Consider the following 60,948-nt stretch of genomic DNA (forward strand, 5'->3'; position numbering starts at 1 on the left):
CTGAAAGCACGGTGCACAGCGCCCCCTGCTGTATTGAATCACACCTAAAAATGTATTTTTATTCATGAAAAAGAGACGAATAAAGGTTCAAACAGCCGAAGATGTACAACCTGTGTCAAATTGGGTCAAATTCTGACGATATTTTCCATTGTGACATGAACATTTGGACAGACAACAAGCTTGAGTTTTACGCGACACCTCTGAAACAACACACATTTCCACTGTAGACTCTCATGTTTAATAAACTACCGCCCTCTTTCGGCTATCCGAAGTACTGTCATGAAGTTTTAAAGAAGCAGTTCACTTCTTTTTAACTGTGTGCATCCAGTGTGTGTGTGTGTGGGTGTGTGTCGGGGGCACCAACCCACAAAATTGAATTGTGGAATTGTGGACAGATAGAAATTTAAAATCTGCTGTGGTTTTCAAAATATGTTAAAATAGTTTTTGTCTTCATTGTCATCACCAGTCGAATACACAGGAAAGGATCTCTGATTCTTTCTCTAGATGCGTTTTTTTTTTTTTTTGCAGCTCTTGAGGCTCACAAATACTGTAAAAAAAAAGTAGAGGTTTATAATGCATATGACACAAGCTAAAATGCAAAAATCAAGACATATTTAGTCAATAAGCAAGGTACAAAAAGGCCATTTCTTCATGCAAAACATGCATGTAATACAGAAATGACTGATCCTCAACCCTTGCTGTCTGTGAGTCAAAGTGTCCTTGGGAAAAACATTTAATATAACAAAGCACTTCACTTATTTAAAACTCCTTCTTGAAAGCCAAGAAGCTCTCACCAAAGCATTCATCAGAAGTGTCTTCAGTCCTGAGTTGTAAGTGTATATGGACCAGATACATGAGCTGCTGTGAGATTGGTCATGATTGTGAGAGAGTCATGGGATTGAAGTATCCTGTAACAACCGGTAAATACCAGTAGATGGCGCAGATGTCTCACATGTCAAGGTGAGAAAAATGTCATTGCAGACATACAGCAAAGAACACTTTGACAATGTATGAAATGGGAAAAGATAAAGAGACCAACTTAAGCAGTTGCATTGTCGGTTTATTATTGGCTTTGTGTGTGTGGTTATTGAGTGATCTTTTGTCCATGCATCATAAAGTAAACATGCTGGCACCACAAACACCAGCTCCTCTCGGGGTTTGACTGTAGTCGAGATCAAATATTGGACTTTTTAGACACATCAAAATTTGAGCTTTCTTTCATTTTCCTTTTTGACAGTGTATGTGATACCAACGTGACTGAATGCTGGTGATCCATGATGTCCCCATTAATACAAAAATGATTCCACTTTTGTGTCAGTTCGGCTACATTTAGGAAATTACTATGAATTACAACTACTGTTTCATTGTTTTTTCCAGTTTCTGTTTTGGTGAAGTGGTTTGCTGCCAAATGAAAAGCCTCCATTTATTGCAGAGACCAGACCCTCTAATCTGCAAACTTGGTATTTGTCTTTAATCCACAAATGTCATTCCAGACACCAGACAGTGAAGAGACTTCTCAGTTGCAACCTGCATCCATAACTTGTAGACATTGTAGTTTATAGTCTTGTACTAGCTGTGCTGTAGGGTATAAATGTCTACAGCGCTCCAATTGTTTTTTTTTCTGTCAGAGAAAGTGTAGGCTAATCATTCTTTAGGTGAAAATCTATCCTACACACAGTCAAATGAACTCTCCACACCCAACCAATCAAACGCTCACAACACAGTAATGCGAGACAGCCTTCAGGGACATGTTTTGTACTTTTCTAATGCAGTGTGTAAAAGTGGAACAGCTGGCATGGATCCAACTCAGGACAAAAGCTCAGACCTTGCACAGAGAAACCCCTGTAATTACTGAGTAACTGGGGTTTGGTCTGATTGCTGATAAAAAAAACCAAAAAACTTACCTTTTGTACTTTAGATTATAAATGGAAGCATTTTCCCAGAGAAAAAGTATTTTTCTTACCATTTTCAACTACTCAAATCTTCCTGAGAGTCATCAGTGTGATTACGGGGGTCAGAAAGGGCAACACTAATGGTACTGATGCTCAGACATGACGCATGAGAGAGAATCAGAGACATGCTGGTCTCGCAATTTCTTCAGATCAGAATGACAATGGCAGTGGTTATCAGAAAGTTTCACTTCAAGTACAAGATGTACTGCTCTCTGTATCTCGCCCTTGCAGCTGTTCTCTGGTTTTTCAATTTCAAAATGCCAGCTTTGGCATTCCAGCCTGAATTGATTCGCTCTCAGACTGTGCACAGACCTTGTTATGAAGCCCTCAAGACAAATATTGTACGCTATGTTTCCCTGTGCTCAAGTGAACAAACATGCAAGCTGTATTGAAATACGTGGAAATACAGAAGATATAGAAGGTTGATTGTTCTTGGTTTTAACAAGTATGTAGAAATTAGATGAGTCAGGAAGACCAACAAAGGAAAACCACAGTATGTACTATACCTACTACTGCTACTTATACACTATCAGGGCTTTCATGGCAAGACTGAGTGCTATATTTAACCCCCTACACACATAAACAAGGCAAGGGGATCCCCATCTGAACAGTAATGTGCACATAATCCTACATGTGTGCACCTCCACTGCAGAGGATGTTTAGACTTTAATTATGAGGGGGATGTTGACATCACAAAAACAAACTCCCCTCATTGCTTCCTACACCCCCACAACCATCAACGCAATTTCATCCCCCTTTGAAAACTTCAAGGCACCAGACTGCAGCTCCTCGAGATAATGAAGCACCACTGGCTAGTTTGTGCTGATCTGATTGAATAGCCAACTCGCTCAGGGAGTCAGGGCACTCTCACGAGTGGGAGACCTGGAAGTTTATTAACTAACTCTTTCTTTCTCTATCCCCGCTCTCTCTCTCACACACACACACACATATACTCTCCCTCCTTTTTCAGTCCTTACTAGAGATAAAAAGAGTAAATGGCAACGACTTAAGGATGTTGAGCCATCTGTGCAATGTTGATCTGTCTGTCCAGACAGAGAAAATCACCTGATGCTCATTACTTCTCCCCTTTCATGGGTAAACTCTTGTTGGTCTTTCCTCCAAATGTTTCCAGATATCTATTAAGTATTCATCATCCAAACACTGATTTATCATGTACAAAATAAAAGTACAGAAGAATAGTCAGTAAACAACAGTAATTGGCTTGCTCTGAATCTGGCCAGCAACTCCGCGCTCCCATCTCCGCGAACTAAAAATACTTGACTTGATCTGGGATTTCTCTGGAATAAATGATCGTTCCAGCTTCCCAGTGGGGCTGTAAGTTGGCTCAGCTACATGGAATCGAAGCCTTGCTGTTCTCATGCTGCTTCACACCAGCACAGCACACTGTGCAGAGATGTTTTGTGTGTGAGTGTGTTCTTCACTTACGGGGACCAGAGGAAAGAGACCAGGTAAGGCCTGGGTAATGTGTTATCAGGGGACCACAGCTGTCATATTAGTCAAAAAGTTAATGGAAGACACATGTTCCCAGATGTTAGAGGGCATGTCCTTTTCTCTAACACACACATATATGTATGTACATAAACCTATTCAAAACACCTTCCCAAGCTAAATGCCCCCCTGCAGGTCTGCTTCCACCCACATTAGCTCTCCTTTGAGCTGAAAAACAGCTTGTTCCACTGCTATTGGCTGTCACTTTTAATGAAGCACTAATGGCACACATCTCTCTGTAGTCAGTAGTCGGTCTTCACTTGCAGTATAGGTGATCTTTATTTTTTCAAGTGAATCTGTGTGTATATATGCTTGTTTTTGGTTTCGATTTGGTTGTACATCTTTTCTTTCTCTAATCTTGTCATCAACTCTTAATGTTCTTTTAGCTAAACAAGTTCAATCTCACACTGAAATCTGAAATGAGATATGCGTTCATTTACATCGCACATCCTGTCATCTAAAATGGAAGAGAAGTTAGTTTAGTGAAGTTCATATTACCTTGTCCTGTTACTTCTCATTGTAACTGTCACATGATATTGTGTTTTGCATTGTTCTGATGCAAATTCTGATGATTGATTCCAAGCTAAAAATAAATGAACAAAATCAGTAGGCTAGTTTTATGATGCAATGCAAAACAGGGGGCATGAAAACCAGTTAGTGTGAGAAAACCTTTCTTATTAATTCTGTGGTATTCATTTCAGCCATATCACTCAGTGGTACATTATTGTAATTGGGCTCCCTGCTGTGAGCACATACTAACAAGTATTCAGTCTGTATTATGTCTGAATGCAGGGATGTAAACAAACAACCTCCTGGATGGAGACAACAGGCATCTGACCCCAACAGCATTCTATGTCAATCAGCATTTGCAACAGTGCACTAATTGAGTGGTTCGGTCCAAAACGACTGTGAGCGAAGCCACACACACTGAGCTGGACAATGGCAGTGCAACAAGCCACTTGCTTGTGTGCCTGTACTTTTATATACACAGAAAGACAAGATGTCCCAGTGAAGATCTGTTAAAACTTTTCTTCCGGTTTCTTTACAATCATTTGCTCCATTGTGGGGGCTTTCTCAGGTTGTATGACATTCTCTCCCACCGCTGATGTCTCTCCTCTGCAGTCCATGGCTTCTCACACCATCCATCACCTCCTGCTAGTCCTCTCCGTCTTTTCCACCCAGCTGACACAAACACCAGACGCTGCACAGAGGCATCCCGACAAGTGTCCCGTCCTGGCAACCCCAGCCTCATTGACAAGAATGCATCTATTTTCAATGGCTCCACTTTGCCAAGAGTGGATGAGTAAGAGCAGCCTGGAGAAACAGCTGTTGAGGGAGTGATCAAAAGAGAGAGAGAGAGAGAGAGACTTCTTTGATTGCTACCTCTTTGTTCGCCCTCAACTCAAACTTTCGTATTCGCTAAGGCCACTCTCTGAGTAGGCTGCAAGCCAAGGGAAAGCACAAGGCAATAGTATGCTTTTTAGACTAATAATACACTTGTATCTATTTCTATTCACACATTTAAATTATAGTATTTGATGAGTCTCCGTCTCCCATGACACCCCACTTTCCTCCATGAGTCCCCACTATCCCACAGTTCATCTCGACCCTTCACCCCTTTGTTATAAACTCCTTTGGTGCTTATCGCTGAAGAGTGAATATGTAGCCTTGGTTACAGCTAGATTCTCATTGAGTCTGCTGGGTTGAGATGCCCTCTCCAAGGATTCCAGCAGGAAGCTCCACCCTGATCCAAGCATGTTTGTTTTGGCTCATACTAAACCACTTGGAGGACTAGATGAAACTGCTCCCTTCTATCGGCTGATTATCTCTACTAAATCTGGAGGCAGGATGACACCAGTTTTCATCTCAACACTATCAACTGTCTTTTCCCATATTTCCAGCAATAAGCAATAAGAGGCTTCGACACCAATTGTATGATATTATACAAGTATACAAAGTTTAACATTAAACAAGTATACAGTATAGAAAGTCATGTGTAAAAAGTTCTTTAGATCAAGATGTTTCTTGTGTTTTTAACGGCATGCATATTAAATACATAAATATATGCATTTCCATTCATCTTAGTCTAAAAATTCAATTGCACAAGCCATTGTTTAAACTTAAAAGTAAAAGATTAGATTTAAACTAAAAGTAAAAGATTAGATGATGGATAAAATTCTTATTAATAAAACATTTGATTCAAATTGTTTCAACTGCCACAGCATCCGGAAAGGCACATATAAAGGTCCTGTCATGAAGCTCCTTTGTTTAGCTGTTTGTCATAAACCAAATTCAAATGCCCAGAACAAATGTACTCAAATGCCTTTGACTGGAAATCTTTAGTCGACAGGAAAATCACAGAAAAGTCTTGTGTAAGACATCCACCTAGTTATTTGGTGGGCTTGTTAACAAAGCGCAGAAAGCTGTCATTTTTCTAGGCATGCCTGGGCACGGTAGACTTTGGGAGTTCCCGTTCTTCCCCCCGTTCCCTCCTTAGCTTACACAAAAACTCCACCATGGTCTCTCATCTCCATCATATAAACGTCCAGTCATACCTCTTAAATCACATGCGACAGAGTGAGTCAATCAGATTGTTAAATAAAGTGCATCAGTCTATGAGCACTGCAATCAATCTGATCATGAGTGTGTTTCTGCATAAATATTTGTCCCTGGGAGGTGAATGTTTTCCCCCTACCCTCCACTACCTTGTCTCTTATAAAGGCTTTTGACCCCAGGGAAGAGGTAAGGACATGCAGTTTAGCACAGGAAACAAGGGATGCACACCAGCAACTGCTCCACCAAGAGCAGCAACTGCCAACCAGGGAGTACATGGACAGATTGTGGAGTAGTCTGACTAATTTGAAAGAGTTTATCTGACAGGGCTGTGGGAGGTATGTCTGACGAAAGAGGTTGGGAACTACTGGCCTTTAGAGCATCTTTTAATACATATCCTTCACTGATTTATGTTAAACAGTCAGTGAAATGAAAGCTTGGATTGTGCAGATCCACATGAAAAACACAGCTATTTTTGAGCCCTTGTTCATCACGACAATGGCTAGCTCAGGTGCTATACTTGGAGGCTGCTACCACCCACAGTGTTGCAGGCCGCAGTGTGAGGGACAGTGCCCCCAGACGGGGCCCCTCTGTGCTTGCCTTAATGCTGAGTCCCTGCCAGTGTCCCTTGCTAATGAATGGACATTTAATGATCTGAGAGGGCCATTCAATTGAGTGGAAAATGTGCAGGTCTGTAGAGCACAGCTCCACTTGTCATAGGAAACAAAGGGCTCAGCTCTGTATTCACACACACAGTGGAGAGGGATGCAGTGGATTCACACACTGGCCTGAGAGCAGGCTGAACACACAAACGGCATGCATGGCCTCTTTAGCACAAATCCATTACAATGAGAGCCTGCCTGGTGCCACACAGGATAATGTGTTGTTTTTCTACCAACTAAAAAGTCTTTCTAATGTGACTTACTGTGCGGTTTAACAGTTTCCCTAATTAATATCTTCTGCTTCACTTTCACAAAACTCACCTGAATACACAGACGCATCTATTTACCGTCTCATGAGTTTATTAACGTTACAGCAGTTTCACCACCAACCAAATCTGGACCATCTGCCAATCTCAGCACACTCACAACAAACAAAGGACATGGCTCACAGGTCTGGCTGACAAAAACCAACACATATGTGTTCAATATAAACCCATCCTTTTATGTTCCAGCATTTATTTGCAGGTCATGCAAGCCTAGTCGTAAACAAAATGGCACCATGTGGTTACAGAAGATCCACTGAAAAGAGGACAGGAAAAGAAATCCTCAGAGTGTTTATTGGAGGTCTAAGGCGTGACCGGTGAATTTTGCAGGGGTCGGGCAACCAGACAGCCTATATGCTGCACAGACAGGAAGGAGGCTTTATAAGGAATATTGTAAATCATATCAACTCACTTTACCACAGGAGGGAGGACGAGCGATGTGGGAGCAAGCTAGCATTGTGTTTGCTGGTCTGATTTACTGCAGTTATCCTCCAGATTGTGTCATTATTCAATGGTCTGTCCACCAGATTACATTAGGCTCGGTCACACCACTATGCTTCAGATTTACTGCCCAATATATTCACCTATTATCCAGAGTGAAGAATAGCGAGGCTCTCAATAATTGGATTAAGTGAATGTAGATAGGAATATAATTATCCAGTTTGTCAACATGGCAATGTGACTCTCAGAGACAGTTCTAAGCCAGTATTCCCAGTCCTTTCGTGATATTTCATCTCAAGAGACAAGCCTGTTGTGCGGATAAACTGTGAGTACGTGTGTGTTCTTTGTTTTTTCTTTCATTCTTTTTTTGCTGGGTATTATGGCAATGCGCTCTCTGAAAAAGGGAAGTGTTTGGGTCCGAGAGATAGATAACCGCTTCTTCAGTAAACATTAAACATGATGAGCAGCGGTGTGGGTCTCACTTGGTTGTTAAGTTCTGAGTTAATGTGTCTTTACTAAGGTGAAATGTGCTTCTGACCTTTTCAGCACACGTGACAACCAGTCTCAATAACTAGTGTGGTCTGAAGGAAAAAAACACAGGGAGTCTTGTTGTGATTGAACTCTGGCTAAAGGTCAAGGGGGTGCCACTCTCAGGAGACATATATTTCTTTCACCCACCCTCTCCCTTTGAGATCTGTATTTTCTAGCTGACATGTAGGCTACCTAAGCTGCACACGGGTGAATAATAAGTGTATCTTTTTGGCAGTTTTTGGGTGATTGTTGCATATCTTTCAGACTGTTAACTCATGCCCAAGGTTATCAGTGTTCTGGGCACAAAGCCAGATCAAACCCAGGCTTCTCTCAAACATTTCTTTCTTTACCTATGACTCCTCTGCACAGAAGTTTCGAACAGAAGTGTCTCCACGGCCAGGGAAAGGAATGCTGAATGGAGTGACTCCCTTCTTAATGATTAAACATTACTTAAAGTGCAGCATGGTACGGCAAGTGTTTTGATTTAATTTTCACCCTCAATAAATCGTTAACTCTATCACACATTCCTATCACTGTTAATGCAACGTTTCCAGAAAGCAGCAGAGAGATTTGGAAAGGCCATTAGTTAAAACTGTTTGTGATTTTCTTTGCTACCAGCGATTTGTCATTAGAGTACTTCAGAAAACTAGAAAGGGGCTGCAGGAAGAGAGAACAACTCAGCTCTGAGTGCATTTAAGCACATTATAAATTCCATTAAGAAATGCATCTTAACCAACATTCTTAAAATGTTATGATACTATGGGTTATTGTACATTATTTTCTGACATGAAACTTGTTGGCTCCAGCCAAACAATTTGTGGACCTATTTTTTGTTGAACTGCGGGGAAGCTTACACTCATTTGCTCTCTTGCTGAACGTTAGTTAGAAGATTGGTGCTAGTTTCCAAGACTGGGAACAGTCTTTGTGCTAAGCTAAGCTAACCAGCTGCTGACTTTGTGGCATCAAGCCTCTCATCTAAGTCTTTATGAGAAAACTATAAGCTTTTATCTGAATAGTGGAACTATTCCTTTCACAAAAAGAAAGACAAGCTGAGGAGGGTTCATTGGGAGAGCTGCCTTTATAACACAAGTTTGTATAACAGCCGTTTTGTTTTCACAACAAAGTGACTATGTCTCGCTGTCTCCCATCGCTCTATCTGTCTGCCTGAAAGCTAAGCTGAAAAACAGGTGCCGCTGGACAGTGGGAGAGGGCTCAGAGCCACGCCTTCCTCCTCCTCAGGCTATACATTCCTACACTTAGCACGAACTGGAGACCTGAAGAACAGCAGGACCTTGTGCGGGTCCCAAAACCCCTACCGCATTTCCTTCCTGCCACACATACACACACACATACAGACACACACACACACACACCCACACACACATCTGCATACATCAAACACTCAAAGAACACGCACATGAGGCTGCTGACATACAGATCCCACACTCATATGAACAAATGTTAACATAACAGATATTTACACACACACAGTGTATGTATGTACTGTACACATGTATGCTTCAGAGATATCGTATAACATCAGGCCAGTTGTTCCATATTAGATATATAGTTTGAACACGTGGTTCAGTGGGGTAAAGGCAATTATTCTATCATGTATTATGTCAAGCTGAACCCACAGATTTGCTTATAAAGTGAGCTTGTAAGTCATGAACAACTGATAGAAGCACTTGCACAAAATGTGGTGCATTGGATAATTAATGAATGATGATGAATTAGATTTTATAATAATCACCCCTCCATTCACACCAAAACTGATAATCCAGTGTCAGTTGTTTCCCTATTGTCATGGACATTTGTTGGAAAAGATATATCTAATATGATTGTCTCTTCACTGTGGACTGTCCTATGACTGCAATCTCTTTATGTGGAAACAGGCTGGAAATTATCTGGATTATTCAGGCAAAAGCTTGGTATATGGAACACAATGACACGCTATTAGATTTTACTCATGCATTATTCATATTTTGCTCTAAAATCAGATTTCATTGGTGCCAGACAGCAGGAGAATATGTAGTTCATTGTCTTTCGTCTCCCCAGGGTGTGCAAAAGTTCACTTGATATTCGACAATTTAGCCAAACGACAAGGACCAACCAAAGTTTTTCACATGTGGCACAAAGGTGTGGCATTGTTATGAAGGTGCAGACCGTTTGTGTTGCTGTGCACAAGTGCAGCATATGTCTGAATAAATGTGCGTATGTCTTTTGTGGTAAATTCCTGGTTTTCGCGGACAGGAATGAGAAGCTCATGTTTTATTCCCATGAAAGGTCATCACAGCCCAGCAAGAGTCCTGGCTGGAGTTTGAACAGACCACACTGTCTTCCTAGCACTGCTCAGAACATACAGGCTTCAGTGCAACTCCGAGCTCCATGGCAACGAGAGGCTCTGTCATCAGCTTGCAGCGAGGACGTGGTTTGAGAGCGTGCTGTGTTTCATATTCAACCAGTTTCCTGCTCTGTATGTTATGGTCGCCAGTCCAGCTAATGTGGATTAATATTCATGGATTCTCAACGTGAGGCTGACATCTAGTTATTTTGAAGCTGCTGCATTTTTTTTATTATTATTTTGGTTCATTTTCATGCTCACAAAGCCTTACTGTGCTGTTCTCTCTGTTTGGAGATTTTACACAAAGCCTGTTGAGTGAGTGCAGTAACAAGTCAGGGAGATAAGCGTAATGGGACTATTATGGAGCATACTGATGCACTCAGTCTTTACATTTGCCCTATTCTACAATAGCTGGTCCATTTCTATTATCACACATTCACATCAGGAACTCCATATAGCATCCCACTCATCCGCCCCGTCCCATCAGTACTGTTTCAAAGGATGCCCTGACAGGATGCCATTCAGGATATACATTACATTATAAGTATGTAGGCTTAACCTCCTCCATTAAATTAATATTATGAGGCACAAAGAAAAACATAAATACTGAGAAGAGGAGGAAATGTTTTTCTTTTTGTCTTTTTCTGGGACGTTATGGTAACAGAAGAGGAAGGCGGTGGGTTTGGTGAGGGGAGAAAAAAAAAAAACAGGAAACTGCGAGATAAACTGCAAATTACTCTCCATGTGTGTTGTGTGGGTTAGGACTGGAGGGTTCTACAACAGAGGACTCAGGGGAACGCAACAAATGCATTCAGGTTTTTGTCCCCATGTTTCACAGAGACCGGTGTTGGCTTACAGTTGGGTCAGGGGAATAAACATTTAAAGGCCGGAGCTCATTTTTTTCTCTACTGTAAGGCTGGGCTGAAAGTGAACTCGTTGCTCCTGTGCCAAAAGTTATCAGATACTTCTGTTTCTGTACTTTTTTAAATATTACTTACTTACGTATTATTTTAAATTATTACCAGGCAACCTTAGTATGAATTTGGGGACAGCAAACACAGTTACTAACAGCAGGCTGTCAATCCAATTACACACTTTAAATAAGAGAGTATCCTTTTCTGCCACTAATGAAGAACACAGTTTGTCAGTATCAGCTGTCACTTGGCCCAGAGTGACACTTTTCAGATGTGAAAAGGTGGATGTTAGACCCAGAGGGGTTTAGGATCAGGTGCTCTCCAACCAAAAAGTGTGGGAATTGATCACACAGAGCAAAATAAAGGGTGGAGGTCAAATGGCATGTCTATTGTGATTTGGCTGCTTTACATTACTGTCTGCTAATATCTCTCAAGACGTTTGTCTTGAGTCTAGTCAGGGCAGTCTAGTCTTGGATCTGTACAGCGTCAGTGCTGTACCAGATGCACATCTTGATAAGGCAACAACAGGATGTTGACACTGTATACACTGGCATGTTGTGCATTCACCTTTGGGCTGAAAAGCATTTGCATATTACTAACTCAACTTCTTCCCTGGAGTCCCTGTGCTTTCTTGTCCCGCAGATTCCTAGCGATCATGACTGGACCTCCTGCTGCGGTCCTGCTGTCGTCCTGCTCAAAACCTACTGCAATTACTACTGTTTAGTCATAATCTGATTTAAATCTGTTAAGACTCAGTACAGCTACTACCATTATTGTCACTACCATTGTTATCAAAATCACCATAATACCTTCTGTATACTTCATTGTCATTATCATTATCTACATTTCGATACTTCTGGTATTATTACTGCTGCTATGCATCTCTGCTTGTGTGCTCCTTCTCTCACGCCCCACCCCCTCTGCCTCTCTCCCTTGCTCTCTCTGTCGCTCTCCTGCTCTCTCTCTCTCTCTCTCTCTCTCTCTCTCTCTCTCTCTCACAACCCAACCGGTCAAGGCAGATGGCCGCCCATCTTGAGCCGGGGTCTGCTCCGAGGTTTCTGCCTTCTAAAAGGCAGTTTTTCCTCGCCACTGTCGCCAAGTGCTTGCTCAAGGGGGAATGTTGGGCTCTCTCTATTTTACAATTTAATTAAAGAGTTTGGTCTAGACCTGCTCTAATTGGAAAGTGTCATGAGATAACTTTTGTTGTGAATTGGCGCTATATAAATAAACTGAATTGAAATTGAATTGACTCAAGCTACATAATATAAAAATGAACAAACACAAGGGTTAACCTGAATTAACTCTGCAACCATATTTGATTCCAAATATACAGGACAGGCTTTTTGGTTCACTTAAAAGGCAGAAGGTAACAGGCAGAGATTTGACCTCCAACAAAGATCATGGATTGCATTAGAGTATGCAGAATACACCTTAACCTGTGTATTGCAATGCTTTATGAACACACTTCATGTTTCCTGGAATCAAAACAAATGTGAGGCCTATTGAATCACTATTTGACGCAGAACTTACATACAAATACGGGCCTGTGAACACCTGAACTTACTGTAGAAAAGAACATCAATCCCTCTAAACAGAGGCAGTGTTTCTTGGCACACACACAACTACATTCCCCATATGGCATTATTTCACTGGGAATGGGGAAGAGATTACTTCTGGGTGTGAGAAACTCCTGGAGTGTGGGGAGATCCAGAGTGGGAGCTCAATGCATCAATTAGAGGAGGTCAGTGATGCCATATTTTAGCCAGGAGGCAGCCAATATGAAGCAGACATGATGAAAGATTGCACATTGCTGGAGAGATACAAGCAAACAGGGAGGAGATGGAGCTACAGTTGGTCTCTCAACACCAGATAAAAGGGGGAGAGAAGGTGGGGGGTTCATGGAAAGGAAGGGATACTTTTAAAAACTCTGGCCTGTTCCATGAACTCTTGGAGGGGATTAAGGGTTTAATGAACTGCCTGTTGGATGCCAGAAGTTTGAGCGATAGGCAGTGGAGCAAGGCAGAGTGGCTGTCACAAGAGTGCTCATGTGTGGGCGGGCCAGAGGTCTATTAGTTGGCTTGGAGGAGTTTTGGCACAAGGCCTGACTCTCATAATATAGTTCCTCCTACATCAAATAACCTACACAATTACAAAGCCTATAACCCATACATTTAACCAGCTCTACTGGCTGAAAAAGCTTTGGTTCAACATTTGGGTACTAATGGATGTTTTTCCGGCTTATATACCTTCAGGAATTGACCCAATTTAATTGTTTATTAATTTAATTTAATTGTTTATTGGGGAAAATCAAGGTGTTCTAATACTACACATCTTCAAACGGTTGTGCTATTTCCCCAAAAACACTATATGAAGATTGTAAAAAAAAAGGTTTAAATGAGGTACGAATTCAATGAAAATCTCAGTCATACAGTGATCAGGTGCAAAATCAAAAATGCACCCATGTGATAAAAAGAAACTGAGAGACGGGGGAAGTTGCGCACAGCTAACCACAGTGCAGTGTGAGAGTGCAGTGCACTTGTTTCAAATGGGTGTGGAGAAGGCAGAGAGGAAGGAAGAGCGAGAGAGCAGGGGAGGGCGGCAGAGAGAGACGGGCGACGGCTCACATCGACACCTACAGTAGGCAGTCAGGCTGAGTGAGAAGGGGAAAGGAAGCTCTCAATGGGGAGGTCCCTGTGAAGTATAGTCTACCTGTCGGAGCTCATTCAGCCCGCGCTGATCGTGGAACTGCGGGAAGCCTATTGCACTTGCGAGGGATGAACAGTCCAAACATGTTTCCAACACAATTCGTCTGCGCTGTTTTGATTGTGTACCACGGGACGCAAATCTGCAGTGGATTTAATATAGACGAACGGTTTCCTGTGATCAAAGAGGGAAAAACCAAAGGGAGCTTCTTTGGGTTCTCGGTCGCTCTGCATCATCAGACGGAGGGCTCCAGAAAGTACCTGTAAGTTGTCATGCTGTGCTTGTCTGAGAAAAATGCTCTTTTTTTTCTTTGAGACTAAAGGGTCAAAGTAATGCCCGCTTTCAAACTGGCTACGCACCTGCCTTGGAGCAGGACGCGAAAAACAACGTTTTTGTCCGCCTCAGAGAGGCTTATTGCGCCCACTTATTGCGCAAAACCCGCGATGAGACCATGAAGTCTACACTTCATTGCTATTAACACCTGTCGACCGTTTGTAAACTGCGCTTACCTCTTAAATACATTCAATGGTTTCCTCCGGATTACATACTTCCCTTTTTCTACACGTCAGACAGTTCGTCCCAAGGCAACCACCTGTTAAAAGACACCGGAGTGGTTCAGATTTCTCTGGCCTAGCCGTGCAGGTGCTCCGTACCATGTCGGTGCCTCTGTTGCAAATAAAAAGGGATTTGATGAAAGGCTTGAGTTGTTAACCAAGATCATTATTTTAAAAAAACAGCGTATCTTGCCTTTCATTGAGCATGTGGAAAGCAGTCACATCCAATAGGAATCTGAGCGGTTAAACCATAGCGGGTGCAGAACTGCCTCTTGCTGTTTTGCTTGAATATTATTATTATATTATATTGGATTTGACTCAGTATGGTGGAAAATGCATCATGTACAAATGAAAGAGCCACAGTTCTTGTTCTTTTGAGGTAATTGCAGACTACTGTAGCTGGCGCAGAACACTGGCCCAAATTTTGGTCTCTAAATCTGTGCGTACAAAGCACACTGCGCACACAGACAGCTGTGACATAGCCTGCTCTACTTTCTTTCCACATGTCCTGTTATCTTCAGCTAAGACACAAGTGGGTTTGTGTTTTGCAGTAAAGGTGTTCATTGGCCTGTAACGCGAGACACGAAAGCTCATGTGGAGTCAATAGTGTTTGGGAAGATTTACGTAAAAGTAAATGATTTTTTTGTTTTAGCAATAGTTAATATTCAAGGACAAGAATGTGTGTGACATATTTCCCATCTTCCTATAGGCTTATAGCTTTTTAATAGAAGAGCCTCAAACTGTATCATTGTTTAGTGTAGGATTTCCCTGGAACAATTATAGTGGCCCCATCATCCTTCCGCGTCCATGATCACACGGCGTGCTGATAACTTGCTGTTATCTGCAGCTTTGAAGTGTAACCCAGGAAGAAAATCTGCAAATCAAGGCCCACTTCCTCTGGGTTGTCACAAGTGAGTCTGAATGTTAAGTTTATCAGGCTAATCAAGGTGATGGAGATTGTTGTAATATTACAGAGATTTTAGAATTAATAGCAATGTCCAGCTAGTACTTGATCAATGTGCCATCTTGGCCCTGTCCCCAAAGGGATGGAGTCACTGTCCACAGAATGCAACATAAGTAGGGGACCACATGGTCAGGAGGCCTTTTAGGTACAAGGAGGCCATTAAATGTCTCATCAGTCTGCTGTTAGTAAATAAGTACTCAGTTTTCCATTGTATCATATATTTTATTTGTCAGGACACACTAGTATGTACTGGCCATGGTGCCTAAAAAATGCGAAGGCAAAGAAAGTCAGCAGGCCTTGGAAAGTACATCTATTGACTTTTTTGCAAAGTTAGTTGAGAAGGTCAGTCACTTAGCTCAAATAGGGAAAACAGTTAGCTGGCCCTGTCCAGCAATAACAAAATCTGCTAACCAGCACCAATAACAACACAGTATACCTTTAGGTAGAGCGAGGCTAACTGTTTACCCCTGTTTCAAACTTTTGTGCTAAGCTAACTTAAAAAGCTGGTGGAAGTAGCTTAAAAGTCGTGAGAGTGAATTCAGTCATTTCAACTTCCCAAAATGTTTAGCTATTCCTGTAAACTTGATTACACATTTTCTCAACGACTGATATTTTTCTATCTTTGAATCTGAGGAAGCAAGAGTCTGACACTGTGATCTGTGTATGCGACTGTGAACCTGCAGTTCTAACTGAGAGTTAACCACAACCAAAATCTCACTTTCACTCTGAATTTCCAAAGAAAAATAATCCACGCTTGTTATTAGCTCATGTGTTTCCCAAGATGTAATTTGATGACATCTCTTCTTACTACCACTAATACTATCTACCATAGTGTCTTCTTTAGCAGCCCATCTGTAATCTATGGAGCCACCACTGTTGACTAAAGACAGTCCTGTAGTGCTCAGACCTAACTCAGACCTAACTGTGCACATACTCTGTGATTCTGCAACGACACAGCCCAATGTACTGATGGTGTGTCTCATGTTTGACTAGAGCAGGTTTTACAGTCCTGTCTGTTTCCTCTGTGCTGTCTGGCTTCTTTTGTTTCCCCAGATCTATGCCACCACACAACACAGCTGTTTGTTACATGTTACCTCATTACTGGAGCGAGCTAGAGTGCGAATATTTGAAAAATGCGAGAACAAATCATATAAACCAGTCATGACATGTACAGTGGTGACTGGTCTTTGTGCGTGCGTGAGTCACACAGAGTCCAGGATAAAACTCAAGACAGAAGGTATCCACTCCCAGTTCTGCAATAAAGTTTTCCCTTAATCTCTTAAGTTACAGCTATTATCTAATTAGCCTGAAACTAGCAGTGTATGTTGGCTCAGCTGAAGCAATTTAAAAAATGTATTTTGAATTTAGATGGGGGTGCATGAACAATTAGGCTACCATAATTGCTTGGTCTTGGGGATGGGCTGCACCTAAATAATCTAAAAGCTACCTGAGGCCAATTTGTACAGGGTATCCACCACTCCCCCCTTTCTCTTTAAATCACCCATTTAGAGATTTTTTTTCTGAGAGGGCTTTTTTTGTTCTCTGGTGTAGCAAGGAGGGGGGACTGGGCAGTCAGCTGGCCAACTATTGGCTCTTCCAGTTCCCTGACCTCTTGGTATGCTTGGAATGTGTTACCCCTCTTTGCACAGTCACAACCTGCCAGGTTTCAGGTTGAGACAAGATGGGAGTGAAAACGATGTTTCTGGGGACTGTTGGAGAACACACACACATACACATATAAATTTAAAATCATTCTGTTCATCCCTCAGCAGACATAGCTTTCTTAATTTTATTGTTGGGAACTTCTGTGACCTGAGGAGAAGAATTTAATTTGTCTTGCTGATGAATATTTAATCAGAATTGAAGTGCTTTTGCTTTTCCAGCTCATCTCTGTCTGACTGCAGTGGCCCGAAGCCATGAAAGTCAGCCATTTAATTTGACGGGGCCTTCCCCTTTGTGCTGTGAGGTAGAGATTAAATGGGTCGACCTGCTGTAAGGTTTACAGACACAAACAGCGCTGTGCTCAGTTTGAACATGCACAGGATCATGCTCAGCTTTTAATCAGTCCTCCTACAGTTTGAGACAATTAAAAATATAATTCCAAAATCAAATCTTTCTTTTGTGATGTTGATGCAGTGCAGTTGATGAGGACATGGTGTCAAACAGACACTTTGAATACTTGTCTTATTGTTTAAACATTTAATATTCTTTAAAAAATATCTCTCCTTTGGAAATAGCTGTGCCAGTGATCAGTTTTAATTCCCGACAGTTGCGATGTATCCCAATGGGAACAGATTTTCACAGCAGAAAATAACTATGAAAGTATCCATAGACTGGTGTTTAAGTTATTTTCACGAACAGTACAATACCTATATTCTGTAACGGTAAAGAATCACTATGACCAAGTGGCTTCATTGAACTCAAATGTTAGATTTTTGGTATCATGTAACTTCGACTGAATGACCTGATGTATTACAGGTGCTGAAGTTTACATAAATGATGCAGATGGGTATGTCTAACCTGGCTGTGAGCCAACCCCCCCCCCACATAGAAATGCTCCTGATCTTTGAAGTAGCTCTTTCAGAGCGCTCATGTTATGCCACGGTGAAACACTTTCAGATAACAATGCTGTGTTCTCTATTAGACCCTCGTACAGGAATTACATGAGAGCCAGCTGGAAGTCATTCCTGATGTGTCCCTGTAAAAACTGAGCTTTGCAAATGTCATTCGACATTTGATTGACATATCTGCTGTCATACCATCTGAAAGAATTGCTCTAATGTGCTTTTATATACAGGTGTGTTAACCAGAGTTTGTTAAAAACACAATATTGTTTTCACTATAATAGTGAGCTAAATGAAGTGACCGCACTTTTAATGTCTCTATCAACGTGGATTTTTTTTATTTATTTCACTAGTGAAACTAAAATATACTACATTCATTTGCTTTTGTTTAAATAGTCTCATTATCAAAAGCTGGAAAGCTTTTAAACAGGTGTTTTATGTGTGTAATGTCTGGCCCATCTGTGTTTCCTGGTTTTAAAATTTAGCCCAAAAAGCCCTGGTTTAGACCATTGGATCACTTACCTTTGAAGACAATGTGGATCAAAATCCATTTATTAACAGCTTATTAATACGTAAGACTACAGACTTTGATTATTAGAAACCCCTTTGTTACATACATATTAATATTTTTAACATCAGACATGATGGCTTACTGTATAAGACAGAGGAAAATTTTATCTGTCAGTAAAACTGATCTATGATGCATTAATACATGATTTATTATCCTTGCATAAATGCATTAGTTACAGCTTATAAACTCTTTATTAAGGGTGCCTTATTTAAGAAATTAAAAGAACAGTGTGCGTGAGCCTGTGTGTTTGTGGATTGGAGATTATACAAGGGTTTGAGTCCTTCCTGGTCTAGTGGAGTTTGATCATAGTGACTGGCCTTAGTCTTCATGGCATTTATTGCCTGTATCTAATCAGTTGGCAATGGCATGAGTTGCATTTTGTGTAGCAGCAGAATGAATGACAGCTTCTAATAACATGTTGAAATGGATCCCAGCGGGACCTTGTGCCTCCTGCTAATCTCCACAGAGGAGATTCTCTATGGTGGGGCTTTCATTGGAAATACCTGCAGTGAAGACGTTTTCTCTCTTTACAAAAGTGTAAGAGATCCCCCCTTTTCCCCCCTGGTTGTACAAATGTCCTTAAACACCATGGAACAGAAGGTGGTGTAGCTGACCTCCAGGCTAATGAGGGCTACCTGGAGCTAGAAAAACTATATGCTTCAATACCTTTCTCTCTTCATGTCATTTTTCATCTTTAGACGGGAAATGATCCTGCTGTATTGGTTTACACCTGGTATGTGAAAGTGAGTGTATGCAGTATGCAACTTGTTGTGTGTCCTTAATAATAAAAAATGTGCTGAAAATATGCTATGCTTCCTATTCTGAAGAAAAATCAGATAATAAATAATAATAAAATCAAATATAGGATAGCAAGTCAAGACAAATACCACCTCAAGTGCTTTTTACTGAAAGTGAGTCGAGCCTTAGCAGGTAAAAACAAGAACACACGTGTGCTGCTTCTATATAAGATGAGTAATACTTGGCACTAAGCGGGCATGCGTGTTGCAGTCTGCTCCATTACAGCTGTGAGGCAGTCCACCTGTAAGCCCCCTCCTTTATATACAGCGGGGGGTCAAAATGTTAATGGAAATGCTGTTACTGATACTGTGAGTCTCATGTGAATGGTTGTGAGCATGCAGGACAGATGTGTGCCCGTACGGTGTGGGGTCAGTCAGAAACATGTGTCCAGGCTCAGTCCAGCTGTGCTGTGTCTCTATTTCTGTCTGTATGCATGCATTTTGTGTGTATTTCTCCCTGTCAGTTTGGTAGATAGCATGTTTGTGTGTGTGTGTTAATCATGTGTAGCAGGGGGAGATGCAGTTGGACATCACTCATGTAGCGACACCAGGCACTGGCTGGGTGGGCGTATTGTTCGACAGACATAAGCCAAAATAACATTGTCCTTTTCAGACAAAGTTTTACTTGCTGCTGATGAGAAGTGAGTTTGTTTATCATGAGGGGATGACTTGAGACGTTTAATTTGTCACAGTGGGTCCAAATAAGTTTGCTCTCTTGTTACTGTTTCACCAACAGCAGATGGTGGTCATCAAAGAGGATGTTTGTTTAGCTAAGATACCATGTTAGACTGGTGTGTGTGTGTGTGTGTGTGTGTGTGTCAGTATGCATATTCCTGTAGTTGTGGGGACAAAAATCTCTTTACAGTCACGTTGTGAGGACCTGCCTTACTTATGGGGACAAAATGCATGTCCCCACAACGTAAGTCATTAAAAATTAGGGTGAGGATTGCTTTAAGGTCAGGTTAAGGTAAGGGTTAGGATTAGGCAAGTAATGTGTATTGTTATGGTTAGGTGGGGGTTATGCCTACAGGAAATGAATGTAAGTCTATGTGATGTCCCCCAAAGTGGTGGAAATAAATCTGTGTGTCTTTGTAGATGTGTGTGTGTGTTTCACAGGCATTTCATCTCTTCTGCTGCCCTTTTTTATGCATGCTCAGTGTCCTTCTCTAATATCCCCACCAGCACGTACACTGTGAGAGTCTTAAAAGGCTAAAAGCAAAACAAGTAAACATTTTATTGTAGATTAACAACTATTGTAGATTGTCAGCTCCATATAGTTTATTTATACCCATCATGTAGTCATTCATTAAAAATGCAAAGTCCTGATGCACGCAGGTACTTTGAGGGCAAGTCTGTGTCACCAACACTTGCAGCAGGTCTCACTGTTTGTTCAGAGAGGACTCATTTATACGATATGTTCTGTGTGTGCAGACTCATTGTGTGTGTGCAGACAGTGTGTTAACAACTAGGCGTGCTCACTATGAATAGTCTGATAGCAATGTGCGAGGTCGCCTCCACCTTCTGCTTTGTTAGAGTTTGTCCACACAAATACCTGGATTCTGAGAGTGCTGTTGTAACAGGAGTGAAACACGCGGGGCGCAGAGCGGATACAGGAAGAGAAGAGTGTGGCCAGTGAACCACCATGTAGCACAACATGTCTGTCATATGAACCAGCCTCTTGTACTGTCGTCAGTCTCTACATCATAAAAGATCCGAGCCCTGCTCTGCTCTTGTCCTCATGCTTAATTCAATCTGCAAATTGAGTCACCCCATTCAATATTATCTCCATTTATCCACTTAGTGGGTCTAAGTAGTCATTTTTCCCTGGAATCAATACAAGTTGCCTGGAGTGCAAAATAAAAAATCCGGAGGATGCAGTATAGGTGAGGGTGTGTGTTTGTGTATCTGTTTAATGGATTTAGGATTAAAGATGAATAGTAAAAACTTTCTGTGGGGCCTATCCTTGCCTGTACTTGTTTGGCAATTTGATGACCCGCAAAAGTGAAACTCTGTAGAACAAGTAGTGTCAACGTAAATCAGCGGTTTGCTGCAGCCTTTTCCAACTGGATCCACTGCATGTCATTTCATCATTTAAACACCTACATGGATCTCTCCAAAATCATACAAACCCTTTTCATATCTATCATTCTTGTTTCTCTTTTACACATAAAAAACACACTTGTTCCCCTAAGCTGAAGTTAGTTTAGCTAAGCCAAATAAAGGCTGACGTTTCTCACCCACATTCGCCACTCACAACCGTTTGCACATATGACAGTCTTCCCATTCAACTGATTAACTCTATGTGCCTTTTAAAGGAAGCAGCTATGTGTTTCATCTTAAGACACGCATTGTGCGAACATACACTCCAGTTCCAGTTTTTACCTGAACTAAATCTCACACACACAACTTAAACTAGCCAAAAATTAACTTCAGTTCTTTTGTGTTCTCTGTTGATACACAAACAGAAAGGGACTTCATGGTGCATTCAGGTACACCTCATAAACTCAGCTTGATACTAAGGACGATGTCTGCATGTACCTGCTTGTTTTCAGTGGTTCAGTAGCCTGACACATCACATTTTTAACTGCAGAAGAGAAGCTACATCTACATGATGTAGCACAACACAGAAATTTGGCCGGCTCACATAATTGTGTTAGATGCTATTTTAAGCATCCATACCCTTTGGGTAAACTTTGCCTGAGTTTGCTAGATTATCATCTATACAATATATATTATATACTGTGTCATACAATGTTGTGGAAGGACTGAAATTGGTGGAAAGACACAAATCATGAATTCTATGTGTTGTATATATTTATCATTGACTCTTAATAGAATTGCATGGCTGATGGTGAAATCAAAGCCTTCCTTTTTCTTTGCCCTGAGGGCCACAGCCACACCTCATGTAAGACAGCTTGCCCTAAGACATATCTGCAGAGGTGATTTATCACTTGTGCATGGCTGACTCACTTGCAGCAGCTATAATACTTGAGCATGCACTCTTAAAAAATACACACATAAAGTAGATACTGTCCACAGAGAGCTAGAAGCAGAAAAGTCCCTCTTGGCCTCTTTGTCACCCACTTTCTCTCTCTCTCTCAGACATTTTTAAATATTTATACCTCTTGACATTTAATACAAGGGCCAGCAGGCTGAAGAGCTGTTTGCCAGTGTTAGATGTATATCATGTGTCTCATCACGTTCTGTTCAGACAAGGCCCAAATGAAGATGAATGTACCCTAAATGATGATGCTTTGTTCTGACTGGCCCTGCATGTTGTCTCTTCTTGTTAGTCTTGCTGCAGTCTATCAGATGGAAAGAAAATGTCATCCGCTGGAGTTCAGTCATATTTTATTAAGCAGGGTTTCTTGGTTTCAGAGCTGTTGAGCTGAGTCTGTGTGGTGGGAGGTGAGAGCCACAGAGATCACAGCTTAGTTTTAATTAACTCTCAGAGAACTTCATGTGTTGTGTTGAGTGCCTTACAGACAAATTTCTGTTTACTAAACTGGCAAAACCTTGTGTTTTCTTTTGTTCTTCTTCTTCTATGAGAAATCACTGTCTCCCCCTTTCACTCACTTCATTGCTTTTTCAGCATCTCTTCCCCATCCTCTGTTTTTTGTTGCTGTCAGGAGCTTTAGTGGGCAGCCTTGATAAAGATTAGATAAGGAAATACCTGTTTGTTTAACTTAACACCACTGATATAAATATGTACTGCTTTTACCAAGTCCCTTCTTCAGAGAGTTTCTCACTGCTAAAAGGCAAAACTGCAGCCACACACTCACCTTGGCAGGGTGTGTTCCCTGTAGTAAATGTTTGGTTTAGCCAGCCTTTGGATCACTTAGGCAGAGGGGGCAAATTTCAACATGTCCTTGATGTAGGAATGCGGCTTCCAGTTCCCCCCTCTTCACTTCCCTTACCTTCCCTGGGCTTTGACAGCCTGTTTATGAGGAGGTGATGAGCAGGGAGTTAGGAGGAGGGCACACATTGTTGCAGCTGGAGCAGGACATGATATGAGTTGTGTTATCTTGGTTGGCCTGGTCAATGCTTTGTAGCTTTGGTGAATTTTATTTATGAGCTGAGGAGACTTAAGATGTTCCCTCACATAAAGTGACAATCCTGAGGTCAACAATTTGAATACAGCCTTTTTGTTGCCATGTGGAGAGAGGTTTTTATCTAATAACAGTGATACGATGGACTGACTAGTAATAATGTTTGGTCTAGATGATTTGCTGTTGCATATCTGAGGAGTCTATTATTCCATTCTCTATTATAGAGATGTTAGGGGCTCTGTTATAGCTCAACATTTTGGGAAATGTACTCATTTTCTCTCTGAGAGTCAGATGGGATGCCATGTCTGTGCACAATATATGAAGCTGCAACCTGCATCTAACTAGAACGAGCAACAAGAAAAACTCGAATGTAAAAACAACACTTTATGGTTTTATTGTTGATTATCTGCCAGATTATGCCATGGCTGAGCATAGTAAGACTTCCTGGAGTCTTGTGACTGTAAGGTTTTCATGTAAAGAATGGAGACATCTTGTTTTAACACTTGCTGATTAAACTAATGATATGTAACATGTTGATGAGTGACCTTTAGAGGCCCTTTGAACAGACTCAAGCTAGTTGTTTCCCCTTGTTTCTAGTCTTTGTGGCTAAGCTAATTGGCAGCTGGCTGGAGCTTTATATTTACTGCACAGACAAGTACAGACAGGGAAGTGGTATCAATCGTTACAAATGCATTTTCCAAAATGTCAGTCTGTTTATTTAATTAAACTGTTAGCTCCATGAATGATAACATTATGACACCTTTAATCTGGTTGAAAACACCTCTTCCTGGTTTTAAAGATGTGCCTTCACTCCATGTCAAACCTGATGGCACCAATCAGCACTGGTAAATTTCCACAACAAACACAGGTTGCCCACGTGGCTCTGATGAGACGATGAGATGACAGTGAGATTGGTAATGAGGTCGAGTTGTTCTAGATCTTTTCCTTCTGTTCGCTGCAGCAAGCACTCTGCCGGACAAGGTTACCTAAGCCTCCCTTAAGCAGACATGATTAGCACTGGACTTTGTGCCTCAGTTTGTCATAACTGTGTGAGCCAAGTTCACACTAACTGGCCTCTGTGTGTTTTATAACAGTCTTACTTATTCCCTGGGTTGTTCTCTTTCTGTCTTGCTTGTTTTAAACGCTTTGGATATGTGGCTTGTTTTTTCCCTCAAGAATGGCTAACACTGTATATGAATGTTTTGAGACACTCTGTCCTTTTACTGCTGAAAAACACTTTGGGTGGCCTTAACTTATGCATATGGAAGTAGAAAAACAAGTCATGTGTGCAGAAACATACATTTTCTGTACTGCAGGAGCACGCACTAGATTACAGAATGGGCCTCACTACTCACTGAGGGGCTGTGTAGCCCCGATTCTCCACATATCTGTCAGCCCCACTAACTACTGCAAACCTCTGTGGAATCTCAGATGCTGTCTACATTACTGAATGATTACCTGCACCAAGGTCCCTTCCTCTCAGTCCACTGGAAACTGCTGGCCCTCTGAGGCCATCTTGGCTCTCTCTGGTCATCATCACTTTGGCAAGATAATTGATTCATTACTGATAATGCCCATCTGGTTGCAGAAAGATGGGATAATTGCACCTTTATGTTTCAGATGATGCAGACACGACTGGAGGATGTCTGTTTTTCAAGCGTTAGTGGAAAATATTCAGTGTAACGCTTAGGGATGCAACAGAAGAGGCAACGTGGTCACATTCATTTAGTTCTTTAGGTCCAAATTACTTTTCAATCTGGTGATAATGAAATAATACATACAAGGGTGAAATTTGTGTTATAACTCCTGACCTACAAGTAGACATTCTGTGATCTCCAGGATGGTCAAGTTTCCAATTGGTAATGGAGTAATTTGATTCTAAGACCATCAGACTTACTCACATGAATGTTTGCAAAAGTCTGTTCATGTTCATGTGACACATCAAAGATAAAATATTTTGGTCTGGGCTTTTGAGATGTTCTTATGATTAGATTGCAAGTATGTATGCGGGCATTTTGTCTACCTAAGAGCATGTATAAATACAGAGGTCTGTGGTGGAGTGTAGCATTGTATAGCATGACAACTCATGGCATATCCTGTGAGCAATATGCAAACAGGCAACAACTTTTACAAGATCTATGAGTTCGTGTTTTACGTTAATACTCAAACATTGAGTAACTTAGTATGCCTCATCTGTCATGAATTACCATAAAAAAGTAAATGAAAAAAACATTGGAACAATGAAAGGCTGACTCATAGGAGATATTTTGATTTGAAGGCACAATGGCCTTACTGTAAATGTGTATTTCAAGTCAACACCTGCAATCTCTATTTATTCCTACTTATCAGTCAGTGTAAAGGGAACTGCTGCCCTTGCAACTAATATGCCCACAAGCTTGACTGAACAGTTTGACTCACCTTTTTCCACCATTCACCACTACACTGTTAAATGCTTTTGTTTTCCAGCACAGCAGGCCATGTGCCATGTACATTGTAAGCAAGACTGTCGACACCTTCTGCCTACAAAGTGGAGCTAACAATCTTTTGCTGACAGTAAACATATCATCCCAGCACAGAGCCTTGTAGAGGGAGTAATCCCTCTACTTCAAAGTTATGTGGTGTGTTAAAAGGTGCTGATGTAGAGGTGTGTCTGGGAGTGGACAAAAAGATCAGGTCCATCACCAAGAAGCTAGTTGTGCTCAGCGTGTGTGGTGCTCAGACTTGTCATGGGTCATGCTCTGACTGCCCCACTCTTTTCACTTTTTATTCACAGGTCATGTGAATTGACTCACTCTTTGTGTTTGTGTGTGCATGTGTGTGTGTGTGTCTGTGTAGAGCAGAGTATATAGTGTTCTGGATGGAAGATGGAGACAAGGCTTTCATATTCAAATGTGCTACAACTTAAAGCTGTCTGTGTTTTGACTAGAGGGATCTTTTTTTATGTTGCTGCTACTGTGCCTGTGCTGTATTTTCTAACACCACCACAAAGCTCTGATTTAATCTAATGATCGTTATCTGTCTTCCTTTCTGTCTGTCTTTGTGTATTCAGGCTTCTTGCAGGAGCACCCAAAGAGAAAGCCGCTTCTCTACAGAATGTCAATGAAACAGGTGCCGTCTACTCCTGTCCTGTCTCAACAGACACCACTGACTGCTCCAGAATGGACCTTGTCAGCACAAGTAAGCTGAACTCTCAGGAAGTGATTAGTCATTTTTGGTTTTTGGTAAGGGGATGCAGAGTTGTAGGATTATGATGAGTTTCTGTGCAGATCCAGTTAGTCAGACTACAAGATGAGGGAGAGCCTGATGGGACATACCACTGATGTGAAGGCAAGACAAGAGTCTACAGCCAGACTAACCGGTCTGTGTGGCATGCTTAGTAGATAAAAGGTTTAGCTTGTTCACTATTTCAGTTTAGCTTGTTGGCATGCTAACACTTACTAATAAGAAATAAACAAAAAGTGTAGTTGAGGCTGATGAGAATGTCATTAGCTTGAAGGAACTTGGTATTATTGAGTGGGTCAAAGTGAATGTGAGCACCAAATTTCATGGCATTCCGTTCATAATGCTCAACAAGTCACTCAAAACCACAAACATCAACATCGTGGTGGTGCTAGGAATCACCAAAGTCAATAGGATTCATCCAGGGAACCACAAATGTCTATACAAAGCTTTCATGGCAAACTGCCCAATAGTTGTTGAGATATAGTTTAGTGTGGGGAGTCTTGGACAGATTGACTAGCCCTAGAACCACTAGTGTGGTTAAAAAGCACTCCAGAAATAATTAAAGGGATTGATTCAATGTTTTGCTTCCATAAATTTCATTAATAAATAAAGGTCAAAACTGAAAAAATTAAAGTTCTGGTCCCCAAGCCCAAGTCGAAGATAACTTGGGATGTAATCAGGCATTTCTGTCTCAGTCTTGAAAAACCTCCACAGAAGGCATCATACGGTGGATTACACAGGCTGAGTTGTAATCTCGGATACGAGTAAAATGACCTTTAGGTATAAAATTGGAGTTTCCCTCAAACACATAAAGGTCCCTCTAGAGCATATGTGTCAAACTCAAGGGCCGCGGGCCACATCCGGCCCGGCGTATAATTATATCCGGCCCGCGAGCTCATTTCATATAGATCTATTATTATTGTGACCAATGGCCCGCCAATATGAAGCACTGATAACACACGAACTACAGGTCCCATAATGCAGCGCAACTGCCGTCTTACCTTACTATTGGCTACCTGGGAACATTCCCGCGTCAATCAAGTCGAGCTCTGTTGCCTTATACAACCGAGACTGTTGATTTTGTTGGCCTAGCTTGCTCTTTTACGATTACTTTCAGCACAACAACAACGTCTGTACTTGCGCAATTAGCGCACTGCTCCCTCCTGTCGGAAAACGGTCACGACACGCTCATCTGTGCCGCCCCGGGCTCGAAAGAGTGATGTATCGGAGTGGGAAAACCGCAGTGCATTGTGGGCTTTTCAGGCAACTGAAAAGTGTGTTTACGCCTGCTGCTTGCATGATACTGCTCTTGTGCTCTGTTGTTTTGTTTCAACAAGTTAAAACATGGTGCCGACGTTAACTGCCACAGTCGTTCACATGATCGCTTCGGTAAAATAAACGATCGGGTGAGTTTTTTTCTCATTTCCTACGTGCACGCAAACCCAAGGACGTCGGATCTGTGAGCTAACGAGGAGACACCGAATGGCCTGGAGAGCAGCCGTGAGACGACCAAACATCACTTTCAGTACAATCACCCGACACATGTTGGTGTGTTCACGGCATTTTCAGACTGATGTTGGTGGTGTTTTTCTGAAAATAAAATGAATGGCTGGCTTTCTTCCTCTGCTTATTTCTGTTTATCCGTAACATGTCATTGATATGTCAGGCACAAAATCTCCTGATCTGCTTCTTGCTCATATGGTGACAAACACCAGGCCTGCGCTTTACAAAGAAAGTTAATGAAACTATGCCTGATGGTGATAATAAATATTGTAGTTCACTAGCAATATATAAAACTATATTCCAACTACTTTAATTGAGCCATAATAAGTCCTCTGTGAGATTATGCCATTTACTCAAGCAATAATGTCTTGCAAGTCTTTTCAGCTTATTACAAACATTCTTGTGAGAAAGTTTTTTTTTGTAGCATGTTTTGACAGGAGATTTTAAGTTATTTTATTTATTTTGGAATGATATTCCTGTCTGTTTTTATTCTGTATGTTTAAAAATGTGTTCAAAGTGTTAACTTTAGATCGGCCCGCGATCTAAGGTGTGCTTTGAGTTTTGGCCCCCTGTGCAACTGAGTTTGACACCCCTGCTCTAGAGGATCTCCCTGATTGCTAAGTAAACAACTGTGAATAACCTCTTTATTGACCAAGGACAGACTGTGTCAAAAAATCTCAGGTTTTAATCCCCAGCGTGTTCTGTAATATTCACAATCATTTGCTGGATCTACACAATGAGCCCCAGGATATGAAACTGTGAAAGTTCTTAATTGAAGGATATTAATTGCCAGACTTACCGCCCTCATACCTTGAGGTGAATATGCCCTGCGGACGCTAAAAGCAAGGACCGTAATAAAAGGATTCCTCATCACTTTTGATGTTGACGTTGCAGTGACTGTTGCTGCATTTTTGTGGTTAATATTTGTCAGGGCAAGATTCAGACTGAATGAAGCTTTACTGTTTGGGTTGGTTTTCCTGTGACTGTTATCACTGCAATCAAGTTGTCCGTTTAATGGATGAGTGGACTTGGTATACAATAATAGAGTGTACTGGTTTGTATTGGTTTGATTAAAATGTGATAGGCCTAGTGGATAACAGTAAACTTGAAATAAGGTTTAGATAGAGTATGCAAAATTTCAATTATCAAGATGTTAGACTGTTTTTTACACTTTAATTTCCACAATGTCAGCATCTTAAAAACTTAAATTTAATTCTCACACCTGACTCAACCCATCTGACCCATCCACAGCAAGCCCATCTGAGATGGTGGAAGGCATGTGGCTGGGGGTGACAGTGGCCAGTCAGAGAGACCAGCTGGCAGGACGTGTGCTGGTGAGATGACATCCTGTCTTACTCTATTAGTCAGTGTCATAGGGGGCATATTTACATTATTTACATCAGCTCTGAGGGGATACTGGGTGAGATAAAACCATTCAAATTTCAACACTTAGTGTCACAGATGAGTCAGTGCGCTTGTTGTAGCACCTACTGTAGAGAAAGTGACACGTGCAGTTAGGAAATGGCATTTAGAGTAATACTGATTATATTTTTCCACAGGGATTTTTCCTTTTTAATGTGATTCATAGAGGAAAATGTTTTTGACCCTAAATGTTCTTACATGAATATATTGGTAAATTAACCATTATACCCTTTCCATTTAGCTAATTTTAAATGTTAATTGACTGGACCCTACATCTGACACTTCTACTATTGCGGGAAACTTGAAGGTGGCTTGTGATTTCATACACTATTATATTTTTACACAATTGGATGTTTTTGTTTCTATAGATACAGTTAAGGGTATATTATTTGTGCATTTCTTTCCAGTTATATGGGAGTACTGGGCTAACATAAAAATAAAAATAAAAACAGCAAAAAAAACCTCCTTCATTATATTTTTGCTTACATGGGACAATTAATTAGTTGCTGTTTTGTTTTTTAATTCCATATGCATTTAATTCAAACTTTTTTCCCCTTTTTAGCTTTGTTTATTTTTAATATAAGCTGTATGGCAGAAAACATTCAAATCATTTCAATACACTCATATTCCAATACTCTGATTTAATCTTAGAGACTGCTAGATTTTAGACATTATAAGTTAGAGCAGTTACACAGTCCATAACAACCTAGAATACACACTCTCCTCTGGTGTCCAGGCATGCGGGCATCGCTATGTGAGGATCATCCAAGGAGGCGCAGAGGAGCAGCGGCGGATGATAGGAAAGTGTTTTGTCAGGAGTAATGACCTGACCTTTGACCCCAACGATGAATGGCAGACTTACAGTTATGAGGTCTGCAACCCCAACTTTGACATGGTGTTTGAGGGCATGTGCAACATGGGCATCTCAGGCGGCATGACAGACACTGACGTCTACATCGGCGCTGCAGGCAGCTTCATATGGCAAGGTGGGCACTGAGGAGTTAACACCAAAAAGAGTGTGTTTTGTTGCTTAGTGTTGAAATTATGGGCTGGTTTCACAGACAGGGATTAAACCCTGTGCAAGTCTGCTAAATTCTAGTGTTAGTCTTACAGTGGGATTATTCTCTGTCTGGGAATCCTGTTCATTGTGCATGAAGCAGACATAACATTGTTGTCTAATTCTGCTGTGTTATAAAGGAAATGTTCATGTAACATGGAGAGATCCAGCGAATACCTGGGACTCTACAAACAAAGACTTTACACAGCTGAACAGACGATACAGCTATATGGGTAAATATACAGCACGACTCTGCATCACATACATTTTATAATCACTGAACAAAAGTTCATGATTTTAATGTATTTAACACTCCTACAATCAGATGAACATCTAGTTGTTGCTATAAATTGCAAAAGAACATTAAAAGTGTGGAAATGTTTCAGTTCCTGATAGTTTCATCTGTATCTCATTTCATTTTATCCATGATCTTTAGAAAGGTCTGTATTGCTTTTATGAAGGTCAAATTACAGTTGAACAGTGGATCCTAAATGTTTTCATCTGTAGGTTATTCAGTTCTTGAGGAGAAAAAGCTGCTGAGCCATGATGATTACACAGTGGTAACAGGGGCTCCCAGGGATGAATCCAAGGGCTCTGTGGTGTTCGGGACAAAGAATGACCAGAAGATCGAGCTGACGCTCATCATCCCTGGGGAACAAGTGGGCTCGTACTTTGGAAACAGCCTGGCTGTCACCGACCTCAACAATGACGAGTGCGTCTCTGAAGAAAGCACTGACAGTTGATACTGTCGTTAGCCTTTTCTTTCTTAAACACTATATGGTAGATAGTGCATTTGGAATATAGGCCTCTTCAGTGTGCACTTAGTAAGACTGCTGCTGGGTATTAAGCTCAAAGGAATAATGTGCTTTTTTCTATCCTGGGAATCAAGGACTATCCATTATGTCCTTGTTTGAGAGCGACCCCAAATGGGAAGTCTTATTAATTAACATCTAAAGCGTCCTCTAAATGACCAAATTTGTGTCTGTCATTACAGGGGACCAAAAAAAATGGTTGGCAGTCTATTCATTTCTTCAATTTAATGCCATAGTTCATGCGTAAGCATGAAATGCTCTAATGCACTGTAGCTGTGATCTGCCCCGTTAGACCGGGAATGCGTGACATTGATGTTTGTGTGAGATGAGATAAGAGAGGAAAACCTGTCCTTGCAGCAGCTGTGATGTGCATCATGACATCATGGTGAAATCATGCATCTCCCTTATTGCATGTGTGAACCTTCTGCCTGATTCTAAGTATTACGTACATTTGAGACAGAAATATAATGTCGATTGTGATTAGATTAGAAATTATCTTCTGCTTTGTATTCTGTGCATGTATTTGCTTATTTACGTGTATTTTTGGATATTTCCTTACAGTTGGAATGACCTGATTGTGGGTGCCCCATTTTACTTTGACCGTATCAATGACAAGGGAGGAGCAGTGTATATCTTCATGAATGAGAATGGATCTTTCCAGAAGACTGCCACAATGGTACTGAAAGGTCCATCAGCCTCTGCATTCGGCATTGCCGTGGCTGCCATTGGTGATGTCAACCAAGATGGATTCCAAGGTAAGTAAGTATCTGGTGGAAAATCAACTAAGTTAAAAAAAAAAAAGCTTCAACCCCACAAAAGCAAAATAATTGCACCCAAAAAGCTACAATGATCTCAGCAAAGAAACATAATGCACTGCGTAGCATTTCAGACTGCTTCAAAACTTTAAAAACTGTAAATCAATCAGGAATCATCAAATAGTGCTATACTGCCACCTAGAGGGATATTATAGTCCTTACACAGCTGTCCATTAGTTTCTTTACAGCTGCCTGCCTTTGTTTACTACTGGTATTTCACTCCACTGTTAATTTCTCCAGATTTTGCGGTGGGAGCTCCATTTCATGGCACAGGACAGCTCTACATATGGATGGGAAGTAAAAAGGGAATCTCACAAGAGCCCAGTCAGGTAACGTATTTAAGCCACAGATGTATTAGAGACATCTTCCCAAAGACCTCAGATTTATTGTGCTGAACTGCCATGTGTCATTGCTGCCTTCTAAAGGTTATCGAGGGTAAGTCAGTGGGAAATGGAGGATTCCAGACCTTCGGCTACTCCATCAGTGGAGGGATGGACGTGGATGACAACAGTTACCCTGACATCCTAGTTGGCTCTTTGGACGACCGCGTGGCCTTGCTCAGGTAGAAGTAAGACAGAGGCTGAACAGAAACATCGGCATGGCGGGTGAAAATGTCACCTCTTTGCTTTTCATGATTTGACTAAAGAATAAACATGTATGATGGGTTGTATGTGGCACAAAATTCCTGTAAACTTCCTTTGAAAACATTTCATTTTTGCTCAAAGAAGAAAATTATATTTGTGTTATAATTAAGGCAATAATAAGGCAATATTTTCAAACTTAGTTTTCACCTTGTAACATTCAAAATATACACAACAAGATTTTACAAAGTGGACATGAGCAACTTTTGTTCCAATTGCTGGTGTTTGTCTCAAATGTAGATGGTAAATCTGGGTCTTTTCATTGTGTTTGTTTTCAGGGCTCGTCCAGTCATCCACTTAACTAAGAACTTCACTGTTGAGCCCGAAATTGTGGACCCTAATCAGTGTCTTGAAAATACACCATGGTGAGATGTTTCTGCAGAATGTTAAATTCTGAAACTAGCATATTCAGTTGTGTTTGAAAACAGATAAACTTTTCTTTGTATTTTGCAGCATTACAGCTACTCTTTGTATGGCTTTCACTCTCAGCAATGGAAACAAAAACTTCAAGAAAAATATTAGTAAGCAGTCTTACTTTACTTCAATTGCTGATTTTTTTTCCAGTGAGAAACCAATGAATATATTTGAATTTCCTGTATATCTGTAGTTACAAACTGACATCTAGGCTGCTTTCAGATTCTTATGTTACAGAAAATACTGTACATTTTTCTGCTTTGTATAGAGGTGGAGTACACATTGGAGGCTGACATAGAGAGGAGAAGAAGCCCTCGTGTTCGTTTTCAGGACAGTGATAATGACAAATATAAAGACTTCCTGCTCCTGTCATCTTCCAAATCCAAGTGTCAAACTCTGAAACTGACTGCAGTGGTAAGGTTTCAATAAGCATTTGTAAATGTGTGTTATTCACTGCTATGGACATGTAAATTGTTTTGAAAGTGGTGTCAAATGATCAACATGTGTTGGTCTGATTAAGATTAATGTAACATTCTTGGACTATTATACAGATGCCTGTAAAGGACAAACTGGAGCCAGTCGTCTTTTCCCTCAGCATTTCCCTAAATGAACAAAACCTTAAATCCAGGCGTTCCATGCAAAACCTAGATTCCTTTCCGATTCTCAGCCAGGACCAGAAACTGACTGAAAGCACTGAGGTATGGACTGGCTCATATACACTGCATGCATGTATTTTAAACAACTATAGACATGTGATATATTATGTGTTCCACTTCCTGCAGATTAACTTTCAGAAGGAGTGTGGCTCAGACAACAAATGTAGCAGTAACCTGCAGATGACAGCAGAGTTTGTTGATGAAAACGACAAGCCTTACCCCAGGTGAAATGAAATTCTAAATAGTGAAGCCCTCTTTGACCAATGGGATTTTGTAAAGCTGCTGCGGGCACCACCTTTTTAGATGAATGTCACAAATCGCATTGACAATGACGTTTGACATAATAGTTTAACATGGAAAAATATGCTTATTTCTTTTTTTGCCAAGAGGTAGATAAGAGGAGTGACACCCTCTAATGTCTGCAATGTGGCAGCAGCTGGCTTAGCTTAGCACAAATTTCCAAAAGACTAGAAACAATCCAACAGTCACAAAATCCTCCTACCGGCGTCTTTAATCTCACTAATTACAGCACAGTCTACCTTTGGACAGAGCTAGACTAGATGTTTTCTGTTTATTTGTAAAGCTTAAGAGCTGCTGAGCGTAACTGTTCCTTTAAATTTGAGGAGAATTTAATTTGGCTGTCTATCCAGTGTTGTGTCATCTTGTCCTCTCTCCTAGCTCGACATCAGCCAAACATCGAAGCTAATCAATGATGCCAGTGATGCCAGCAATTATACTATAAAGATATATGTTGTATCTTGTTTGTTTAATCCAAAAGGTTACATTTAGGCAAAACTAGGCTACGTATTTCCCACTGGTTTCAGTATGATAAATTAAGCTACCATCTGCTGGCTGTAGCTTCATATTTGAGATATTACAGATATGAGAGTGATTTTGAGCTTCTCATCAACAATTTGCAAGAGAGTGACGAAGTATAGGTTCCATAATATCAAACCTATTCCTTTAATGCTAATATGTAGCGTCTCTGTTTGATTTTACTATGTAGCAGTCACAAATGTCTTAGCACTGTAGAAGAATTACCTGGATACAAATAAGGCAATAAATGTATTCATTAGTCAAAAATAATAAGTGTTAAAATAAGTGAATGTGTACTACATGTTGTCCATGTATCCCTGTGTACAGGCAGGGCAAATTCCAGGTACTACAGTTCAACAGCAGTATAAAGATAATACGGCTGATGGTGGAGGTGACTAACTTTCCTGGTCATGGGAAACTGGCTGAAGACGCCCACCAGGCCGCGCTCAATGTCCCCATTCCTGACGCATTGACATACTCCGGTGTCAGGTCATTGGTATGTCCACTGGAGGGCAGCAGACAACTATTAAATGTCCATTTACTAGTTGTTTCCTTATGCAATGCTCCATAATAACGGTTCAATGTTTCTTTTTGTTTGTCATCTTGCTCATGCATCTTCTGTTCAGGATCATGATGTACAATGCAGTTTGGACAGCCCAATGATTTGTGACCTGGGGAATCCACTTAAAGGCAACGAAAAGGTAAGTTTGAGTAACTGTCCTGAATGTTCATTCATAAATTTGGATTTTTTGACACTTGTCTCTTAATCTTCTCTTAATTCTCTTAATTAATTATCATTATCTTTCATTATCAGGTGTCACTTATTCTCAAGTTTGAGACGTCAAGGATCAGTCTGTACACACAAGAGATTGAGTCCCAGCTGCTTTTGTCCACGTAAGTGCTTGACATTGACGCAACATTGTATTTCCTTTACGTCAAAGGTTTGGTCCCAGTTTTGACTCCACAATAAGGCATTTTATTGGTGTTTGCAGTAGTAATTTCTTTTCATTGTAGTGCTAAATTTAAAGTTGCATTGTAATTTTAAGTGGTTATTGTGGCTCTAACATAATGACTGAATATTACACTAGCACATAGCGTTGTAATAAGGCTTTTTTCTTCAGTCTTAGTGAGCAGAGTGACCTGAAACCTGTGACTGTGGCCCTGCTGATCGAAAACACCATTTTCCCATCCTTCTCCATGTGAGTCCTATTAACCCAACTGATCAAGCCAGATGGCTGCCCACGCAGAGCTGAGGGGGAGGATTTGGTGCAATATAAATAAATAGAATTGAATTGAATTAACTTATGATGCTCTGAACTCACAGTAAAGAGCCCACAAATGCCATGGATACTGTAGTTCTTAACATCAGCTCACATTATCTTCCTCATCAGTTTTTACTTGTACAGCATTTAATCGTTTTGATCTCTCGTCCTATCCAGAGTGAACGCAGTGGTGCACACAAAGTTCGGTGGGACTGTGATGGGCGAGTCAGCCATGGTCAACACCAGTGACGTGGGCAGTCTGGTGGAGTTCACCTTCGATGTGAGTCATCTCCACCACTCAGACTATATTAGACCTCCAGTATTGTATATGGCATCAACAATATGTGTGCTACTCACCCACATTTCCCTCATCTCCACCCTGGCTTTGAAGCTAAAAGTTTAATTCTTCAGAAGTTTAATATTCTGTGGGGAAGAGATTGTTATGTGAGCTATGGTTTGGGGTGAAGTATGACCAGGGTGGGTACTATTTAAAAGTTACAAAGTCACTGTCGGGCCCTGACTGTTATTTCACACCATCTGTTTGATTTCTTTCCCTTTTTTGACTTTTTTTCACCACTAGGTGACAGGACAGCCCCTGGGAGACATGGGAACTCTGGCTGTGGAGTTCGAGTGGCCCTTTGAGGTAGCCAATGGCAAGTGGCTGCTGTACCTGACGAAGATTGTCGTCACAGGAGAATCAGAGGTGGAATGTAACCCTCCTGGAGAAGTTGTCAACCTGCTCAATCTCACTGTAAGGCTGCTTTTACTGATTTCCTCACTAGTTCGGACTTATTTCCACATATCTTTGACACCTTGAAACAATGTCGTAAACAATGTATAAACCCCAAACAAACAAATACTGAAGGTGCAGATTGTGAACACAGTAACAAAAAATACAGAAACAACACCAGTGATTCAGCTTTCTATGAACCAGCTTGGATTCACACTCAGCCTGGGGCTTTTGTATATCATTCTTTTCTCATCCAGTCTTTCCTTTCTATGCTATCTGACTCCTTACTCCTGCCCACACCCATGACATATGCACATCCCAAAAAGTCCCATTACTGAAAGCCACAACCACAACTACATAAAGTGAGAATGGTACTGACTTTTAGAAGTCAAGAATCTACAGCCATGCCAGCAATGTTCTGTACAGCAGTGCAGCAGTGATTTTTAATAGTGACTGATAGTGTTGACATGCTGATTTTTAGCTGGTTCATCTTGTTATTTTAGCACGATAGCAGTTTAATTTGTTGATTTCTAGTTAATATTTGTACATACTGTATATGAGCAACACGTTCATGTATGTATAAACAATAAATAGTTTCACTGAAGTAGACTGATAACAAGAAAGACTAAATGTATGTTGCAGTAGAAGTTAGCTGCCTTTGCTGTTTACAGGCTTGTTGTGTGTTCTGTAATTTATCCTGTGTGTGAACTGAAGCAGCCAGAGCAGAATGAGTAAATGTGAGTGGTAGAAAAGTGGTGTGAAAATGGTGTCCACGCCAAACCACAGCTGTTCAGAAATACTTTTTGGAAAAAATAACTGTGTCTCCACATACAAACTTCACAGAGCCACAAATAGAAAGTCATAGTGCGTGCGACCTAGATATAGACAGTGGAAAAGACAATGCTATTCTGAGAAGAATTTGGTAATGTCTTTATCTAAACCAGTAATTACCACACGCTTTCTGATGTCATGTCTCTGTCTCCTTTGCTTCCTTCTTTCATTTTCCCCTCTCGCTCTCTTGTCTTCCAGTTGTCAGAGAGCGGACGAGCACGTACTAAACGCCAGATTATGGTGGATGATGTTGACGATACGAGCCAGTCACAGATAGGTGACACACAGGCAGCCATCACACTGCCCACTCGTCGCAAAGGGATCTACGTGTTGGTAAGAAGTGAATCTGCCTTATGAAACTCTCTCAGAAGTCTTGACATAATAATGATATTTGTTTTAAAGAAAGCTAAAGAAGCCTACTTTCAAAAAGACCATGGATATCTGCACCACATTACATCCACTGATTGTACAGACGTTTCACTCTAAATCACAAATGTCAAATGTTGCTCACAGGGTTAGAGGAAAAGTCAGGAGATCACCAACTTCAGCAGAATTCATTCTCAGGGTATGATGTACTGTGTATCGTGGTAATCATGAACACCAGCTGACCGACAGCAGCACTGCTATCCCTAGAGCCACACCGCTAGTACAGCTGGAAACCACTAGCAATGACCTACTTTCACTCAACATATACTGTAGTATACAGAGTTACCACTGAGTGCAAAAGTATTAGTGAAGACTCAATAGTATTGGAAGTCTCCCCAGACTAGACTTTAGAATTTACAGTGCTCAGGCATTAAAAGACATTTTCCAAACTGTTAAATCCTTACTGAGATTGTGAACATCCTGAAAACAGCAAAAGCTAGTAGTGTAATAGTGTAATTTTGCTCACTTGTATAATCGTCCCTCCTAATTGTGTGTTGAAGGACTGCTCCAAGGGGACAGCACGGTGCGTGACATTTACCTGTCCACTGCTCAACATGACGAAGTCAGCCAAGATTTATGTCCAGTCTCGTCTGTGGAACAGCACAATGTTAGAGGTCAGCTCAGCAGCTACACACAGAACCTTGTGCGGGTCCCAAACCACTGCTGCATTTCCTTCCTGCTGCTCACATACACACACACATACACACACGCACACACATTATTAATACTTTAATAAAATTGTTCATGGATTCTTCATGGTTTCATTTTGGAACGACAAGCATAAGCATATTTATTGCCAAATAATGTTTAACAGTTGTGTATTTTAGTAGGGTCAGAGGCCTGAGCAGGATATGGTTTGCTTTCTCTCCAGTTGTAGTCACACTGTTTGCTTTCCTTTCCACACATTGATGCCATTTAAAAAATAAAACCAAAAATAAGACTGTTATATATATATATGTTATAAATATCATTCTTGGATATGTGTTGCTCACTTCTTGCAAAATTTTAGTCATGAGCAAGATGTGAATTTATCTGATGCTTAGCAATAGTATCAGTGACTTTTAAGCAGCTTAGCACAGTGAATTTATCTGATTCTACAACTGTTGGACTTCTTTTTTAAAAATGTGTTTGTGTGCTCTGTGTGTGTGTGTGTGTGTCCCTGCAGGACTATTCCAACGTTCTGAGTGTAGAAGTCAAAGGTCAAGTCACACTGAAGCTCATTACAGATAAACCAACCATCAGGATGGACAGTCAGACCAGGAGGGTGTGTGATGACGATCATGATGACGACAGTTACTATGTTGATGATGATGACTTTATTTACTTTCTTAATTTATTCCCTCCACTTTTCTCATAGTTCACAGTAGAAATAGAGCCAGTGGAGGGGGTGGAGGCCACCTATGAGCTCCCGCTATGGATTATCATCTCTGCCGCCGTAGCAGGAATTCTACTGCTGGGAATAATCATTCTTATACTATGGAAGGTAAGCCTACCAATCATTACTGTACTGACTGTATTTCTGCAGACTTCAAATAGCTCTGAATCTCCACACACACCAGCACTCTTCTCTGGTTTATATGATAGCTGTTGACTCATCTGACTGATCTGTAACCTCCATATGGGGCCATTAGTCTAACATTTGCCTTACCGCCCACATGCACCCTCCTCTTCCTCCTCCCCCCCCTCCACCCCTAGTGTGGCTTCTTCCAGAGGGCCAGCAGGAGGGAGATGTATGAGGCCAAGGCTCAAAAGGCTGAGATGAAGATCCAGCCCTCTGAGACAGAGAGGCTGACTGAAGACTACTGAGGCCCCCATGGGTCCCCCCAACAGCACACACCAGTGGGGCTTTTGGGTAACAACATCGCTACAAATGGATTTTCTTTTGAATACTCTTAATTACAGCACTAAGCCTGGGGTGTGATTGAGCTTGCTTACCACTTAACTTTCTTTTTCTCTTTCAAGTCCACTATTTGTATGTACCTAACACTGCTTGTACTTCCCTTTCAGCCTAATAATGTGTATTGCTCTGTTATATACTGTCTGTCTGCACTACTGTCATCCGTTTTCTTCATCTTAATCAGTGTGGGTTTATCTTTTAACTAACTTGATTTTCCTCAGCCTATGAATCCTAAATCTTCTTCGCAACGCATCATTAATCCCAGCTCTCCTGCTGTGTAAGTGTATCCTCTTTAATGTCACCTTCTTCTCTTTCTCTTTTCTCACTAGCTTGGATTCTTCAAGCGAGCCATCTACTACCGGATAATGCCAAAGCACCAAGGGGTGAAGATTTGCAAGGCTGAGCGCTATCAGTTCAATCTGGGATTTCAGCCTGAGGAGCCACAGAAAAAGTACTGGATCACAAACTGGACAGAGATGCAGCATTACTACTGAGGCTTTCTATTTTGGACCCTGATCCACTCACAGTCACATTGGTGTGACATGGGCCAAAAAGCAACATTGGGCTAAATCAAGGCCCCTGAACTCAGTGGCGCATGGACTAATTGTGGATAGTTCATTCAATTTTTTTATAACTTCAGTAGATTTCAACTTTTCCAGTGCAATATACTGAACATTTGTTTCAGAGATTGTAATTTTTAAGTATTTTGGATGAATGCAGTGTTGTACATTGGAATTTGGTTTGCATTCAAGAGTTAATTGTGAATTGCTTTGATTATGTTGCAGGTTTTTATGTACTGAACTCGGTGTTTGCATGAATTTTTTAATTATTTTTTTCTTTCTGCATCCTCTGAGAAAACGTTGATGGTTATTCAACATGTTATTTTCTACTATGTCTGTTTTCCTCTCTAATAAGAGGAATAAGTCTGTTGATTTTTTTTGCTGTGATAATGTATGTCTGTCCCTTGGCATCACTGAGGTCAGTGGTTGTAGTTTGTGTAAGGATTTTAAATCTACAGCAGTCATTTTGGAGTTCATTTTGAAACTGCACTTAAAATATGTTGACCAGCATCCATTCTGTCATGACTAGACATGTGTCTTTAGTAAGTTATGTCAAATGCAGTTATGATTGTGGCAGTGATGTCACATGGAAAAAGTGACTATTTCTATTTTATTCACGGTACGTAGAAAAATGTCCCTGATTTTAGTGAAAAAGTACAGAGAGGTACGCAGTACTTACTGGTGAATATGACATTTTATATTCCAGCTGGGTATGTTTTAATCATCCACTTTAAATTACACAACAAGATTCATCCAGTCACTGCTGCAACAAGCTAAAAAGCAATAGCTTCTTGTCTGTATGCAGAATTAGCCAATGTGTTGATGAGATGGTGGGAGCTTACTTGATTATTATTTATTACACTGCCTTGTGTTATTATAACAAAGAACCGCTCTGGATATCTTTAAAAAACATCACATACAAGGAGTCATTTACACTGGATTAAATAATACATGATCTTAAATATGTCTGGAGACTCTAAGCTCTAGCTTAGCTATATTATAACATTATAAAATGTACATAGTGACAAGTTGGATTGACTGAATGAATGCATATGTCATTGGTCTTTGTTGTTTCAATGTCTCTGAGCTTTGTGCTTTTGTATGACTCAGTAAGATGACACATGGATTGTTTCCAAGTTATTGGAACATGCGGCATTGAACTGACTGGACCAGAAGAAGACATTACTGAACGGTCTCTGATGGGACTAAGTGTTGTGACTGCAGACCTACAGAGGCTCCATTGACTCTGTGAGTAAGGGAAGGGCTAAAATAGATGCACAAACTTTGTTCTCTGTGGTGTTGTTCTTAAATGTGCAGTTTCAATGTAATTAAATTGTTTTTTTTATCAACATTTGCAATTTAATTCCTACTCTTATCATTCAGTGTGTTCCATCTTGGGAGCACCGTGGGATGTGTATGATACATAAATGCTATTTTTTGTGGAGGAGGTCATTCTCTGCCAAAGTTGGGTGGGTACATTTGGGTATGTGTAAGTGCATGTACTAAGCCCAGCTGCTTCCCAGCTCCTTCGAGTTTGTAGATTTCTCACGAAGCTGACAAAGTCCCTGATTCAAGATCAGGATCAGGAAATGTCTAGTCCTGTCTGTGGTTTTAGGAGCCAGCAGAAGCCAGAAAAACACATTGAAATACAAAACAAACCGGCATTGTCATGTCAGTTTTGAGTAAGGTGAATAAAAGCACCTTATGTTCATTGAAGTATACGTATTTCATTAGAATGTGTTGAAGCTACTAGTCCTCTGTCTGTACTCAATTATCAGGTGCCCTGCTAAAAATATACCTCACATATACAATCTCAGTCTTGAATAGATAGGCAGAATACATACACATACTTAATGTTTTTATTGTAGAAATACAGAGCACCAAACAAAAAAGAAACAAAATCAAATAAAGGTAATCAAAAGTCATAACTTTACAAACATTTTTTTAAACATTTCCTTCCAAACCATCAAATATTGTAAATAAATTACAAAATTGTTCTTTTGCATAGGCAAAAATTAATCGGAAGTGTATACAATAAATATTTAAGACTAAATAAGGAGACCAAAAAGCAGAGAATTTTATCAGATGCACTGTTCACATTGAGGTTGGCACTCTGCTATTCTACAGTAAATCAGGTCTTACTGTAGCCATCACTGTAGACTTTCACTTCAGCTCCATCATGGATGAGGATTTTTCATGCTTTTTTGACCTCCTGTACTTGAAGACCATTATGATGGTGGCCACCAAGAAGACAATACCAAGGACCAACAGGACCCACTGGCCAGCTTTGGCAGCTGAGCTGTCCAGACTCATACCCAGGAAGTCCACTTTATCATTTGGAATTTCAACTGGTGGACACACACACACAAAATAACAAGTAAGTACAGTGCTGGGCTGGGCTGGTTTTCAGGATATGTGGCTGCTTTGTATTAATGACCCTGTTGTTACCGACACTCAATGAAGACAGGGAAACTTACACCCTTCTGACACAGCAGTGTAGTCTGAAGAAACAAAATCACTTTCTTTCACCTCCTTTATATTCTTTCCACACTCTATTGTTCATATTTGCATATAAATGCTGTATCTCTCTCTTGATCCGTGCAACAACAGCTGTCTTCTTTTTTTTTCTGCTTAGAATTTCATCAATCTAATCTGTACACATCCTTTCAGCAAGATCTCATCACTCAAACAGGAGGAGCAGGAGATTGATTTCACTGTAAGCCGCAGCAGGATAAAAACAAAATGAATGCTGCTGTGTAAAGACATTGTGCCTTTTTCTTCTTGGGGAAAAAAACATTTGACTTGGAGATTTTAAAACTTACTTAACACAAATTTACAGCATTGCACCTTGCTCACATGCACTTTTATATATATGTTTCTCTGGATGAATCAACACATGTTGATGAATGAATGTGTTTGACCTTACCCACAGTTTCCTGTTGTACAGGTTTCCAGTCATACTCTGGCCACCCACGAACATCTTTGTTGTTATCGTTCTCTTTCTCCAGCCACTGAATAAGAGGTTGGAAATACTCCATGAGCGGCTGAGCACTCATTTTGGGCTGGCCGGTGATCATGGTCATGGCCTCGGGCCAGGGCTTACTGAAGCCCAGCTTCATCACATCACTGCAGACATTAACACAGATCGGAGAGGAAAGGTCAGAGGACATGAGGATCAGTAGTAAGAGTGTGTTCTAGAGATAATCATGCACATGGCACGGAGCATGTTTTCACCAGCTGCCTTCCCTGACACTAAAATCTGTGTTATCAGCCATAGCACAACAGTGCTGCTATCATGACTGTTCTCTATGGAACAAAATAAACACAAAATGTGATCAAATATTTTGTTTTCCTAATATATGTGCGCATATTAAATCCAATTCTAAAGGCTGACAGAGCTGAGATTTCACTTAACTTCTAGTTACTCTGAAGTTTTTACAACTGTACCATTAGATACAGAAATGAATGATGCATAAAGGATATTTGTGGAAGCACTATCAGTTGTCTGCCAAAATTCATTATGAGCAGGGAGCTCTGCATGTACTGATGGTGTGTGTACTGACCCCAGAAGCTTCCCAGCCTCTTTAGATTGGTAGATATCGCAGGTATGTAGAGGCCCAACATGCTTGGCAGCATCACACAGAGCCTTGTGGAACTGAAACTGGATGATGAAGCTCACAAAGTACCTGAGTGAAGATCATCAAACATGTGCTGTCATGACTGTTGACAGAAAAACACAGCAAAGCACAAAACAACTCGCCATTGTCACACCAGTTGCTCGTAATGATGACTAATTTTATTGAGCCATGTGAAGCAAGAATATATTATGTTCTTTGATGCATCTATCTTATCTATCCACAGTGTGTTGAAGCACTTATCAATCTGTCTGTGCTCGGTTATCAGTTACCCTAATTGTTCTGCTGAATCATGAATATTTTTACCTCACGTAGGGCACATTAGCAGGGATGTGGAACTTTGCACCTGGGTCGAAGTCATCCTCAGTACGGGCTACAGGAGGGCACAGTCCCTGGTACTTCATTCTGTAATGCAATAAAGTATAATCTAGTTTTTCAAAAGTTAATTTTTAACAAATGCAGTAATTTATTACACAATCAAGTTTACTGATAGCTTACCGTATATTCATTTAATAATCCTTTTTTAGATGATAATCATTGCACTTTGTAATTGTAAAAATGTCGGTGAACTTTACCTGAGGTTCCACCATTCTTTGTTGTATTCCGCTGTAGGGATGCGTCCATCAAATACCTTCCATCTCCACTGATCCATCAGGTAGCCAAATGGTAGGAAGGCGATTTTGTCAAGCGCCATGCTCATTAGGAAGTTGATATCACTCTCTGCAGGAGAGCACAGAAAAACCAAAATCATGACGTTTTGCAATAACATCACATATTTTTACAGAACTGTATAACAGACGTGGGCATGGTCACTCACCATGGTTGCTTTCAACTTTGTCCAGGAGCCCGATGCTCTGCAGATGTTTGGGTGTGGACACAGACAAGGCTAATACATCACCGATAGCCTCGTGGAAGCCAGGATTGGCTCCATCACGGAAGGACACGGGCTGGTCTTTGTACTGCAGGAAGTACTGGACGTGGCCCATTTCATGGTGCACCGTGATCAAGTCATCCATAGTCACAACAGTACACTGTTTGATCCTGCAGACACAAACAGCAAAAAAACCATAATCATTACATTTTTCTGACCTCTATTTAATACAAATACATGGTACTTTGAACGTTAATATAGCAGCAAAGAAGTAGTCCCTGTGTAATGATATTGTGGAATAATGGTGAAGAATTAATTCACGCTCCCTCTGTGTGTGTTGTAATCTGAGCTTTTCTTTCTTCGTTAAAGTTAATGGCCACCTGTTTTTCTAACTTTACTGAGTGCATTTATTTTGTCTGAGATGCTGGTGCTGTGGTGTGATATCTAGTGGCAGTAAATGTCATATTTGCTCAGATAGCAGTTAAACTTTTATGTTAAACTCAGGCTGAATTTCTGGAACAGAAGCTCAAGATTTAAACTGGTTTCTTATACCAAAATAAACCATTGTACAATTTACCATCATGTCTATGCTTGACTATGAAGTTATCCTGTACTCACATGCTGGTGAATCACAAAGAGCTTTAAAACTCGTCTCATTGTCTGAATTTCAACATTTAGTGCTGATGGTGCTACATTTATGTTAGTTACTGACTATCTATTTGTTTTTTATCTTATTTCTTTTGTTACACTAATATCTAATGGTTGCAAAGTTTGAGAGAAATTTCTGTATTAAATTTGGGCAAGTTGACTGTGCTGTCATAACACTTATTACTAAAAAGTTAGGTTCTTAAAAATGTATTTTACCTGAAGTCCTTTCGATTATAGAAATCCCACGCAGAGGCGTGACACACCACCCGCCGTCCGTCAGATGGCTTCTCCAGCATGGACTTGTCCCAGAACTCTTGTGGCATTGGCAGCAGACCCAGAGAAGTGAAAAACTTGTCTGATTCCTGGAACATTCTGATGGCATTCCAGCCCTGAATGAGAAAAGTAACATTAAAATGTGAATGTATGTGTATGTGTGTTTGTATATATTAAGAGATTTGTAGGCAATGAGAAATTCAATGTTTGGAAAAAGCAACAGCTTTGTTTAAAAATAGATGAGTGCACCAAGTGTAAATAAATTACGGTTAGAAATGGACAGAGGGTAATATACTTGTTTCCCTTGAAAGTATGTATACAGTTTAGTCACGTATATTCATGTAAGCACGCTACATGTCAGTTATGAATGACTGTTGCTTTTTGCTGCTTTTATACGGTGCAGTTTAAATCATCTGTGTTTATCCTCATTCTGCTCGACCCTCCAGTTCAGACAGAATCTGAGATTTTTCAGTGAAACAAACTCTTTCTTGACATCCAAAGCTGCAGAGCAAGTGGTGAACAAATGCATGAGTGTGTGTTCTTTGTGTATATCCTTATTCATGTGTGCAACACCAATCATTAGGCAAGCTGGTTGATGTGTTCATTCACCTGTGCCACCATAGCTGGAGTAGCGTCAACCTGCGTGGCATCTGGGTAGGGCATGACTAAATCCATTATGCCAGACCAAGTCTGTGCCCACATGTTGCCTGAAAGGACATAAGACAGCATTCACATATTGTATTTCTACATCTGCAAAGTTATGGTGGCAAGTTGTCTCCTGCTCTGCCAGTATTAAACCAAGTGGGATTTGTGACTGTGAGTCAGTCCAATCCCTAACCGAGTGGAACTGTCACACCCTATCTCATGCTTTATGCGTCTGAAAACAAATTAAATCCCTCCTAAATCCAAATGCATCTACAGCCCACAACAGAATATCAATGGGGTATGCTTCCACATAAATGGAGAGTTCAGGCTAGAGTGTTAGAATCCTTTAAATTCCATAGTGAAATGATGACTAAAGTGTGGTTTTGGCCTGTGACCTTAGCCTCAACTGCTGAAAGTTTCTTCCTGCTACTTACCCAGCAAATGAGCAGGAATGGGTCCCTTCAGGTTGATGCGGTCAGGGCCATACTTTTTGTACAGAGCCCTGCGAACATAGGCGTGAACATTCAAATAGAGTGGCTCCAGCTCTTTCCACAGAGTCTCCAGGTCATCCTCAAAGGTAGGGGTTTCATATAGGGAGCGCCAGAAAGCCCCATTGTCAGAGTGATCTACAGGCAATACCGGAGATAAAACAATCATCAGCGTAAAGTTATTTCCTAGAAAAGCTGACTCTGTGTATTCCAGACAATATCAATCAGCCACTTCTCATTGTTAGCTCTAGAAAGTAAAATTCTCAAACTGCTGTCTTACACTCTCCTGGGCCCTCATTGTTGTAATTATCAAGCAAAGGAGATCAGGGAGAATCTGAAGGTGTAAAACTACTGTTAAAGGTCATACCATTTAGTCTTGCAGCTTTGTTGGCCAGTTCAACATATCTCTTGTAATCCTGACGTAGTACTTTGCCAGCAGAATCTCTCCAACCTTTCCAGGCAAATAACAATTCATCATAATCCCTGGACTCTGCCATGATCTTCTGGAGATCTGAAAACAGAGCACATTCTTTTGTTACACTAACTTAACCTCCTGTATGCTGTGCAGTGCAGAATATTCATGATGCCTTTTTTCAGAAGATTCATTTTGTTTTGTTTTGTCTTGTGAAATATTCATTATTACACCTATCACAGTTATTATTTCACTGTTTGCTCCTAGGCTAAATTTACTTCATTATTCATTATTAGCATTAATTAATTTAATTAATTAATTTGGAGTAAAACTACTCTTCATATTAGTATTAGCATATATTCCATAGTCCTACCTGGATCCAGTGGATGGCATGTCCCATTTTTTCTGCAGACATCAGCTACACTGTACTTGGTCTCCATGTTGGACAGGAGATTGTTGTACTGAAAAGGAAAAGGCATCCACCAAGCATTAGATACATCTGAAACCACCAGCAATTATCTGGTTTTGGTATTTGGTAAATGAATGTTGCAGCTTTACAAAGTGTCATCGGGTGAAGGGAAGAGGATATAAGCATGTAAGAGAAAAAGGTGACTCTCAAAACTAAACTTGAGAATCACTGAACTATGTTTAATTTACATTCTTCAAAAAGAGTTTGAACTATGTTTAATTTACATTCTGAGCTACAGTCATGGTTTGTTTTAGAGTGCACCAGCCCGACAGGTTTAAAAACAAACCCAAAGTATTCCATCTTCTGCCTACACTGTACTAGTGACTGCTAAAAACGCGACCTTACCACCACATTCATATTGGACTGACTGAGTTCCAGTTGGAAAGCACCAAGGGAACATTTTTTTAACTATCAAAGCACAGCAACATTATCATTTGATGAAGGCAGTATGGAAGTTTTGCTTGTATACACTATAGGAATATTATTAGTTCATTACTTAAGACATCTGGCATATGTCCAGTGTCACACAGCTCATTTGTCACCTCTAAGATTTAACTTTCCTCATTCTGGGTTAGTGTCTTTAGTGCTACTAGCTATTCTCTCGTTAGCCAGATAATGTTAGCTAGCTAAAGCTGATGGATGTCTATCAGCGTGAGCAAGTGCCTCATGCAAATTTGCCTCCAATAAGCAACTTTCTGGCTGTTCTTTCATTGTAGTTGTGTGTTTTCTGCATCATGCGCATTTATAACTCTGTGTACCATTTGCTGCATCTGGTTTTCTGAGGCAACTTTTAGACCTTTAAAAGAAATATTTGAGAAACTGAACGTATTTCCTCCACACCTCTTCCAGTTCTGCTGGGGGCAGAGCAGCCCTCTCAATGTCACTGAGTTTTTTGATGATGCGTTTGACCGAGTCATCCTGGAAGTCAGTGGTGTCGTACTCACGGGCCCTCTGTCCATACTTCAGGGTGTGGGCTGACATCGCCAGGTTCTTCTCAAGCTAAAGAAGAATAATGAATACTCTTTAATTTTTCGATTTTTGCATTACTTGTCAGTGTCATCAGGCTGATTTGATGGATGAATGGGTGGATAAATGGATGGACAGGTGAAAAAAATACACAGATACTTTAGGCGGACAGACAGAAACATGCATACATGAGTTGATTAGTGATTTACTGATGCAATTCATAGTTGATTCACTGACACATTTTGATTAACCAATCATTTTATTGATTCCGTAACTTAATGCACAAAATCAACACAAGATGCAACAATCCTTTATGTTTTATTGATGCGAAATGACACTTGAACAATGGTGAGGTGACCTCAGAGGCGTAGGTCACTCAGAGGGTCTCACCATCGCCTGCTTATTATCTTCGTTGATGTCAGTGTTGTACTTCCAGGAGGCCTCAGTGTAGGCATTCCACACCACCTCTGCTGTGCTGTTGTACTCATCCAGAAATTTCTGTGCATCAAGCTCATCTGTATTCTTGTCTGGGTAAACAAGGAGAAGGACAAGTCAGCTGAAATGCAGAAAGCGTACTGTAAATAAAGATCTGTGTAATTAAGTTTGACAAATTCTGTCACATTTAACAAAATTATGATGTGTGAATCGTGATTAGAATGTACAAAAACCACAGGCTCCTCTGTTTTGTGGGAGATTGCTTTAAATGGAAAAGAAAGCTGTACTTTTCACTTTGTGTGCATGCAGAGAAATTCAGACTGTGAAATACTTTACCAAAGCAAAAGAAACAGTTTGCACCACTGCACCACATCTAATCCATCCTGCCCAGTCACAAATTATTTGCTTTAAAGTTCACAATTTATTAGAATGCAGCTAAAGCTCTTGTGTTGTATTGTTTCTTCCACATAGTGTTAAACTATGCTTTTTGTTCCTCTCTTACCAATGTCCCCAGGATAACCCTCAGGGATGGGTGGAACCCAGTTGAAGTCAGGCCATCCCAAAGTCTCATTCAGTTTTTCATTTTGGTTTTTCAGCCATTCAGTAATGGGCTCAAAGTATTTCATCAGTGAGTTGGCATCCAACTTGTTGGTGCCTATAGCCTCCTGGAGTACCTCTGGCCAAGGTTTGGAAGAGCCAGCTTGAAGAATTTTTCTGGAGGAGGTAGAATGAGAAGGTATCACACCATCACTGTTTCCACAAAGCATTATTCGTGTTCAACAGAGGCCCAATCAGTTTACTAACTTCAAAATGGCCCCTGCTTCTGCGGAACGGTAGATGTCACATTTGTGCAAGGGACCGGTGTGATTAGCTGCCTGGCACAGTTTTTCATGAAGCTGGAACTGCAGGATGAAGCTGACAAAATACCTGCAGAGGGAAAAAATACTTTTTTAAACACTGACAGAAATCATAATGAGAATTGAGGTAAGAAAACTATAAGATGGTGAGAATGCTACATGCATGTGTTAAAGAAACCAACAGTCAAAATGTTTTTTTTAACTAAGTGACATTTCCCACATTGTTAGAGGAACCATCTGGTTTCAGATAATTTTCTTTTGGACCCTCCTGCAACAAGCTTCCTGGTATTGTAGGGTTTTTTTTATTGTTTTAAACCCCACTCAAGTGCCAATAACTGCATCGAGATTACAGCACACACTACCTTAATCTCCAGCTCACCATCAGTTAGTTAATTCACCATTTTACAATGCCCCTCATGTATGTACACACATACACAAACACACAATTATTGCAATTGTGTGCTGAAACAGTGCTGACCTCAATTTGTGGAAATTAAAACTCAAAAGTTGTCCTGTCTTTAGTGTTTCGTTCTCTTCACTTTGTAACAGTAAAGGTAATGTATTTATCAGACAGCTAGGGAAAAACTAAATACACATAATGTGAATATTGAATACCCAAGGTGATTGGCTTTATCTCCTCTGTTTCTACATAAATATGGGGCTGGAACAAGATGCTACCTGATGTATGGTGTGTTTCCAGGGATGTGGTATTTTGCCCCTGGATCAAAGTGGTCTTCTGTACGTCTGGAGGGTGGGCAGATACCTTGATATTTTGTCCTTTAAAAAGAAATAGAGAGAAAGAGTTAGAGCACACTGGCATAAGTGAGATAACTAAGACATGTCTTCTGGGAAGTTATTCCAGTTGTTTTAGGTTGTCCATCCATATCCAAGAGTCAGCTGGAAATGTGTGTTGTTCTTCCTGTAACACCTCACTTCTCACATTACAGTGGCTATAACATAACAGTTTTTTTATTACATGATAACAATGGCAATGTAATGTGAAAACAGTCTGACAACATTAAAGGGGCCTCTTGCAGTAATGAACGTACAGATAATTATCATCCAAATAGCTTTAGTAAATTGCTTAAGTTTCAGTTCACACTCTCCACTCTCATATGGTTGTTTTTGACCACAGCAGGGTCCCATTCCCAGTCAAAAAGCTTGAAAAGCCCACTCCACACTAACTGCATAGTACCAAACTGACAGGCACTGGTGAACATGACAGAGAATTTAGCAACTTTGGAGTCAGATATCACAATCAAAATCAGAAACAGTTGGCCAGTTTTGTTGGCCAAGTTTGCTGGCACACACAAGGAATTTGTCAGGGAAGAAATAGTCTGGCACTTAACCCCCTGTAAACCTACAACTTGTTGCTTTTACACTTTAGTTTTGTGCAGATTAAACAAGATACAATGTGTTAAATAGTGAGATTTTCTGGATTTTTGGACAGAGCCATTGCTGGCTGTTTCCCCATTTCCGATCCTTACATCTAAATTAAGTTAACCAGCTACAAGCAGCAGCTTCATATTCATTGTATTTACTTAGAAATACAATGAATAAACTTGTATTTACTAAGAAAGTGAATAATGATATTCCCCAAAAAACATCAAACTTTTCAAAATATATTGAACCAGGTAATAAAAACGTACCTGAGGTACCACCATTCTGAGTTGTACCGATTTTCAGGGATTTTTCCACTGAACACCCCCCATCTCCACTGGTCAATGAGGTAGCCAAAGGGAAGGAAGGCTATCTTTTCCAGAGCCATCTTTAACAGGTAGTTGATGTCAGTTTCTGGAAAAACACAATGCCATATTTATTAAGCATTTGATGCTGAATAAGATATCTGTCTTTATCTAACTGTGTAATATTGGGAATTAATCCACATGTGTTTAGTATTTCAGTGGCTTGGATTTTATTTTTGTCCATCTTAGTGTCTTTACCATTGTCAGAGGTCACGGTTTCCAGCAGACGAATGGTTTGCAGATGTTTAGGTGTGGAAACGGAGAGAGACAAAACATCACCAATAGCCTCATGAAAACCAGGGTTGGCTCCACGACGGAAGCCCACAGGCAGGTCCTTGTATTGCAGGTAATACTGGACGTGTCCCATCTCATGGTGTACAGTGAAGAGCTGCTCCATCGTCACAGTAGTGCACTGTTTGATCCTATAGATGATGAAACATCAATACAACTGACTAATGGCTTTGTATTATCAAGCTTTATCAACAAGAATACCAATAAGTGGATTAAGTCTTTAAGTGTTAGGACTGTCTTGTGCTTAATCTGATTCCGTTGAAACTATGCAATAAAGTTCTGACTCTCAGATTTAATTCAAGGGTGTTGACATCCTCATACAGTAAAGTTTTTAAACCTTCACAAGAGTAAAAAGTGAGTCCTATACAGATCAATGGAAGTGAAGCTCTAATTTTACCTGAAGTCTTTACGGTTGTAAAAATCCCAAGCAGATGCATGGCACACCACCTCTCGACCCTCTGGCTTCACCAGCATGGATCCTTCCCAGAACTCATCCGGCATCTCGTCCAAACCCAGAGAGGTGAAAAACTCCTCGGCCACACGAAACATGAGCGTGGCATTATAGCCCTGTGCAGAGGAAACAATCACACAAGACACAATTCACTTCAGTGACATCTGTCAAAAGTATATATAATATAATTTGTGCTGATTTGTGGTGGCATTTTTTCTATAGGTGACACACAATCTTTGTCCCACACTTACTTGCTTGATCATTTCATCAGTCACATCCATGTTGGGTTTGTCAGGAAATGGGATCATCATATTATAAATATTGTTCCATGTCTGGGCCCACATATTTCCTACGGATGAGGAAGCAAACACACTTAAGCAACGGTTCTAACTTGGTATGCTACATTCCATACAGAGGCACTGTAGGAAATGCCTCATTCATAGCAATGAGACAAGTACACAAAATGACTTGCCATAGGGTGTCTGCATCTTAATAAGTTTGCATCGTCTCCTGCATATGTGGTCACAACTTTGATGTTTTTCCAAGCTTTTATTGAATAATGAATCTTGACTTTAGGGAGTCCTTTTCAATGTGGTTCCAATTTGATAAAATGCTGGGATTTGTTAAGCTTTGCAGCTGACAAATTCTTAAATGAATCTTTTATTCACAATCTTTGTTAGGTAGTTTATGTGCCTTTCTGACATATATGGTGATATATACAAACACATGCTTTTTCACTCTTGAGTCAGAGGCTCAAGATTGACTGAACATGCGGGACAGCCAAATTGTGGATGCATTTCACCAAATTCAGTATTTGCAGGAGGGTAGTCATAACAAGGGGAGACCAATAAGTGATTTGCTACACCATAATCTGTGACCTGCAGCAGTAGAACAAATTTACGGTTGGTGAAGTGCATCACACATACACAAAAATCTGTGATTTTTATTCGATTTCTTCATAATGAAACAGAATATTGTTACATTTGTTGTCTTTACTTTAGCTTATAATCCCCACATTTTTCCCCCATAGCAAAAGGAAAATGAGTCAGGACAGGGTTAATGAATGTTGAAGAGTAATCCTATGCCCTTTCAGCATAGTAGAATCTCTAAGACTCAAGTATATTACTTGAGCGAATAAAAACTTCATGTGCCTTTATAATGGCACTAAATTGTTGCCTTCTGCATAAGTCAGAATGCATTCACAGTGCACACACCAGGCCTATTTCAATGTAGCTATTCGACTTTAAAGGAAATTTAAAGGAAAAGAGTGAAATAAAACCTTGCCTGCTTTAACAAAAAACAGGTTATTCTCCCTTGCAAAGCTCCAGCCAACAGATAATGTACGTTAGCAACAAAAAACTGGTTCATACCAAGCAGGTGAGCAGGGATGGGTCCTTTAAGGTTGATGTATTTGGAACCATACTGGTTGTAGAGCTGGCGGCGCACAAAGGCATGCAGGTTCTGGTAGAGGGGTTCAATGGTCCTGTAGAGTTGCTCAAGATCTTGCTCAAAGGTCTCAGTCTCATACCAAGAGCGCCATTCAGCTCCAGTGTCCGCAAATCCTGAACAGGACAGCATGTTGGTATTCTTTCTCTTTGTTTCAATCATTTTCTTGATCTTTCCTTTCTTTTCTCAGTCATTTCTCCTCCTTTACTCTCCTTATTCTTTGTTCTTTGTTCTTGTTAAATTAACGATGTATTTGTAGTATTATGAACCTTGTGTCTCTCTGCCAAAGGTCAAGAAGAGGTTCTTACCATCAGCTTGGGAGGCTGCATTGCTGAGTGTCACAAATTCGGGGTAGAGCTTCTTAAGAGGAACACCTGATGCATTGTGCCACCCCTCCCAGACGTACAGCAGCCTCTTGTAGCTCCTGGATGTGGCCATGATGTCTGTGAGCTCTGAAAAATGGAAGAAAAATCGCCCACACCCTTAGTTGTGAAGGAAAACATGGAATATAAAGGTAGGCAGGCTTACTCTGCTGCACAAACAAAAGATAACCCAAGTTTTTCCTGAAACAATCAAGACATATTCATGTTTAGATGACTTCAAGCTCTCTCAGCAGGAAAAGGGCAGAGATTAGCTCTGAGTTATGACAATTCCTCTTCTGAGCATCATGTAAAACAACATTTGTCTTTAGAAAGTCAGAGGAAATGAAGGTGAGGAAAAGGAGACAGTTGAAGACCATAGAATAGTGTTGAGATAGTAGAAAACTAACAGTCTGTTATTATTATGACACCATTTTCTTTGTGAAAGGATGCAGCCCATATTTTGTAATAATAACCCTGTTCCACCTTTGGCAGTAAATTTGATTATTTATGTTTACAAGTAGGCCCTATTTATTTTAAGTAGAAATAACCGTTTTTGCTCTCTTGTCATACTGTGTGTGTGTGTTGGCCAGGATTTCTCATAATTGCTTCTGGCAGCAAAACACGGAGCCATTGTTCACAATACATGTCGTCAGAGTTAAAATCTACTGACATGTTGTTTCTATAGCTTTTAACTCAACACTCATGGGCATATTCACAACACTTCCTCTGGAGACCTCTCTGAAGTAAATGGTGCATCCTGTTACTTTTCCAAGAGCGGATAAGATCTTGACCACTTAGAACAGTTTTTCTTTCTAGATATCCCCACCACATTGTTGTTCGGTTAATATTCCTCAACAGTGCTGCTCCTGTTTTTTTTTCTAGTAACTAATTTTCAAAACATCTGTCTCACATAATTCATTTATTTCAAGACACAAACAGAAATTTTATTCTACATATACTCACCAGGTTCCAGGCTCCAGCTTATGTTTGGCTCTGGATGCACCTTGGCTGTAGAATAAATCTTGTCCATTTCGCTGAGAATTTCATTATACTGGAGACAAGAAAAGACAGCTGAAGTCAGTCTCTGATGCTTAAAAGCAATCAGCACTGATACGCTGACAAATCATGATTTCCAAGTCAAAAAAAAAAAAAACAGAAGCACACCTTCTCTCTTTTGTCCAGAGGCAGGTTGGCAGCTCCCAGTATCTTGATCTTGCCCATCAGTTTCTTGTCTTTAGGGTCGGAGAGAGCGTTGAGAACTGCAGGAGAGAAGACTTGCTTGGCTTTTAACCCCCATGCTGATGAGAAAGCTTGCTCTTCAAGGGATGCAGTTACCTAAAGAAGAGTCAATGACAATGACACTCTGAATGTCTAGATTTGTGCAATTACTCATCTTCTAAAATTCAAAGGCCTTTCAGCATTTGCCTTAAAACATGCAACCAAGAAAGACAACATTTATTTACACACATTAGTTTATCCTGTTCATAATGTTTGTTTGTTTGTTGTTGGACAGGTTAACATAACATTTATGGTCCTCTGAGAATGCATCTTTCTGATTTCCTCTAACACTCCCAGCAGACTGATGGGATGAAATATCTTAACAAATTTTTCATGAAATTTGTTGCAGGGATTCATGGTCTTTGTGAACTTTTTGGATCCCCTGATGTTAATTTCCACACCATCACCAGGCCAAAGTTCAATTATCTAACACTTTGGTTTATCTACAGTTTGGTTTTCTTAACAATGACCAATATGGCCTCATAGAGCCGCTAGCATGGCTCTACACTATTCTAATTCAACTCCTTTTGCTGCAACATGTTTTCATCTGACTTATATGTCCCTTGACAGCTGTGCCGACACATCTTCCCTCTGGAATCAATAAAGTGCTCTTTCTGTCTATTGGGAGCAAGGGCAGAAAAAGAATAACCCTTCCACAAGGATAACATATGGCCTCACTGAATCTCAGGAGCCTTTCTGGGGGGTCATGGACACACTGTAGGTGTTCTCTGTACATAATGCCAATGCTGAAGAAGGGATGGAGTCAAGGCCACTGTGGAAAATTGCACAAAAAATGATGATCTATCACTGTATTGTTACATACATACATACATATAAATATACATATACCCCTATTTTCCTTGAAATTCAAGTTAAGGTTTCCATAAAATGAAAGCTGCTCCACAAAACATCCTTATGTTTTTAAGGTTAGTTAAACTGTTGCACAAAAGACCTTAGCAACCAAAGCAAGAAAAAGAGTGTACTGTGACAAGGTGAACCAATAAATAAATACTTCTATACAGCCATAACAGTGTAATGGTTACTTCGACTAAGCTGAGTTAAAATTAGATGTTAAGAGTTTTTATTACCAGCGTTGTTGGGTTCTAATTTTTAACCAGAACAGACAAGTTGTCGTATTCGTTTTGGACTCTTCTCTCTACAAAATTTTAATTAATTTTCATTGTAATTTCGCTCACATCTGTTGTTTGTTTACTCTGTGTGCTGTCTTTTGCAATATTCCTTCAGAAGAATAACGTTTTCTTCTTCTATCCAATTTGACCTTTTTGCCTTTTTTTTCTTCTGGCAAACAAACCGTCTCCATGGAAACTGCAAGATTTTACTGCTTCAATGCAGTAAATGACTTAATGCTTTTTCTTAACTAAGTAAATATTTTATGGGATTCTGTGCAACACATTCAAGTGAGTCCATCAGCAAAGAAGAAATGAAGCATAAGTGCCATACCCAAATAGAAAACCTGAGGTATTTTGTGCGTCTTATTGTGTTGCAACTCTATACTCCGCGTCATGCTTAAGTTAAGCTATGCAAACCACAGTGAAAACTGAGCTAGCTGTGTCATACTTGGAAAATGGAAACTAACACTATGTAACCACAGGGCAATGAGTTAATGCTCACAGCTCAACACATCCTGATAAAACTTACAGGACAGTAGCTTCATTTCAGTAATGTTTTCATTAAAGCCTTTCTTATCTGTCATTCTCCCAGCCTTCGCTAAAATAACAGGCAACAGGATGGAAATCTGGTGACAGTGAGTTGAAGTATTAACTCTGACCTTTGTGCGCTTCCTCTCAATCTCTGTCTTTTTCTCAATCGCTTTTTCCAGCATGCCTCCACCCATCCATCCATCCCCCCAGATAATCATTCTTGACCAAAACAACACAGTAAAGATAAGGCTGAAATGCTGATTTTTCTTTACATCAAAGTCTAAAAGACTGGAGTGATGAAATTTGTAATGACACAAACTGTTCCCATAAACCTCCCATAAACGAATCCTCATAATCATTTACACTTTAAACCTGTATACATAACCTGTACGTGTGCAAAGGACTTGAATCCCGCGCTGCTGTAAGTTTCTTTCCAAAATGAGATACAACATTCGCCTTGATTGCTATATACATTAAAATTAGTGTTCAGGTAAAGAGCTGTTGGAAGATATGTGTGTCTAAAGAAATTCTAATTGGGTGACAAAATCTTTCTGAAACGAATTCATAGTGTCTCAAAAGTAAACCACCACAGTGTAGGTAACTCTCAAACCTCACAGCCAAGTCACAAGAAAAGGCTGGCAGGAGCATGCAGTGAGGTAAATGACTGAGACTCAGCTCTGATAGTGACGCTTGAAGGCAGCTTGTATAGCAATCTGGGGTTCAAAGGACATCGGTCATTGATATCCACTCTCATCTGTTTTTATTCAGCACGGCTGGTCTGATCCACATTCTGTTTGATCCTCTACATGTCTAACCTGAGCCTCATCTGCACAGAGACCAAATCACCCTAACCTGTGAAGCTGGATGGGCTCAAGAGGAAGTGTGTGTGTGTGTGTGTGTGTGTGGGTGCATGTGCTTGCACATGTTTTACTTTGTATGCATGCCTGGAGTATACATGCTGTCATCTAATCTGCAAGTCCATTGTAATAATTTCAATGCAACGGACTTGCAATGCGGAATAAGGGGAATGCCAACATTACAAAATTTCTCTGTCAGGCTGAGTTGCCATGCACCCCCTGGCTGCCAGATCAGATGGAGCTCACAGCTCTGAACCACTTTGATCCCATCTCAGAAAAAAAAAAAATCATGCTCATACATGGCAACTAATAAGCCTGCTCATCTTTCACCTTACATCCCAGGCACATCCTGTAGAGCAGAGCACATTCTGCAGCCTGACCCCATTGACCCTGGCGTGGTGGGGGCCACATCTACACCTGTTCAGTGTGTGAAGAGACCAGTGTTCAAGGCCTGGATAGTGAGCTGAAATCCTGTTGTGACAGCTGTACAAGCACACAATGAAAAAAAATCCAGAGACTTTACCCCGAGTGTGTCACTTGGATAATTTGCTTTCATAAATTTTTATTTGCGTAAGCTTATATTGTTTGCACTCATCCATGAATGTGTAGAGGGTTGTGGTCAAAGGCAAGTCATACTGCTCTTTCACACCTCTACAGTTTCATTGTCTCCTGCAACCTCCTGCTGGGCTGTACGTTTCTCATGCTTCATTGCTGGTATCCTGTCTCCCTTGTCTTCAATGTTAATGCAAATGTCTGTCAGGCATATGGCCAGATGAAACGGTAAAACCATTGCAAGCTGCTGTTAGTGTAATGTTTCGTATCTTGCCTCTAACGGCCCGTTTTGAAATTCCTGCAAAGGTGAAGTGTTTTATCACCTGCAAGTATTGCCACATTGGATCATAAAGACTATTAGTGTGTGCCAAACTATGTCCTGTAACAGGTCCATCTGGAGAAACTGTATTAAGCAGAAATATCATAAAAAGGAAGCAACATAATAGCATGTGAGACTAGAAATTTATTCAAGACTAGAAGACGTTCGCACCACAGGCACTCAGATCTGTTTTTTATTTCCAGTAACACACAAGCTGAGTTGGCTGCACTGGGAGGAACTGAGCATGTATTGCTGGAGAGAGATGAATAGGGGCGATCTCCAAGTCAAGCAGGGTTCAGCTCCACAGAAACTCTTGGCCATGCATACATTTTTGATGACAAGGTGCCAGTACTGGCAAGAATGGAATTTACTCGATCAATTTTATCACAGCTGTGAGAGAAAGGATTAGTTAACATGTCACCCTCTAAGATCAAGACTCCACGAGTTGTCTTACCTGAAGATTGGAGTTGTAGTCCGTTATGTTGGTGTTGTAGTTCCAGCTGGCAGAGACACTGAAAAATAACACCTCCTCAGCAGTGCTGTTGTAGTCGCTGAGGAACCTCAATGCATCATCTGTGGTGTCTGCATAGTCTCCTGGCAGCCAGCTTTCACGTAGAGCCTCAGAGAGTCCCAGGACTGGCAGGAGCAGCAGCACTGTCCACAGAAACCTGTCCACACCGGTGCCCATGGCTATCCTCCACCAAAGAGTGGAAGAGAAAAACTGGAAAGAGTTGGAAGCTATAAATACGCTTGCTCCAATGAAGTGAGAGTACACCTTCCCCCTGGAGCTGTTGTCTCAACCACTCCTTCTCTGTTCCCTTCTTAGCCTACCAGCCTGGCTGGTTAAGTGCACAATTGCCAAAGCGAGCTTCTTTTTAAGTGGCAGTTTAACCCAGCCCACACTTCTCTGCAGCCTTCCCTCTTAACACTCTATAGCATTGGACATATCCCCCCCCACCCCCCTTCTTTTTCAGTGTACCAGCCTGTCAGGATTCAGAGAGCTGGCAACGTCTTGATATTCAAGTTTCTATAACTGAGATGAGAGATAAGATATGACACACCATTGCAGTGTGTCTGCCTGCTTCCTTGCCTGTGGAGTGGTGGATACTCACTAACCTGGGAGGGACTCCACATACTTTGCTCTCAGTTCCCTCCTTCAGCTTAGTGACAACAGAGGGAGGGGGAGTTGTGAAGACAGGGGAAATGAAAGAGACAGGGAATAGGGGAATCAAACACGAGGGTGTGAGCGCTGAACATTGAGGGCTGAGCAGGCTGCGAGTGAGATAGAGTTACAAAATAGTGAAAGGAGCTGGCTCACCTCAACTCTGTCGTTTATACAAAACCTGCACAAATAGTGCAGTTTACAGCAGTCCCAGACTGTCAGAGCATTGCACATTCAGATTAGTGTTACAGCATTCATTTAAGTGTGTGTTTGAGGGGGATATTCCACTGAGCTATTTATTCCATTCACTTGAGGGAATAAGAAACCCATGTGCAATTCTTTTTCCTCATAATCATTGAGTAAACAAACCTAATTCAGTGAGTTCCTCACATTCTTGGGGAATCCTCTGGGAGAGAAGACTGAATGAGGTTATATCACACAGCAAAATCCTATTCTGTATTTAACTTAATTTTATTTTACCTTCAACTGGGCAAGTCATTAGAGCAGATTCTTATTATTAGAATTTTGGAAGGCACTACAAAATATCAAAAGCTGAAAAGCAGCTGTACACATCCAAACATTTTCAGCACACACTTACATATAAGCAAAACAAACATTACAGAAATGAAA

At 40.6% G+C, this 60,948-nt stretch overlaps 2 protein-coding genes across 2 annotated transcripts; one reads left to right on the top strand and one right to left on the bottom strand.

The window, feature by feature from the left end:
- Positions 1-13,777: 13,777 nt before the first annotated feature.
- On the top strand, positions 13,778-41,846 carry itga3b (integrin, alpha 3b). Its single transcript, XM_046377075.1, has 26 exons — positions 13,778-14,194; positions 26,481-26,608; positions 29,408-29,490; positions 30,315-30,564; positions 30,776-30,868; positions 31,143-31,347; positions 32,009-32,202; positions 32,503-32,591; positions 32,688-32,824; positions 33,182-33,268; positions 33,357-33,424; positions 33,586-33,731; positions 33,869-34,015; positions 34,100-34,197; positions 35,117-35,285; positions 35,416-35,490; positions 35,604-35,683; positions 35,911-35,988; positions 36,229-36,331; positions 36,632-36,802; positions 37,811-37,945; positions 38,539-38,652; positions 39,204-39,302; positions 39,396-39,521; positions 39,734-39,890; positions 40,265-41,846. Exons 1-25 carry the CDS (start codon positions 14,004-14,006, stop codon positions 39,842-39,844), a joined length of 3,177 nt encoding a protein of 1,058 aa, XP_046233031.1. The 5' UTR covers positions 13,778-14,003; the 3' UTR covers positions 39,845-39,890; positions 40,265-41,846.
- Positions 41,847-42,366: 520 nt separating this feature from the next.
- On the bottom strand, positions 42,367-60,220 carry ace (angiotensin I converting enzyme (peptidyl-dipeptidase A) 1). The gene is made up of 25 exons (XM_046377505.1): positions 59,611-60,220; positions 55,654-55,824; positions 55,453-55,540; positions 54,436-54,579; positions 54,052-54,243; positions 52,933-53,030; positions 52,628-52,797; positions 52,138-52,361; positions 51,844-51,988; positions 50,873-50,971; positions 50,142-50,264; positions 49,840-50,051; positions 49,293-49,429; positions 48,777-48,935; positions 47,841-47,928; positions 47,423-47,566; positions 47,002-47,193; positions 46,532-46,629; positions 45,866-46,038; positions 44,948-45,171; positions 44,706-44,850; positions 44,437-44,535; positions 44,059-44,181; positions 43,422-43,621; positions 42,367-42,843 (listed from the first exon to the last, which is right to left on the bottom strand). Exons 1-25 carry the CDS (start codon positions 59,842-59,844, stop codon positions 42,659-42,661), a joined length of 3,867 nt encoding a protein of 1,288 aa, XP_046233461.1. The 5' UTR covers positions 59,845-60,220; the 3' UTR covers positions 42,367-42,658.
- Between the last annotated feature and the right edge of the window lie 728 nt (positions 60,221-60,948).

This window comes from Scatophagus argus, chromosome 21 (assembly GCF_020382885.2).
Source record: "Scatophagus argus isolate fScaArg1 chromosome 21, fScaArg1.pri, whole genome shotgun sequence".
NCBI classification, from domain to species: domain Eukaryota; kingdom Metazoa; phylum Chordata; class Actinopteri; family Scatophagidae; genus Scatophagus; species Scatophagus argus.

What these genes read in the sequence shown, in the direction of transcription:
- ace (XM_046377505.1), bottom strand. Translation starts at nt 59,844, where the DNA reads ATGGGCACCGGTGTGGACAGGTTTCTGTGGACAGTGCTGCTGCTCCTG. An exon ending in TGCAGCCTCCCAAGCTGATG is followed by an intron (nt 54,244 to 54,435) that starts GTAAGAACCTCT and finishes TGTCCTGTTCAG; the next exon opens with GATTTGCGGACACTGGAGCT. An exon ending in CATTCCTGCTCATTTGCTGG is followed by an intron (nt 46,630 to 47,001) that starts GTAAGTAGCAGG and finishes ATGTCCTTTCAG; the next exon opens with GCAACATGTGGGCACAGACT.
- itga3b (XM_046377075.1), top strand. Translation starts at nt 14,004, where the DNA reads ATGAACAGTCCAAACATGTTTCCAACACAATTCGTCTGCGCTGTTTTG. An exon ending in AATGGACCTTGTCAGCACAA is followed by an intron (nt 26,609 to 29,407) that starts GTAAGCTGAACT and finishes ACCCATCCACAG; the next exon opens with CAAGCCCATCTGAGATGGTG. An exon ending in AAACTTCAAGAAAAATATTA is followed by an intron (nt 33,425 to 33,585) that starts GTAAGCAGTCTT and finishes TGCTTTGTATAG; the next exon opens with AGGTGGAGTACACATTGGAG.